Below are 72089 nucleotides of genomic sequence, written 5' to 3' on the forward strand. Positions count from 1 at the left end.
ATCATTTAGGGCACACATACACACTATGAACATTAACATCTTCACCTTTGACCTACAGTCAGATTTCACTTGTCCACTTCTGGAGTAGATAACGGCCCATAAAATGTTTCCATGGCTCTCAGGCTTGTTTTTTAGCATCCAGCTAGCTCCTGGCTAGCTATTACTGCTCGCTATGTGCATTGATGCCACTGGCAAAATTAAATGGGAAGAATTAGCCATAAGCTAAGAAGCTAGCAATGCCTTTTTAACAGCTTTTCACCCTTGTGTTGTCATAAACATACTTTAGAGGGAAGGGAAAGTCACTACTAAAGTCGTTACTCTTTGAACTACAAAACCATTCTTAGTTTTATTATTCCTCAGACCCAGCGTGCACGTATGAGGACATCACAAGTTTGTTTTCCTGCCTTTAGAATTTTAAACAATTTTTTCCAGAATCTCCATTTTAGTTGAAGTAATTTGCTTAAAATGTCGGGATGCGTCGCTTTTTGAATATTTTGGGGAATTTTCTTGGAAATTGGCAAATATATTCATGAAAATTCAGGGGATATGTTTGTAAATTTTGGAGTTTCATTGGAAAATAATTGGGGGCATTTGCTAGAATTTTTTTCACATTTTCTTGGGAAATTGGAAAATTTATCAGTAATTTTTTTGTGAAGCAAATTGGGAATTTGGAGGTGGAGGTTGTTGTTTGAACTTTTCAGGAATTTTTGTGTACATTTTAGGGATTTTTTTTCAGATTTTTGGATGTTTCTGTCATTTTAATGGAATTTTGGAGAATGCATTTGATTTTCTTTACAGAAATTGGAATTTTCTTTGTTATTTGGGGAATTTGCTTAAACACGGTCATGAATTTGCATGGGATTTTGTGGGGAATTTTTTATTGGAATGTTTAGGCTTTATGATAAAGATTTACTTAAGGATTTGACAATTATTTAAATAAATTTGTGGGTACTCTTTACAGGAATTTTTGTGATTTTGGAGAGGACTTTTTTATTTTTTCCATCCTACTTATCCCAAATAATTAGGAAACCCTCAAAATGCTTTCCAAAGTAAAACTCAGGTTCTCGGGAGGTTAAATATCAATTACCAAGGTAGTTTAGCGGACATGTCTGACTCTGTCCAGTGACATTAACCCATCGTAACAATAAGAACAGCTGTGGGCTAGGTTTATCAGTTTGTCTTTGAAAAATGTACCCATCATTGTCTCTGCTGATGTGCTGACTGTCACACCTCCACCTCTGCCGGTCATGCATTCTGCATCTTTTTAATGCAAATTTTCAGGAATGTTTCCAGTCCCGTGTCAGACTGATGCTGGTGATGCGTGTGTGTAGTTAACATCCAGTACATCTCTGTGTTTCTCAAACATGGGCGCAGCATTCATCATCAGTCCTGGTAGATAATCAGTGATGATAAAGCCCACATGTCCTCTGCTAGCAGGCTAGAGCACGTTTGAGGGCATTTGCATTCAGAAACACCTCAGATAATGTCTATATTTAGACAACACAGCATTTTAAAACTAGTATGTACTCTAGCCTCGGAATAATTACAGAGAAAATACAAAGAGCTTCGGAGAAACTAAAATTTAAGTAGGACGACTTAAAAACATGCAGTAACTCTCACACTGAGAGGACCAAATAAGTTAACTGTTTTTTTTAGCATGGGAAAGAGAATAATATGAAAGAAAATAAAGAAAACAGCACAAATAGGAAGTGTCTGGATAACAGAATACCACAAAAAATTTAACATTTGTAGCATCATTGGCGAAATGTCTCAGAGCCATGGCACTGCATTTCAGCGGCTGTCTCTGAAAGGTTCACGTCTAACATTAGGGATGACCACTTGGCCCGGAGCAGATGTTAAAGCAAGGAATAAATGGGCTCATAGACTAGGAATGATTCAAAAATGCCCTTTAGCAAAATATGAAACTGGTGCTCCCATGATGCATCTGGGTTTAGGAGGTGAAGGAAATATAAACATCCATGTCTTTACTCGGAGACTGGCTAACTGCTACAGCTTAAAGCTCTTTTCATGACTACAGCAACACAAATGAAGGAACTGGATCAACTATTATGGTGACGGCACACAGATACTACAGCAGTGTTACTCAACCCTACTTAACTAAAAGAGGTAAATTGTTGAAAAATATCTTTGTGAGAGTCACAATCTAAGTGGTGCAAAGTGGCAAAAAAAGCTTCAAGTAGCAATAAAAATAAGTTATAGGATGCAAGAATGGTCAAAAAGCAACAAAAATGGGTGAAAAAGGGCGAAAATGGGGAGGAAAACCTAAAGAAAGGGTCAGAAAGTAGCAGAAATGGGTGAAAAGAGCCAAAAAATGGTCAAAAAATGGCAAAAAATGAGTGGAAAGTGACTTAAAATGGGCAAAATGCAGTCAAGAGTGGTACAAATGGGCAAAAAATAGGAAACAAGTGGTAGTTAGTGGCAAAAGGTAGCTTAAATGGGTGAAAAAAGATTTTAAAAAATGGCAAAAATGGAAAAAGTGGAAAAAGAGGTGGCAAAAATGGGCAAAAAAAGAGGAAAGAAGTGGAATTTAATGGCAAAAAGTAGCTTAAATGGGAAAAACTTGGCAATAAATGGTGAAAAAAGGCAAAAATTGTATAAAGTTGCCAAAAAAGTGGGTAGAAGGCGAAAAAAAAAAAAGGTAGAAAGTGGTATTTAATGGCAAAAGGTAGCTAAAAGCGGCAAAAATGGGAAAATAGTGGCAAAAAAAGAAAAACGAGCAAAAACGGGTGCAAAGGTAGGAAAAAAAGTGGTATTTAATGGCAAAAGGTAGCTGAAAAGGGCAAAAATAGGATAACTGTGCCAAAAAATGGAATAGAGTGGAAACAATGGGCGAAAAAGTAAGGACAAGGTGGTATTTAACTGCAAAAGGTACCTCAAATGGATGTAAAGTGTCAAAAAATGGTGAAAAATAGCAAAAGGTTTCCCTTTTTTAAGGTTTTCTGGGGGAATAATATTTCAAATTAAGACATTAAAGAGCCACAAATCTACACCACAGAGCCACATGTGGCTCCAGAGCCACACGCTGAGTATCGCTGTACTACAGCATCGCCGTTGTAATGCTAAGAATGAATGTAGCATCATCCTCCTTTCCCTTTAAACTGAACTGGAACAGCTTGGGTGCTAATCAAAGGGCCACTCGGCTTGATCACCAGGGCTCTTGGGAAGTTCCATGGCAATTAAGGCTGGCTAAAGAAGCAAGCACGCTAACTGCAGGAGCACTTAGGCCAACCTGAGGAGCACTCGGGGAGCAACTAGTCTGACCAGAAGAGCACTTTGGGGCACTCAGTGGTTCCACTGGGAAAAATGAAACACGGTGGTTTCCCATTAGGATGCAGATATAAATGTACCTTGGTTAAATCACTGTTACAGAAAGGATTGCTGAAAGTACTTAGCACTTCACTAAGTCTAACGGCTGAATCACTGGAGCTGTGTTATTCATTAGTGGAAGCATCAAAGGTGAGGAATATAGGACTAAGTTGTTGAAAGATGTCGGCCTTCCTAAATGTAGCATTGGGTGGGGTGGGGGGGGGGACTCATTTTGAGTCTTAGTCTTTAGATTAAATGCCTTTTAGTTGTTGTCACATTCTAGACATTTCTACCCTTACAGGTTTAGTCTAGTGTTAGTGAATGAAAGCTCTAAATAAATGTAGTCTGGTTGTTGTCCATTAAATATCCTCACATTTAAGGGTTAACTTTTATGCCGAGCATTTCTTCTCTTGCCTGAATCTGGTACCAAGTCATAGTTCTTTGCACCCTGCCAGACCTGTGGTCTCTGCGTACAACTGAGAGAGAGAGAAGATAAAGATGCATTATACTTGGACAGATTTTAAAGCATCGGAGAAAGACCATGGATTTTTAATGTCTTATAAAAACTAAATTACATTTTAATGTAATGTATTCATCTTAACAAAAATTAGGCTGACTTGCTCACAAAAAATGTAGTTATGATTATTTTTGTCAGTTTTAGACATCAAAGATCTGTTTTTGGTTAGTGTTAGTCTAAACTTTCTCATGGGAAAGAGGGGCGAAAATGAAAATTTGAAGTCATAGTTTTAGTTGTCAAAATCAACACTGGTTAGGGAAGGGTTATAGTTTGGGACAAGAACCCAAAGGGGTCAGGAAATACGGCTATGTTAAGTAAAACCAAAGGGCTAGGGCTACGGCTAGGTTAAGTGAAACCAAAGGGCTAGAGCTGTGGCTAGGTTAAGTGAAACCAAAGGGCTAGGGCTATGGCTAGGTTAAGTGAAACCAAAGGGCTAGGGCTATGGCTAGGTTAAGTGAAACCAAAGGGCTAGGGCTGTGGTTAGGTTAAGTGAAACCAAAGGGCTAGGGCTGTGGCTAGGTTAAGTGAAACCAAAGGGCTAGGGCTAGGGCTAGGTTAAGTGAAACCAAAGGGCTAGGGCTGTGGCTAGGTTAAGTGAAACCAAAGGGCTAGGGCTACAGCTAGGTTAAGTGAAACCAAAGGGCTAGAGCTGTGGCTAGGTTAAGTGAAACCAAAGGGCTAGGGCTATGGCTAGGTTAAGTGAAACCAAAGGGCTAGGGCTACGACTAGGTTAAGTATAAGCAAAGGCCCAAGGAATGGTTTTGGGCTATGATTATATTCAGTAAAGCAATGGGTTATGGTCAACATCTAGTGACAGCAAACTAAAGGTCATGTTTAGGTTTATGGTTCGATCTTAGGACTTATTTACATCTATAAAATGCCTAATGACAAGTTTCCAGCTCTGACTAGGACTGTTTATGATATGAAACCCTATTTAAACTCAGAGCTTGGTTTCCTCTTCTCAGTGGCACTCATCAAACAGAAACACCTCCACTCCCAACCCTTTTCTTGCCATCATTGTCTCTATCACAATGAGTGAAAGAACAACAGCCATGCAGCTTCCACATCAGTTGTAATTCAGTAATATGACAGTATGAACCAGTCCATTGTTGCTCCATATCACAGAGTAATTGAACGAGCGGGATCACAATTACACCACTGCCGCAAACCCTTTGGTTGCCATCATTGTCTCAGTCACAATGAATGGAGGAACAAAAAACATGACGCTTCCACATCAGCCCGTCACCACTATAAGACAATCCAAACTAATCCATTATTCCTTTTTATCAAAGAGTTATTGACTGAACGGGATCAGAATTACAGCGTGGGAGTAAGATATAGCACTGTACTGCCTCGGTACAATACACCCATCTATTTTTGTGGCGTTGCTATGAATGGGTGAAACCGAACACCGGCCTATAAATCTAACCTACTTCCATAGCTACGTATGATGAGACAGTTCCTTTGACCTGAGTACACATCAAGTATTAGACTCCATTAAAAACATGTGCTGTTCAGCCAAACAGAGTCCAACTCATGACTCAATATTCTGGAGATGTTCCCAAAAAATTACAAAGATGTCAAATGGAAATTAAGGCTGATTCAGAGCTATTTAGTGGAACTGGAGCCAAAAACAACAGAGTGATATTAAACGTGGTTGTTTAACCGTAGTGGTAATTTCACTAGACATGGAAAGATGCTTTAGAACCAACAAACGTGCAAGCTGAAGTTGTGTTTGCTCTGGAGGATGTGTCTGGTCTTGTTGACCTGATTTAGGTCAGACCAAGTACAACTGTGTCTCGAATATGGGCCAGGTTAAGACTTACTACACAACTAGTATTCTTCGTTGTGTTGGTATTGAAAGAACTGAAGTGCAGCTCATTGTACATAGAAATGATAATTGTTGGCCACAAAATCATGTCAGGTCAAAACCCCGTAAAGTGGATGTTTTTTGGAGGTTGAGTTGTCACCATATTGGAAATAATCTCCCCAACATTCAGTCCAACACAAGACAAAGAAGCTGAATGTCAAGGCTGAGAGCCACAGCATCCGAAATCTGGAATTTTACTCCATTTGTCTTTGCTAAACTGCTCAAGCTCTGTCAGTTGCATAAGGACCAGGCATGAACAGCTCTTTTCAAGTCCAGCCAAACGTGCTCTGTTGGATTAAGGTCTGGGCTTTGACTCGGCCGCTCCGGAACATTCCCCTTGTTTCTGCTGGAAAATAAATCTTCTCCAAAGACGTAGTTATATTGCTGACTGAATCAGATTGTCCTTTGGGATTTTCCAATATTCAATCATTTTACCCTCTACCTTTACAGGCCTTCCAGTGTGCTGAGAAACATCCCAACAGCATGATGCTGCCACCTCTGTGCTTCACAGTGGGGATGGTGTTGTGTTTCTGTCTTCCTCTCGACCATGGAGTCTCCCTCATGCCTTTTGGTGAACTCTAGTCCAGATTGAATCTCTCAATCCTCTTTGCCACTCTCCCATAAAGCTCTGACTGGTGAAGAACCGCCAACAGTTGATGTCTGCAGAGTCTCTCCCATCTCAGCTGCTGAAGCTTGGAACTCCTTCAGAGTAGTCATAGGTGTCTTGGTGGCCTCTCTCACTAGTCTCCTTCTTGCACGCTCACTCAGGAAAAATTTTGGACTGTGTATCATCACCCAAGTGGTAAAAGTTAATGTTGGAAACAACAACAACTGACAACTTGTTGGATGGCCCAATTAAGTAATATAAGGGCGTTTTCACATTAGGCCCAGTTGATTCAAACCGTGCCACGGCACGATTCCCCCCCTCCCCCTTCCCCTCGCTGGCTTGCTTTCACACTACCAACATCGATCCGTGCCCGGGCCCACTTGCGTATTTACTCAGTATGAAACAGCAGGTGGCGGTATGCACGTAGCTGGTTTACAACCCCACAAAAGAGGAGAAAGAAGAAGCTACCATGGCAACCACTGGGGTCATGACCTGAGCGAAGATTGCTTTTGTTTTGACCTGGCAAAAAGTCTATCCTGCAGCCATGAGTGATTAAAATCACTTTTTAAGACGCCAGCACCTTTGCTCTTCATATCTGCACATCTACTACAGCTCAGAGGATTAAATGGGCTCGCACTGCACAGATACAGTGGTTCTTGAGGTGACAGGAGACTTTTATTGCCTTTGCACCTCCTCTCACTGACTCCATCTGTGTTCATCTGTAAGGTGAGTCACATCAGACCGTTTATTGACTGGATTCTGATGATATCTGCCCTTTATTGAGGGAAAATGTGAACAAACTGCTGTGGAAAGAAGTTTAACTTTAACACTCTCTGGTTGCATTCCAGAGTCCACTTGAATTGTGACCGAGAACCACCTCCCTAAGTGGGTCCGGCCCGGTGCCCTGGCGCAGTTCGTTTGCATTCACACTACCAAAAAAAAACAGACTTTGGGCTCAAGTGCACTCGGATCAGGGACCGGGCCCCTGGTGTGAAAGCACCCTAAGTAATGAGCAGAAGACAGCTGGTAACAGTTTTTGGTGCAGAAGAAGTGTCAAATGATGCACCAAACGCCCACTTTCCTGTGAGTGTACAGCCTGAGCCTGAGCTCAGAGAAAGTTCATAACCACCCTCATGATGCCCACTATCTCTAACAGGAGCTGGAACCCAAAGAGAGCCTGAATATACAGGGCTAGCTTCACGGTTCAACCCCACCCCAACATGATCCAGACATTCACTTGTTGATGACGCCTCTTGAAAACTGAAAGTACCATGCTAATGAGCATTTACTGAACGCTAGAAGCATTAGCAATCATGCATAAATTCAGGGTTTGGCGTGTAGAATGACATACAAGTTTTGGGTTTAGCACACAAGGCAAAGCTTTCTTTTATTTGGCACACAAAACTTTAACGTGGATATTTTGAGTTCTGCCAAAATAAAGTGTTTGCTGACCTAAATCCCACACAGCACCAGCCTGTGGACTTCCCTTCCATGACCAGTTCTTCATAACTGATAGCTGGAGGTGAAAAACAATAAAAAAATACTTCATGCAATCTAATGTTTACGCCTGTTTCTGATGGGTCCTCTTTTGACAGGGGAAGTAGCGAGGAGCAAGACTAAATTTACCCAGTCTGGGTCCTGGCAAAATACTTTTTCCCCCCCGTAAGAACCCATGATGCAGAGCATGTGAGACATCTCAGGCTGCAGCACACAAACTGTGAGCAGCGCACTACTGTGGGTGGGCTAGCTCCTTGGGCTAAGACACAAACACACACAGATGCAAGAGGATCTTCCATTATTTGGGCAGAGATTTTCATTGCAGATGAGCCAAAGTTGCCTGTCTTCCAAATGTCATCACGCAGCAGTGTTTTACTCCTTTGGCTTCTTGGCTACAGTGTTACTTTCCTGAAGATGACTGAGAATGACACTGCGAGTACAAAAAAGTGGGAGCAGTAGAGGATACGGCTCTGTATGTGTATGCCTTTAGGTCTCAACAAAGCCAACTTACGCATGATTTTCATTTCCTCAAATGCAGCGGAGAAGATGACCTTCGCTGGGAAAAAACAGAGGCAAACAGCTGTGGAGGAGATTGAAGATAATTGTGCATATTGTTACAGAGCCATTATGCAAAATATTATGTAAAAATAACTCTGTTCCACAAAGGAGGCTCCTTAAAAGACACTCAACTTTCAAATGTGCCAGATTTGCTCCAGAAAGTTCTGAGTTGACTTCTTAAATTATGCATGAACTGTTTTTGTTAAAGAACTAACCAAAGAAAATTCTCCCAGTGTCAGAGAATCCTTATAGCCATGTTCCAAACTGAACTGAATCCAAATAAAGCATGGAGTCTAGGTGTTTAAATGTGGAATTTTACCAAATTTACAACAGCAGATTCATGAGATGAAGTCTTGCTAACGTGTTCTCACTTATCTCCCAGCTCTCGACTTAGTGCTGCTTTATTATACAAGTTAGAGGCATGGGCCCCTGATAAACCCAGAGAATGGCCCCTGATAAACCCAGAGAATGGCCCCTGATAAACCCAGAGAATGGACCCTGATAAACCAGAGAATGGCCCCTGATAAACCCAGAGACTGGCCCCTGATAAACCCAGAGAATGGCCCCTGATAAACCCAGAGAATGGCCCCTGATAAACCCAGAGAATGGCCCCTGATAAAGCCAGAGAATTGGCCCTGATAAACCCAGAGACTGGCCCCTGATAAACCCAGAGACTGGTCCCTGATAAACCCAGAGACTGGTCCCTGATAAACCCAGAGGTTGCCCCCTGATAAACCCAGAGACTGGCCCCTGATAAACCCAGAGAATGGCCCCTGATAAACCCAGAGAATGGCCCCTGATAAACCCAGAGAATGGCCCCTGATAAACCCAGATAATTGGCCCCTGATAGACCCAGAGACCGGCCCCTGATAAACCTAGAGAATGGCCCTGATAAACCCAGAGAATGGCCCCTGATAAACCCAGAGACTGGCCCCTGATAAACCCAGAGACTGGCCCCTGATAAACCCAGAGACCGGCCCCTGATAAACCCAGAGAATGGCCCTGATAAACCCAGAGAATGGCCCCTGATAAACCCAGAGAATGGACCCTGTTAAACCCAGAGAATGGCCCCTGATAAACCCAGAGAATGGACCCTGTTAAACCCAGAGAACGGCCCCTGATTAACCCAGAGACCGGCCCCTGATAAACCCAGAAAATTGGCCCTGATAAACCCAGAGACCGGCCCCTGATAAACCCAGAGACCGGCCCCTGATAAACCCAGAGACCGGTCCCTGATAAACCCAGAGACCGGCCCCTGATAAACCCAGAGACTGGCCCCTGATAAACCCAGAGAACGGCCTCTGATAAACCCAGAGAATGGCCCCTGATAAACCCAGATAATTGGCCCCTGATAAACCCAGAGACCAGCCCCTGATAAACCCAAAGAATGGACCCTGATAAACCCAGAGAATGGACCCTGTTAAACACAGAGACTGGCCCCTGATAAACCCAGAGAATGGCCCTGATAAACCCAGAGAATTGGCCCTGATAAACCCAGAGACTGGTCCCTGATAAACCCAGAGAACGGCCTCTGATAAACCCAGAGAATGGCCCCTGATAAACCCAGATAATTGGCCCCTGATAAACCCAGAGAATGGCCCCTGATAAACCCAGATAATTGGCCCCTGATAAACCCAGAGACCGGCCCCTGATAAACCTAGAGAATGGCCCTGATAAACCCAGAGAATGGCCCCTGATAAACCCAGAGACTGGCCCCTGATAAACCCAGAGACTGGCCCCTGATAAACCCAGAGACTGGCCCCTGATAAACCCAGAGACCGGCCCCTGATAAACCCAGAGAATGGCCCTGATAAACCCAGAGAATGGCCCCTGATAAACCCAGAGAATGGACCCTGTTAAACCCAGGGACTGGCCCCTGAAAAACCCAGAGACCGGCCCCTGATAAACCCAGAGAATTGGCCCTGATAAACCCAGAGACCGGCCCCTGATAAACCCAGAGACCGGCCCCTGATAAACCCAGAGACCGGCCCCTGATAAACCCAGAGACCGGTCCCTGATAAACCCAGAGACCAGCCCCTGATAAACCCAAAGAATGGACCCTGATAAACCCAGAGAATGGACCCTGTTAAACCCAGAGACTGGCCCCTGATAAACCCAGAGAATGGCCCTGATAAACCCAGAGAATGGCCCCTGATAAACCCAGAGAATGGCCCCTGTTAAACCCAGAGACTGGACCCTGATAAACCCAGAGAATGGCCCCTGATAAACCCAGAGAATGGCCCCTGATAAACCCAGAGAATGGCCCCTGATAAACCCAGAGAATGGCCCCTGATAAACCCAGAGAATGGCCCCCTCCACAGTTTGTATTTCTTTGCCATTTTACACTCATTAATGTCAGTTTTTTGTCCATTTTCTGAAACATCTTTTTGCAATTTTTTGCCTACTTTAGCCTCCTTTTTCCCTTCTTTGCATTTTTTTGCCCTTTTGACACTCTTTTGAATTTTTTTATTTTTTTTTTTTTTTTTAAGATTTATGCTGTTTTTACCCTTTTCCAAGCATTTCTTTTGGGCCCTTCTGTTGCCCATTTCTGCACCATCTTTTTGGCAACTTTTGAGCCATTTGAGCTGCTGTTTCATTTTTGCCCATTTCTGTTGTATATAACCCACTTTTTGCCTAATATTGCCAGTTTCTGCCCATTTCTAGCCACTCTGTTAATTTTCTTACCCACTTTTCATCATTAATGCAACTTTTTGACCATATTTTCAAGTGTTACCATTGTTGCCACTTTCTGTACATTTCTTGCCACTTTTTGTCTTCAATTGGAATTTTTAACCTTTTTTTTTCTTTTTTTCAATTTTTCCCCCGTGCCACTTTTTTGACCCATTTTTGGCCATATTTGAAAATGTTTTGCCGTTTTCTGAAACATCTCATTGCAACATTTTGCCAAACTTAGCCACATGTTGCCCTCCTTTTGCCCATTTTTGCCACTGGTTGTCAACTTTTGCCACTTTTTACTGCTTTTTCACTCATTTTTTGCCACTATTTTGAATTTTTTTTTCTACCTTTATCCCGTTTTTGCCTCTTCTTTGTCTCTTTGGTACTTTGAGCTCAATGTTGCCACTTTTTTTTATTGCATTTAATCAGATTTTCCAACTGCTGACCATTTTTATTTACCACTTTTGTAATTTTTTTGCCACTGTTTGGCCTTTTTTTTTTTTTACCACTTATGTTCCATGTTTGCCCTTTTTAGTATTAAACTCATTTGTGCTTATTTCTAACCATTTTCTGCATTTTTCCACAATTATTTCATGATTGTTATTATTATTTTATATTATTATTATTACTTTCATTACAATTATTATTGCTATCCTTTTCCCTCTTCTTCTTCTTCTTCCTATTATTATTATTATTGTTATTATTTTCATTTTTATTTTTTATTATTGTTTTTATTATTATTATTATTATTATTATTATTGATATTTTTATTGTTGTTTTTATTATATTATTATTATTATTATTATTATTATTATTATTATTATTGATATTTTTATTGTTGTTTTTATTATTATTATTATTATTATTATTATTATTATTATTATTATTGATATTTTTTATTGTTGTTTTTATTTTATTATTATTATTATTATTATTATTATTATTATTATTATTGATATTTTTATTATTGTTTTTATTATTATTATTATTATTATTATTATTATTATTATTATTGATATTTTTTATTGTTGTTTTTATTTTATTATTATTATTATTATTATTATTATTTGTATTATTTGTATTATTATTAATTACAGAAAAGCTGTCCCAGTTTCTTCTGTTTTATTTTCTGTCATCTTGACATTTGCAATCATCCTAGCCTAGCTTTAAAGACAAAATCACTTTCTTCATAGGTCAGTGTGTCCATCCACTTTTTTAACCCCACTAATAAAAAGGTACTCCTGTTTGAACATTTTGAAAAGGCTTTATTGTAGTAGAGCATGAATAAATGACATCTATGTTTTATTGCTTTGATCAGATATAGTTATTTTTCAGGCTAAAAATAAAATAACTTTACAGTGGACCATGGTTTTTCTGACCTCCATGGGTCCCCAGTTTGGCTAGGCCCCAGAAATCTCTGCCCTTTACCCCCCTCATGGCCCCCCTCATGGCCATCCTCACCCCCTCTATGAACAAAGCCACCATGACTGTCATCAGTGCAGGCATATGGGAGAGAGCTCAGCTCAGCTTTATGTGGTTAAGTATGATGATTATGATGAAAATAGGACAGATACGTTTGAACAGTTGCCAAAGACAGGTCCTCTGTGAGTGTCACCCTACTTTTCAGTTGGCTTTTCGTTTTAATGATGCCGTTCAGGATACAAAATGTCAAACCCAAGCCTGCAGCGCTTGGATCAGTATCTTAAAGCCTTAAGTACAGCAGGGAAATCTCAGAGATCCCAGGGTAAAAAACAAACATTGAATTAGAATCCCTTTCAAGAGCTCTCATAAACAGAACCAACCCTGCTCCAGTGTTGACACACCAGACTCAGACGACTTTATGACTAATTGCTGTCAGCGTGCCGCTGATTGAGTTCCTGCTTTTGCAAGCGCAGCAAGATTATTTAACCTGATAACGGCAGCGCTCTTTCACATCATCTCCCAAAATGAGACATAAGTTGTCACAGCGGAACTCGGAGACCCGTAACGGATATTTGCTTGACTAACTACAGAGCCGGAGCGTCAGTAAATACCATCAGGTTGAATCAACATCCTCGACAGCCCCAGACAAAGTCAAATATTATGAAGTGTTGTGACAATATTGCAATCTAAGTTGTTGTTTCAACCTACTTTTTGGCCAGTGCTCTGCTTTCAGGCGATAATATGAAATGTGTCAGAAGACTGGCGAATACAATCATTTCTGCCGCACTGATTCACTAACAGGACTGGGGACCGAGCATGATGAGCAATTTTAGGGATAGGATATGAATCCTAGCGTATGATTGGCTGTACAACAATGGCTAATATTTCCGTTATCATCCAGGTGACACACTGACTGTTCCAGTAAGACTGCTCATTACCTTACTGGAAGATAAATCTTCTCCCATGCCGCCATTCTCTGTCAGACTGAATGACATTCATTTTACCCTCTACTTTTACAAGCCTTCCAGGGCTGGCTGCTGAGAAGCATCCCCACGGCATGATGCTGCCCCCACCGTGCTTCATAGTGGGGATTTAACTGAACTCTGGAGGATGTTCAGAGCCTTGGAAATGTCTTTATATCCATCCCCTGACTTCTACTTTTCAATAACATTTTCTCTGACTTGCTTGGAGTGTTCCTTTGTCTTCATGGTGTAATGGTAGCCATGAATACTGATTAACTAGAGACTGGACCTTCCAGCCACAGGTGTCTTCATACTACAACCACTGAGACACATTCACTGCACTCAGGTGGAAAACATCTACATTAAGAAAAGCATTCTACAAATAGTTTTTTTCCCCTTGTTGACCACCGTATTCCAGTGCAGTGGTTCTCAATGTTTGGGTCAGGACCCCTTGGGGGTCGTGAGAAACTGGGAGGGGGTTCCCACATGTCTATAAAAAAATTAGGATATTTTTTGCACAATTTGGGCCCATTTGTGCTGTCTTCATCACTTTTTCCTGCCAATTGTTGCCGCTTTAATAACATTTTTGCCACTTATTCAAATTTAAATACCTTTTTTTTTAACATATTTTCCCACTCTAAGACATTTTTGTCACTTTTAATCCCTTTCCATCACTTGTCCCACTTTTTTTTTCCACTTTTCCCTATTTTTTGACACATCAAATTTTTTATGAAGTCAAAGAAAATTAAAAATGATATGAAATATCACATTAAAATAAGTATTCAGATCCTTTGCAAAAAAAAAAGCTTTTTTTTTTGCACTTTTTTTTCCACTTTAAAGACATTATTGCCACTTTGAACCCTTTTCACCATATTTTTACGCCAATTTTGGCCAATTTAACTACATTTCTTTATTTGCTGTGCCCATTCTGGCCAGTTTAACACATTTCTGCCACTTTCTGCATATCTTTCTGCCTCAGTTACCAATTTTGCCAGTTTTTCCAAATTTGTATCACCATTTCGTCACCTTTTCTGCCATTTTTTACCCAACATTGTTGCTGTTAATACTTTTTTACCACAAGAAAATATGCAACTGAAATACCACATTGACACGAGTATTCAGATTCGTTGCAAAAAAAACACCTTTTGTTGCACATTTTTCCACTTTTAAGACGTTTTTTGTCACTTTTAAGCCATTTCCATTTGTTTTTCCATCCATTTTTGCCTCTGTTGACCCACGATTGCCACTTTTAACAATTTTCACCACATTTTACACCAATTTTTGTCATTCTAACTACATTTCTCTATTTGCCATGCCAATTTTGGCCAATTCTGCCACTTTCTGCCTATCTTATTTCACCACCTTTTCTGCCCATTTCTGCTAATTTTATCTCAATATTGTTGTTGTTAACACTTTTTTTAAACATCCTTTATGCCTGTTTTTTATATTCAAACCAATTTTCTCCTTTTTTTGGCAATTTTATTGAATTGTTGCCATTTCACCCATTTCTGGGACTTTTAAAATCCCATTTACCACCCTTTCCACCAATGTTTTTGTCTTTCTAACGCATTTATCTCTAATTTTTAGAAATGGATTCACATTTTTGTGATGACTACACACTATGGCACAAATGAATAAAAAAAAAACATTAATTCTTTGTTTAACAGTGGCTATTATTCAGGTAAAAAATCAAAATAAATGTGGTTATCACAGATTCATATTACAGTGGACCTTAATTTTGCTGACTCTGTGCCTGGGTCTTAGAAAGCCCCCTTTACCCCCCGTATGGACGGCCATGTCTGCACATGACCATTCTTGAATGTGCACGGCTGTGTTCAGGTACAGTGGGGGTCCCGGGGCTCTGACTCCTTTATTTTGGGGGTCCTGGGCTGTAAAGGTTGAGAACCCCTGCTCTAGTGTACCAGTGTTTTCTTTCTCCTTCCCTCTAACTTCGTCTGAAATCCTTTAAAAAGTCTAAAGACTTTCCATCTCACCCATGCCTGTATGACTTATGTTTTCCTTTCTATGAACAAAGAGCGGCGCCGTGTTCTTAAATCCAACAGCACACACTGATTAAAAAGCATCAATAATTAAGCCTGGAGCACAAAAACACAGATATGCAGCTTATCTCTCTATCTAGTTTGTTATTAGTTCACGTCTGCGTGATAAAGCACCTGGAGTACTGAGGAACCGCACATAAAGAACTTCCTGACAGAGATGCCTAATGGCTCTGCAGCTTTCATTAACGCAGAAAGCCACTGTAGAAATTAGTGAGAGAGCATTTTTCAACAAAGGCCGCTCTGAAAGGATACAGTATATTTACTTTTACAGAGAGAAAGGCAGAGTGAGTTTGCACAATGGCTTCAAATTCACCTCCCTGCTTCCTGGCAGAGAAGTAAAACACTTTAAATATTGATTTATTTTGTCCGACTGCTTGGATGTGTCTGCCTAACATACTTTTAGATGTTTCTACGGTTGTTAAATGAATTAATGGGTTATATATGAGCTAGATTTCTCACTCTGTAGTATGTTTTATGGCGCTCCTCCCTAAATGAAGCTCTCAAGTGTTTTGAAGGTTGTAATTTTTCACTTTTATTCACTTTTGCTTCCTCACTCCTCCTCTGAGATGCCTCATCTGAGCTGGGTACCGAGTGAGGTCGAGCATGGACTTGCACCGCTATGATGTTCCAGGATGTGGACGTTCCAGAGGCTCCAGTTAGCTGCAGACAATCAGAGCCAGGCTTTACATGTGAACCAGTGGCTGCCCACAGAAGTGTACTTTGATTTATCAAACAGTCGGCCTTTTTAGCTCATCACGCTGCAGCGTGAGCGCGAATAATGATGGGACGCTTCATCAGGTCTTTGCACCCGAAGGAGATCAGAGGTCAGGCTGAGAGACGGCTCTGCTGGAGCTGGTCTCTCTGCAGAGTCTGGTTCAAGGGCGTAGAGCAGCTGGACCCCACTGTGCACCGTGGCGCTCTGCAGATCCCCCATAAAGACTGACCGACTGGGCTGTCTGCATTTACGGTGCTTATGGAAAGTATTCAGACCCCTTCACTTTAAAAAAGACTCTTATGTAGCAGCCTGATGCTTCAGTCAAAAACCCGAACCCTGTATTCTCATTAATGTACACTCAGTTCTCCATAAGGACAGAGGAGCAACTACATTTTAGAATTTGTTGCAAATTTATAGAAAATAAAAAACTGAAAAATCACATTTACATAAGTATTGAGATCCATTAAAAAATGTGTTGTTTTTGCACATTTTTTTCCACTTTAAAGTCATTGGTGCCACTTTTAACCCTTTTCACCACATTTTACATGTATTTTTGCCAATTTAACTATATTTCTCTATTTGCCGTGCCCATTTTTGCCAGTTTAACCCATTTCTGCCACTTTCTGTCTGTCTTTCTGCCTCAGTTACCAATTTTTACCATTTATTCCAAATGTGTATCACTATTTCACACCTTTTCTGCACCTTTTAAACCAATATTGTTGCTGTTAACACTTTTTTACCACTTTTAATGCCTGTTGTTGCTACTCTAACACATTTTTGCCACTTTGTCCCTATTTTGGGGCACTTAATTTTTTGGCAAATTAAAAAAAAAAAAAAACTGAAATATCACACTGACATAAGTATTGAGATTCTTTGCAAAAACACATTTTTTTTGCATATTTTTCCTATTTTAAGACATGTTTTCATTACTCTTAGGCCCTTTCCATCACTTTCCCACCTATTCTTGCCTCTGTTGACCCATTATTGCCACTTTGAACCAATTTCATCACATTTTACGCTTATTTTTGACAATTTAACTACATTTCTTTATTTTCTGTGCCCATTTTTGCCAGTTTAACACATTTCTGCCACTATCTGCCTATCTTTCTGCCTCAGTTCCCAACTTTTGCCAGATTTTCCAAATTTGTATCACCATTTCACCACCTTTTCTGCCATTTTTTACCCAATATTTTTGCTGTTAATACTTTTTACCACAAGAAAATATGCAACTGAAATATCACACTGACATAAGTATTCGGATTCTGTGCAAAAACAAACATTTTTTGCATATTTTTCCTCTTTTAGGACATTTTTTCGTTACTTTTAAGCCCTTTCCATCACTTTTCCCATCTACTCTTGCCTCTGTTGACCCATAGTTGCCACTTTTAACCATTTTCGCCACATCTTACGCCTATTTTTACCAATTTAACTACATTTCTCTATTTGCCGTGCCCATTTCGGCCAGTTTAACCCAAATTCTGCCACTTTCTGCCTATCTTCTTGCCTCAGTTACCTTTTTTTGCCACATAAAACCATTCTTTCCAAATTTGTAATCCCATTTCACCACCTTTTCTCTCACTTTTCACCCAATTTTGTTGCTGTTGATACTTTTTTGTAACACTTTTTATGCCTGTTGTTGCTACTCTAACACATTTTTGACACTTTTTCCCTATTTTTTTGGGCACTTAATTTTTTTGCAAATTTAAAAAAAATTGAACTGAAATATCACACTGACGTAAGTATTCAGATTCTTTGCAAACAAAAACACATTTTTGCACATTTTTCCACTTAAGGGACTTTTTTGTCACTTTTCCACCTTTTCCATTAGTTTCTCACCTATTCTTGCCTCTGTTGACCATGATTGCCATTTTTAACCATTTTCACCACATTTTACGCCTATTTTTGCCAATTTAACTACATTTCTCTATTTGCCGTGCCCATTTTGGCCAGTTTAACCCAAATTCTGCCACTTTCTGCCTATCGTCTTGCCTCAGTTTCTATTTTTTGCCAGGTAAAACCATTTTTTTTTCCAAATTTGTAATCCTATTTCACCACCTTTTCTGCCCAATCCTGCCTCTTTTAACCCAATATTGATGCTGTTAACACTTTTTTAAACACTTTTTGTACGTGTTTTTGCTACTCTTACACATTTTTGCTACTTTTTCCTGATTTTTGGTCACTTTAATTAAATTTTTGCAAATATAAAAACCCCTCTGAAATATCACATTGGCATTAGTATTCAGACCTTTGCTAAGAAAACCTATAAAAGTAACTCCAGTTTCTACACCTTCATCGAAGTCCACCTATGGTAAATCAAACTGACTGGATGTGATTTAAAAAAGCACAGATCTGGGGAACGCTACAAAACCTTTCTAGTAATTTGAAGGTTCCTGAGAGCGTTGGGAAGTGGCCTCCAGAATTCTCAACTTGAAAACGTTTGAACCAACCAACTTACCAAGGACCGTTACAAAGGAGACGGTCCTCAGTAAGAGAGGAGATCAAGAACCTGACGGTCACCCTGACTGAGCTCCAGAGATCCTGGACAAAGTTCCAGAAGGAGAACCATCACTGCAGCCCTCCACTGATCTGGGCTTCATGGCAGAGTGGATAGAGGGAACTCTCTCCTCAGTGACATCAAATGAAAGTAGCTTGGAGTTTGTAAAATGCACCTGGATGACTCTCAGACTGTGAGAAACTAAGACTGAACTGTTTGGCCTCATTTAGAAAAGCTTCTGGTTGCAGACCTCTACAATGGGACGACCTGCACCGTAGGGAGAGAAGTGACCTACTAACCCTGGTCAAGTTGTTCCTTAGTTTGTGGTGTCTGGTTTGTAATTGGGTGCCCCTCCCCCTTCCCCTATCCCTAACCATTACGCATCGGGTGCCTAAACCTAACCCTCTTTGGGTTTGCCTTAGTTTGTAGAGTGTTACATTTGAATTTAGCCCCTTCAGTAATTTTTGTAAATTTCATGTCTGGAGGAAACCAGGTACCACTCTCACCTGGCCAGTACTATCCCAACAGTGAAGCATGGTGGTGGCAGCATCATGCTGTGGGGGTGTTCCTCAGCAGCAAGGACTTGGAGACTGGTCAGAGTTGGGGGAAAACTGAATGGAGAAAAGTACAGGGATATCCTCAGTGCAAAACACATGCAAACTCCACCTAGCCACTCTGCCATAAAGCCCAGATCATTGGAGGGCTGCAGGGATGGTTTTGCTTCTGGAACTTTGTCCCATATTCACACGGGATCTTTAGAGATCAGTCAGAGGGACCATCAGGTTCTTGGTCACCTCACTTATTAAGGCTCTTCTTCTCAAGTTACCAGGTCTTGGAAGAGTCCTGGTTGTGCCAGGAGGCCACTGTGCTCTTGGCGACCAAATCTTTGCCTGTCAACCATGGGCGTAGCACAGGGGGGACAAAGGGGACTGACTCCCCAGGCCCACAGTAGGGAGGGGCCCTTTGGGTCAAATAAAAAAGAGAAAAAGTGCAGCAATTCTTGAAAAAAATTCTAAATCATAATTATGAATAGGTCATGAGTATAAGATAAGAAAAAAAAGTCATGGTTATGAGATAAAAAGTCCTAATTATGAAATAAAAAGTCATAATTATGAGATAAAAAGTAGTAATTATGAGTTAAAAAGTCAGAATTATGAAATAAAAAGTCAGAATTACGAGTTAAAAAGTCATTATTATAAGATTAAAAGTCATAACTATGAGATAAAAAGTCGTGATTATAAGATAAAAAGTCAATTATGAAATAAAAAGTCATAATTATGACATAAAAAGTCATAATTATGAGATAAAAAGTCAAGATTATGACAAAATGTTATAATTGACTAAATGAATTTTTATCTCATAATTTCGACTTTCTGTCTTTTAATTATGGTATTTTATCTCGTAATTTTAAATTTTAATCTCATAATTATGACTTTGGATTTCTCTTTTTTATTTCCTTACTTCCATATTTTCTTTTTTAGTGGTGGTAATGGGCTTCCATCTGCCTATAATGAAAAGTGTGTTTTTATTTAATTTTCCTTAATAATTCGTGTCATTATTGTATCAAAAGTGACTAAACGAGACTGAAATGTGTATCAGATAGGGTAAAGTACGATTCTGGGGGGTCCTCTCTTAAAAATGTCCAAATAGTGTGGTCAGCACTGCAACATAATGCAAGTAAATTTAATTTAGCCATGATAAAAATCATGCTCATAAATAGGGAATTTAAAAAATACATCAAAATGCATGTATTTGTAAACATGGTGCACATTTGTTGCATAGCTGATTGGCTAAGGGGAGCCCTGCATATTCTTCCTAGGGGCCCTAAACCCCTAGCTACGCCCCTGCTGTCAACAGTCAGGCCGTTTCTTAATAATAATAATAATAATAATAATAATAATATCTTGAATTTATATGTTCCTTTGACCTCATGGCTTGGTTTTTGCTCTGATATGCACTGCATCCAAATCATGTCCAGAAAAATCTCACTGCAAACATCAGAACTGCAAAGAGTCTGATTTTTTATTTTTAATAAACTTACAAAAATGACTAAAATTGAGTTTTCACTTTGTCATAAATGAGCACAGAGTGTAGATTAATGAGAGTAAACATGATCTTGTTTCACTGAACCATCAGGCTGTAACATATTTTTCTTTAAATGGGGAGGGGGTCTGAATGCACTATCTCATGCTCTCTCCCTTTATGCGGGCTGATTCTGGCCTGTTTATTGGCACGGCTGCATGGCTAATCTGTGATTTGGGTGTTATTATATAGCATTAGTTCCATCCTTTAGGCTTGGTGCTGCAGCCAGGCTATTTAAAGCCCATCAATGCAAGCTTTTTTCTGCTTTTTATTGTAAGAATCTCCTGGAGGAGGAGGAGCTCTGCTTAACTGCTTTAGAGCTCTCGCAATTGAATGAGAAATTACCGGATTTAGACAGAAGAGAACCGGAAGTTAAGTGAATATGTCTTCAAATTTCAATCTGTTGGAAACGATAAAAGAATTTTAACGAGCTGGAGCCGAATTGCTTTCCTTCCAGTGAGGTAAAATCGCTTCTTTATTGTGTTGCAGTTGTGGTAATTGTGTCTAATAAATGTAAATGTTTAGGGCTACTCTTTTATTCTGAAAGCCCGCACCGGAAGCAGTTGTGTATCCGAGGTGAAGCTTGACGCTCCCCGTCTGTGTAGTCCACCTCTACAGCATGCAAATTACCGAGCAACTCCAATATATCGCAGATTGGTTAACTACAACGGAGCGCGCGGCGCGGCGCGAGAGCTGGACGCGGTGCGCGCTTTCATCTTTCCCCCGTGGACTGTAAAAGGAGGGAAAACGGTCTCTTTTTAATCTCAACGCTGTGTGTGTGTGTGTTTTTTTTTATCTTTTCACCTGCAACTTAAAATAATTAACACTTCGGAGTGTGTGAGGAGGGCTTCGCCCGTCATCCCGGGACTGGAGGAGTGAAACCTCACCGAGAGCTGCTCGTGCCACGGAATAATTGGGCACCCCTCTGTCCTCTTTTACGCGTGAAAGGGCTCAGTGAAAGACTGGAGAGTGGACCCTGACGGACTGGTGAAGTTGTGCTTCTCAAGGGGAGAAAAGTGTCCCCCCTCTTCTATGCGTCGCCTCCCCGTGTGGACTCATGGACTGAGCACGGCGGACCAGCCTTCTTCTGTTTCCCCTCAATATTAGTCGGTAAGTCACGAAGCACAGGCACTGGATAAACACAGCATGTCAACGTTGGGGTGTAAAATGCTTAATTTGGCTCATTTGAACGCTCGTGGACCAGGTGGGCTTCCTGTTTGCTGCTTTTAAATAGCCTCGGAATCCAGGTGTTCATTGTGGACAGGTTCCAACTGGCTAAAGTATGCTCTGCCCCTTTCCATCTGACCACTAGCAAGAAACAGACCTCTCCTATAGATAAGCCAACGCTGTCGGCGTAAATCACGCCTGTTATCATGATTTTACGAGTAGAGAAAGTGCTGTAAAAATAAAAAAAGTGCCTCGACTTGAGGAGGGAGCAGAGAGGAGTGAGTTTTTTTTCCTGAGGGGTCCTCCATTACCTCGAGCACACCTGGCTGTATGCCACACGCAGTTACTGTATCCTACGGCTGTGCTGGGCTTATGGTAATGAAGAGTGCTGCTGAGTCTATACAGTGCTTTCATCACCTCCTCTCCAAAGAGAGGAACCCGGAAAACTTCTCTGAGGCTGGCTCTGTTTTCTGTGGAACTGCGGAAATGCGCAAGGAGCGTCAAATGCAACATTTTTTATCGTGTTCTGCCTCCTTTTTTTTTTTTTTTTTTTTTTTTTTTTTTAGCGGTTAGCCATAGCTGAGTGTAGTTGGTGCGTATGCAAATTTACGACACGGTCAGTGGTCGCAGGTGTAGGCTGTTTAATGAGGGCTGCAGCACAGCAGCCAATCAGAAATCAGTATTTTTTAGCATGATTATTCAACCTGCTAACGTAGCTCCTGTCCTTGTTGCATTGCTGTGAATGTAAAGAAAGTGATGCTTGTCTTCCAGGGCTGTGTTTTACTAATTTAAATGGTAGTTAATGAGGAAGACATGTCTAATTAGCATTTAATAGTGTAATTGAGCTTTGGTCCCCAATTTCCAATGGTTAATTATCTTATGGATTAATTATATCAGGCACTGCCTTACACATAAAGCTTAATGCATCAGAATAACTTGACTTTAATAATTGATTAGAGATAAATCAGCCCATCAGACTGGCTTAAAATGGTGCTTCTGCATGCCTTTCTGCAGCTCGACTTGCTTCAAGGAAAGACAAGGACTTTTTTTAAGTTGTCAAGGACCTACAGCACTATCACCCAACCGCAGATAGTTGTTAATTAGACCAGGAGTTCTCAACCTTTTCAGCCCGCGACCCCCAAAATAGAGACGCCAGAGACCGGGGACCCCCACTGTACCTGAATCATGCGTCATGTGCAGACAAGGCCGTCCAAAAGGGGGGATAAATAGGAGAGCTTTCTGGCGCCCAGCCAAACTAGGGATCCATGGAGGTCAGCAAAACTGTGGTCTATTGTAAAGTTAAGCTGTGATATCCATATTTTATATTTAACCTGAAAAAACAACCACTCATATTAAAGGAACAAATGTCTTTTTTCAGTCATTTGTTTAGTAAAGAGCCCCCTTAAAAATGTAAATCCCTTCTGTTGAAAAAATAATTCAGATGGGCAAAAAATAGCTCAAATGGGTTAAAAATGACAAAAACCGTGGAAAAGGTGGTGAAATTTGATTTTTGAAGTATCAGATATGGATTAGACGTCGCAAAAATACCCCCAAAAATTGCAAAAATTGGTCAAAATGGCAAAAAGGGGCATAATAGTGGTAAAGGGAGTTAAAAAGTGACTGAAGTGGCTTTAAATTGGCAAAAATGGGTGGAAATTTGCTGAAATGGGATGGAAAATTGACATAAACTGGCAAAAGAAGGTTAACTAAGAAAGAAAAAATCATCAGATATTGGCAGAAAGTGGTTAAACTGGCAGGAATTAACAGATCAAGTAGTGAAATAGGTTACAACGGGAAATATGACTGTTAAATGTGGTTAATAATGGCAATAATGGGTCAACATAGTTAAGCTTCAGTGGCAAGAATTGGTTTAGACACGGCGAAAACAGAAAAAAAGGTGTAAAAAGAATTAAAATGGGCAAAATAGGTCTTAAATGGCAAAAGTGTTAAAATTGATGGGAAAAAATAATGATAATGTGTTCAAATTTGGCAAAATTGGTGAAAAAGGGGCAACAGTGTCATTTAAATTATTATTATTATTTTTTTAAGGAATCTGGGGACCCCCCTCTCAGTGTCTCGTGACCCCCAAGGGCGTCCCGACCCCAAGGTTGAGAACCACTGAATTAGACCACAAACTGAGCAATTTTCTGGCAATAGGAAGAACACAACACCCTAAAGCAGGGGTTCTCAACCTTTTCAGCCTGTGGCCCCCCAAAATAAAGGGGCCACAGCCCCCTACTGTACCCCACAGCCATGCATGTTCAAGAATAGTCATGTGGAGACAAGGCCGTCCATTAAAAGTAGTAGAAATGGGTTAGAAGTGGCAAAAAATAACAAAAAAAAGGCAAAAATGAGTATAAATAGTGGTAAAAGGGAATTAAGAAGTAGCTGAAAAGGCTTTAAATTGGCAAAAATGGGTGGAAATCTGGTGAAATGGGAAGAAAATCAATATAAACTGGCAAAATAGTCCTAACTAAGAAAGAAAAAGTGGGCAGATATTGGGAGAAATTGGTCAAACTGTCAAAAATGGTTATATCAGATAGTGAAATGTGGTTAAAACGGGAAAAAATTGGGCATAAAAAGTTGTGAAATTGGGTCAATAGTGGCAAAATGGGTCAACAGAGGCAACATTTGGCTTAGAAGTGGCAAAAACAGGCAGAAAAAGTGGTGGAAAGGGTTAAAAATGGCAAAAAAAAAAAAAATAAGTGTTAAAATTTATGGGAAAAAATCATGAAAACTTGTTAAAATTTGGCAAATTGGTGTAAAGTGGCAACAGTGGAATTAAAAAAAAAATCGTAGTTTTTTTAAGGGAATCTGGAGACCCCCTCTTAGTGTCTTGCGACCCGATAGGGGGTCCCGACCCCAAGGTTGAGAACCACTGCTCTAAAGTGTGAAATAGCCAAAGGGAATTGGTCTTCGGTTTTAAGAGTACCAGCTCAGGGGAGAAAAGGGAAACTTTATTGAGGCACACTACTTTCAGATTGAAGAGAAGCCTGCAGAAATATTGCTTCTCTATAAGACACAAAGAAAGTAAGCACGGCTAGCCCACAGAATATTGAATCAGTCAAAAAAAAAAAAAGGAATGGAACAAGGAGCAAGGGAGTTGAACTATCTCTTGCCTCTTGAGTGGGCGGATGTCATAATTATCATTTCTGGAGGATTGCGATGGAGGGGCCGCGGGCGCTGGCAGAATCTCTGCAGATATGTGGGTGTAGCGGTGGTGTCGACCCTGTAGGGCAAGCCACATCACTTCCAATACAGAGTAAAAAAGGGACAAGTCCCGGCATAATTGGTGCCTGGGAACACTGCAGGGCGCTCGGGGAACGCGGTAGACGGTCAGCGCCTCATAACAAAGCTGGCCGAGCTCGCACGAGCGCTAAAACACACCACTCGTGCACGCAGGAGTGATACAGTGCAAGGGGAGGATGGGGGGGGGGGGCTCTAATCTGCAATCCCATGTCAGGCTGAAATGAAACAACCCCTCGATGGACGCAACAAGTCTCACTATCTCGCCTTCTCATTCTGTGTTACAGCCCCCGAGCAAAAGCAGGCTGGCTTTGAGTATTAGTAGATGCACGCAACGGTTGGTGGCGACCTCCACGAGAGCGAGGGAGGACAGGGATGAACTTTCCAGAGCCGTAAAGTCAGGTTGTAAGGATGTCATACGTCACTCAGAGTAAGGTGGACTGAATTAGCAGGTAGGGCTGGGCAATAAGGAGAGATCATATGGACATGAAATCTAAGACAGTCTGATCACACTGATAAGTATTCTTCTGACTTGATCTGACCATTGATGGGTGTTATGCTGAGCATCTTTTTCCAGAGAAATGTAGATAAGCTGTTTGAGACCAGGACGACCAAAAAGAATCCCTAAACGATCAATATTGGGTTAATCAGCTCCTGCTTACTGTCAAAATTGCGAAGAAGTTGGCAACAGTACGTTCCAGTTCCATCGTCTTCTCCAAATGTTTCACTTCTTGCTCTCTTTTGGTTAAAACTGAAAGATTGTAAACTTCATGCACTTTCTGACACTACCAATCATTAAAATGATGCATGTTTTCTTTATTTTTAATGCAGTAATAATAATAATAATAATAATAATAATAATTAGAGCCCGACTGATATGGGATTTTTGGGGCTGATGCCGATAGCGATATTGGGGGCTAAAAAAAGCCGATATCCGATATATCGGCCGATATGTGAAATAAGAACATTGATAAACACAGGATGTGTACTGTACATGAACACAAATTCTTATATTTATATTATCTTTGTTTATTTCACAAAGATGCAACTTAGACGACGTTAAAATGCTGTATAATAGTCTTATCTTAGATAATGGTGGACACTGAGAGGGGGTCACCAGATGCTTTAAAAAAAACAAAATTATTATTTAAATTACACTGTTGCCACTTTAAACCAATTTTACCAAAATTTTACCCACTTTCATCACTTTTTAACACCAAATTTGTCACTCAAAACCCACTTATGCCACTATTAACCACTTTTTACACCCCCTTTTTTTCCCATTTTAACCACAGTTATCCCATTTTTGCCAGTTTATATCAGTGTTTCATCCCAGTCCACCTAATTTCCCACATTTTTGCACTTAAAAGCCATTTCAGCCACTTTTTAATCCACTTTTTCGACCCATTCTTGCCAGTTTAATCAATTTTTTTGATATTTTTTGGCCACTTTAAACTGATTTATGTTCTTTACAAATCCAATTTTAACACCTTTTCTACCATTTTTTTTTGCCATTATTCACTAATTTAAGCATTTTTTAACCCATTTTAAATATTTTTTTTAACAAAAGTTATTTCTTTTTTTTTTTTTAAGATTTGTTTTTGGGCATTTTGTGCCTTTATTAGATAGAGGAGGACAGTGGATAGAGTCAGAAACAGGGTCAAGAGTGGGGTAGACATGCGGTGAAGGGCCTCAGGCCGGATTGACACAGACCCGTGCACACAGGGAGCGCCCCCAACCACCGGGCCAACCGCTCCCCAAAGTTGTTTTAAGCTTAACTTCCCAGTGGACCATGATTTTGCAGACCTTCATGGGCCCCCAGTTTAGCTGGATCCCAGAAACCTCCCCCTTTACCCTCCCTTATGGGCGGCCTTGTCTGCTCATGACTATTCTTGGATGTTCATGGCTGTGTTCAGCCACCTTCAGGTACAGTGGGAGTCCCCGGTCAGTGGCATCTTTATTTTGGGGGTCCTGGGCTGAAAAGGTTGAGAACCACTGCTCTAAGCAGTAGAGATGCAACTGGTCGACTACAGCTCCCACAATGCTTTGCATGTCAAACAAATATGGCTCCCCACTGGAGAAAGTCGAAGTACATGATTGAAAAAGGATTAAAAATGGATAAAAGGCACTTATTATCGGATGTAACGCTGTGGATTTAATCTCCAAAGACCCCGAAAAGTCACGAAAGTTCCAGGTTTGCTACAACGGTGTTCTTTAAGGCCCATTTTTACTCCCTTTACGTACGAAAATGTATACGTCCTTTTCAAACAATGTTACCGTCACTGCTCACACACTTCCATGCGTCCTTTACGCTGGCATGGATGTTAACCAATACATCCACTGGGGGGGGCAACCCAGAGTCAAAAGTTTATGACAACAACAAACTCAAAAACAGACATGGCGACTGTGGAGGAGGTATTGATAATTTACCTCTTGCTTAAAAGACAAAAACGGAGGCAGAGTTTCTAACCAACTCATTGTTATTTCCATTGTTATTTCTTCTTCGTGTCTCACTAGAGCTACGTATCAGGTAGTGGTTTCCGGTGGTACTGCTCCATTTGGCCCGTATCCTTAAGCTTTGTGGAAACGTGCAGAAATACGGACGACATGAACACGAAGCACGGACAGAAGACTCCGTCTGTATCCGTATTTAACGTTGAGCATAAATGGGCCTTAAGCGCTACGGAGACATCGATGGTAGCAAACAAAAGACAAAATAGTCAGCTTTCAGAGGAAAAAACAGTAAGTTTGTATGACTTATGGTTCAAAAGTTACCAACGTTTTTATAAACTGTGTCACGTATTGTTGTATAGGACAACACCGTCCTCAGAGACTCCGGAAAGTCAGCCAAGTTCCGGGCTCACTAAAATGTTCTGTAACAGCTACGAATGCATGGAAAACATGATTAGAAAGGCACAACTGATCCGTGCCATGTGAGCTCTGAAGGTTAATATATCGGCTACATATTGGCCGATGATTAATCTGTGATACGCTATAATCGTCCCGATTAATCGGCCCGCCGATCAATCGGTCGGGCTCTAACATTAATGCATATTAAACGATGGCAACAACAAAGAAACATTTCAAACTTGGGTGTGTATTTTTGATGATTAAAGAATTGCAGGAAACTTCTGCAGACAGTCTGATTTGCAGAATTATGTTAAATGCAATATTTGCTTGTTTGCTGCCAGTTCCACACATTTTCCCCCAAAAGCGTTGCCAACATATTTGTGCAATTTAAACAGTTCTCTTTATCTTTTTCTGGCATGTATGATTAAGATCATGACCTGTATGTGTTTTATGATAATACTAGCTATTGCAGTTATGGAGACAATGTTGTTTTATTTTTTATCAATAGTTTAAGAGGTACTGATACCTGTTTCATAACATGACAACAACAAAATAAGTCCTAAACACCCAATTTTAGGTGATTATCATTTAAAGTGATCAAGAATTGCAGGAAAACTCCTGCTTACTTTCTCAACTGCAAATATTTTAGCAGCAGCTGCTCATTATTGCCAGTTTCACCCACATTTAAAGCCCTAAATAGGTGCTGTCCCTCTTTTGGTAAACACTTACAGGATCATGAATTTTATGCATTTTATGAATCTACCAATCCTCCAAGCACTCATTTCATACCATAGCAACAAAAGATGAAGTCCTTAACACCTAATACTGGATGATTTATGATTTTATAATTATCAGAACTGCAGGCAACATAAAAATAATTTCCTTACCAGATCCAACTACTCCAAACGTTGCCAATGTATTTGTGCTGTTTAGTCAGAGCTTTCTCTCTGTGGTTCAAATATGACTGAAGATCATTAACTTTCAGTACTTTCTGATGCCAGTGACAATTAAACACACATGGTATTCATAAATAATGTCTGTATTCATAACCTCCATGTGTGGAAATTTTGATTTAGCATAATTTAGACAGTGATGGGAAGTTTGTCTGCCTTTTTTGATCAGTTAAAACAACAACAAGCCTAATATTTGGTGTCTAGGGCTCCTGTGTTGGACTGTCCTTTTTTTTGCTGTAGCTATACACACACAGGGTTTAGATGTACATAGCTTGGACGATAGCTTTATTTGTAACAGAACACCTCATTTTTAGTGGAGCCAAAGTATTTGAACAGATAGACTTTGAACAGATTAGGACTTAATATTGAGTTGCAATAACTGCATCAAGTCTGTGATCCACTGACATCACCAAACTTTAGCACTCTTCTTCTGTGATGCTTTTCCAGCCTTTCACCACAGCTTCTGTCAGTTTTTTTTTTTTTTTTTTTTTGGGGGGGGGGGGTCACTCCCTTCAGTGTCCTCTTTAGCAGGCATAATGCTCTATAGGGTTTAAGTCTGCTGACTGACTAGCCAGTCTAAAAGCTTCCACTTCTTTCTCCTGATGAACTCCTTTGTTGTTTTGGCAGTGAGTTTAGGGTCATTATCTTGCTGCATGATAAAGAATCCCCCAGTCAGTTTGGTTGCATCTTTCCATAAATTGGCAGAAATAATGTTTCTGTAGACTTCTGAGTTCATTTCTGCTGCCATCATGTGTTACACCATCCATGTGGATTAATAAGGTCGTCTCAGAAGAAGACATGCAAGCCGTACCAATGGCGTTACCTCCACTGTCTCGGTCTTGGTATTTTTCGGCAAATTCAAGCCTGGCCTTCCTGTTCTTCTTGCTAATGAATGGTTAGCATCTTCTGGTTTAGCCTCTGTACTTTTGTTCATGAAGTCTTCAAAGTTGAAGATGGTGATACCTTCACTCCTGTCCTCTGGAGGTTGTTGATGATGTCACTTACAGTAGATGGTGATACCTTCACTCCTGTCCTCTGGAGGTTGTTGATGATGTCACTTACAGTAGATAGTGATACCTTCACTCCTGTCCTCTGGAGGTTGTTGATGATGGTGATACCTTCACTCCTGTCCTCTGGAGGTCGTTAATGATGTCACTAACAGTAGATGGTGATACCTTCACTCCTGTCCTCTGGAGGTCGTTGATGATGTCACTAACAGTAGATGGTGATACCTTCACTCCTGTCCTCTGGAGGTCGTTGATGATGTCACTTACAGTAGATGGTGATACCTTCACTCCTGTCCTCTGGAGGTTGTTGATGATGTCACTAACAGTAGATGGTGATACCTTCACTCCTGTCCTCTGGAGGTTGTTGATGATGTCACTAACAGTAGATGGTGATACCTTCACTCCTGTCCTCTGGAGGTCGTTAATGATGTCACTAACAGTAGATGGTGATACCTTCACTCCTGTCCTCTGGAGGTCGTTGATGATGTCACTAACAGTAGATGGTGATACCTTCACTCCTGTCCTCTGGAGGTTGTTGATGATGTCACTAACAGTAGATGGTGATACCTTCACTCCTGTCCTCTGGAGGTTGTTGATGATATCACTAACAGTAGATGGTTATACCTTCACTCCTGTCCTCTGGAGGTTGTTGATGATGTCACTAACAGTAGATGGTGATACCTTCACTCCTGTCCTCTGGAGGTTGTTGATGATATCACTAACAGTAGATGGTGATACCTTCACTCCTGTCCTCTGGAGGTTGTTGATGATGTCACTAACAGTAGATGGTGATACCTTCACTCCTGTCCTCTGGAGGTTGTTGATGATATCACTAACAGTAGATGGTGATACCTTCACTCCTGTCCTCTGGAGGTCGTTGATGATGTCACTAACAGTAGATGGTGATACCTTCACTCCTGTCCTCTGGAGGTTGTTGATGATGTCACCAACAACAACAACATTTCAAATATTTATGTCTAATCTTTAAACATTTTTAACATTAATATATTTTGGATCTTTTGGTTTGCAAATGTCCTTAAACGTCTGCCTTTCCCTCTTCTTCAGTTATGATGCCATTAAATACCCCCTTTTTCATATTTTTTGGCCATTTTACAACTTATTTTTGCTTCTTTTTCCACATTTTTTCCACTTTCATCCTATTTTACCCTTTTTCACCTTTTTGCCAATTTAAGCTACCTTCCACCATTAAATATCCCTTTTTTTCCCAATATTTTTGCTCATTTTTGCGATGTCTTTTTGCCACTTTTTCCCAATTTTTGGCCCCTTTTTTTAACCATTTTTTGTCACTTTTCGTCCATTAAAGTGACCTTTGGATTAAATACCACTTGTTTCCTTTTTTCCACATTTTTGCCTCTTCTTTTTGCCATTTTTTCTCCTCTTTCACTAATTTTTTGCCACTTTTTGGCCATTTAAACTACCATTTGTCATTACATACCACTTGTTTCCTCTTTTTTGCCCATTTTTGCCACTCTTAACTGCTTTTTGCCCATTTAAGTCACTTTCCACTCATTTTTTTGTCACTTCTCACAAATTTTCACTACTTTCTTACCATTTTTCCACTTTTTCTCCCCATTTTCACCCATTTTTCTCTGCTCTTTGACCATTTTTGCCACCTTTAACCTATTTTTACTGCTACTTCAAGCTGTTTTTGCCTCTTTCACCTCTTAGATTGTGGCTCTTGCAACAGTATTTTAAATAATTTGGCTCTTTAATTGAGTAACACTGCTCTATAGCATAGTCCCTATAGTATCTATAAGTTTATCCATGTTGCTCCATGCACAGCAGAGGTTCGCAAAGCAAATCATCTTTTTTCTGGTTTTTGGTTCCCTGAGGCTCTGTGGCGCCCCCCAGGGGAGGCCCGCCTCACACTTTGAAAACCACTGTTTTAGGGTCTTTCTTTACACTTCTCACATTGTGTCTGTCATCAAGTGCTGCTGTTTTCTTTGGTCTACCCATTTGACCGTTTTTACTGAGTACACCGGTGGTTTCTTCTTCTTCAGGACATTCCTAATGGTTGTCCTGGCTATGACCAATGTTTGTGCAATGGCTGTGATAGTTTTTCCAATTGCTCTCTGGTTTTCACACCTCTAACTATAATGCAGTCTGCACAGGCAGGCTCAGACGTTCAGCACGATTTGCACACATGTTCCAATCCTTTAGCTCACATGCAAAAGCTGCTATCTTCTAAGTCGTGTATCAGATCCAGATTTAAATACCTGGAAATAAAAACTGAAATGTTGATCTCTTGGTTCATATTTAACTTTTGATGTCAAACCCAAATGTTTTCAGTCTACAGCAGAAATAAAAGAACCGGCCTCAGTGTTCAAATACTTTTGGGGTGGAGTGTATATCACGATTGCTGTTCATTAAAAAATGATCCATCTGGCCCTGCCCTGGGTAAGACGGTACAAAGCACTCCCTGTACAATGTTTCCTATGTAATTGTCAGACAAGGAATCCTGCATTATTAAAAGTAGCTCTTTCCTGTTTGTGCTTAGTCACTCCTCGGTGTGCTGCTGTTGTCTGCGAGCGTGCTACCTCCAACACCTGGAAGAAAACAGCTTCTTCCACTAAAGTTGCTATAAACCTCTCTGTCAGGAGACATACAGGCGATAGATGCTTCAGGCTAGTGGATCTCTTATTGCAGTCTGGTGAGTGGATAGAATCCTTGCAGGGCTCCCAAACTCAATCTAAGAAAGCGAGCTTTAAAATCATGTTGTAGATTGATCAATGCTTTACAAAAGTTTCTGTAGAAATATTGCACAACCCCGGACAGATTTGCTGTCTTCTTGGAAACAGAGAGACATATAGACTCAGCACCTGTCATGAATGTCTATCCTGCTGCACAGGCTATAAATATTGTAAAAGCTGCTGTTTGGGAAGCAGCATAGAATGCAGCGGGTTGTGGTTGGAGTTGTGATGAAATGCTTGGTGAGCACATTATTGAGGACAATAAACACCTCACTGCCCTTGTTTGCAATGCAACACTCCCCTCTGCTGCATCGACGTCACGTGTGATATGCACACATTTTCTACGCCCGGCGTGCGGAACGAGCCGTGTTGTCTGTAAATGCACTTAATCTTCAGTTTGTGTTATGATCCAAAGCAGTTTATGGCATCTGGCAGTAATCCATTCCCAAAACAAAATGGCTATTATGAGACTTTCTTTGATTCGACTTTGAAGCGTCTGTACTTCTAACAGGTCTTAACAGGAGCTTTAGAAAGCCGTCCAGCTCCTTTAAGCGCCCGCTGCGGCCGCGCTCCTTAATTGGTCCTGAAAAGTCATGTTCAGGAGGACTGTGCAGGTCAGCTCAAGTCTCGCTGGTTATTAAGCCATCAGACACTCAATTAACTTTGCAACTGCACCAGATTTTACAACCATAAATAAAAAAAGCTGGGGCGCCGTGTCAGAAATGAAAATAAAAACAGAAGTCAGTGACTGTCAGATCTCATGAACCCATGTTTTCTTCACAACAGAACAGAAACAACATATCAGGTGTTAAACTTTTTACCATTTCAGGAAAGCATTAGCTCACACAGCTCAGAAAAGTAGGGACAGGGCCATGTTTACTCCTGTGTAGCATCCCGTCTTCTTCAACAACAGTTTTTAAACATCTGGGAACTGAGGAGGCCAGCTGATGGGAGAGAAATGTTGTCCCATTCTTGTCTGACGTAGGATTCTAGCTGCTAAGATGTTTTCTGTTGGTGAAAGGTCTGGACTGCAGGCAGACCAGTTCAGGACCTGGACTTTTCTTACATGAAGCCATGCTGTTGTGATGGATGTGGTATGTGTGTGGCATATTTTTAGAATAGCGTACAAAAAAATCCCATTTTCTTCATTTTTGTATGTTTTCTTGATAAATATGAGAATTATATTGATGGAAACCAGAAAAAGCTATAATCTCTACATGTGAAACATCAGTTACCTTTAGCTTGTTTGTAACAGGCTTAAGTTATACCATGTAATTTGCATTGTCCCTATCTAATAAACTTAATAAATAAATAATAAACAAATATATAAAATAATCATTCCCTTTAATACAACAGTTCTTATCCAATTTGCAAAATAATTCACAATCATCAGAACTAGATATATTTTCAAAACTGTTCAGCCCTAATTTAATCTAGTATTGTGTTTTTATAGTTCAGAATGAATTATTGTTTGTTTTTCTTTAAGACATAATCACGTATTAAACTGCAATTGCAATATTGGATATAAAAATTATAATTAGAGTATTTTCCCAAAATGTTCAGCCCTAATTTTGGACATAAATCTGTCTACATCAGCTGTAAATCCTGGGCTTACAAACAGATAAGTTAATGGAGTTTTAGGCTGGACCAACAGAGCTATGTCAGCTTAAGTCTTTCTCTTTATTCCTTACACTTTAAAGTCTGTTTTAAGGCTTGAAATTTGTATTTTTTTCATTCTTAAATGTTCAGTTCTGTGTCTCAAGTCCTTAAGTTTTATGTCTGATTTAAATATTGATATCAGCTAAAATTATTTTGCTGTATCAGTCATAAAAATGTCAGTATTGTGCATCCTTAATCTTAATGAATGTTTATTTGTGTGTGTATGGATGTGTAGGTCTTGGTGCAGGGTATATACTGAGCGGTTTTGTCTTTTCCCTGAAGCCCAAACAGTAGGGCTGACAGACTCAAGTCGATTGGTCGATGACCTCATGTCCAACCAAAATCCAATTGGTTGAACAATCGCACGTGCTACTTTAATTGGAAGAATCCATTTTTTTGCAGGAGTGAGAAGGGCGATGTCATGTGTTTTTAGTTTTTTAGTTATCTAGTGTTACAAAATGTAGTTTACAAAAAAATAACTATGAATATAACTATTCAAATACAATTTGCACGTGCCTTTAAGGGTAATTAATTACAGTTTAAATACCCAGAAAGTCAAAACAACGTCACTAGGACCCTCCCACCTTAGAGGAGAGCAAAGCCCATGAAGCATGTTTATAAGGATTATTATTTAATTACAACATAAGGTGGTTATACTGCAGAAATTGTCAGATTTTTCAGTTCATTTTGGGTTCATTTTGAATTTTAATTACCACCTAAATGCGCTGACTACATTGTCAGTGGTAAGTTTGATGTAGAAAATACCTGAAAGGTTTTTTTTTTGGTCCGTCCCACGACCAATTGATTAATTGATGATCTGGTGTGATTTTAGTGGACCAAGTTTTTCTTTGGTTGCCTACAGCCCAGCTAAACAGTTTTATTTTGAAGGTTTTAGCTGCACGGCTTGGCATGCTTCCTGTACTTAAGGTGGTCTTCCACACTGAAGACTGCGTGTTGAAACACTTCCATCGTAGCCACTGCCTCTCTGAGACATAAAGATATTTACAGTGACATTTTTGAGGGCTGACTCCTCAAGTCTTTTTTATTGTGCACCTTAAGAAGTTTATTCTTGGACTGTGCTCCTGATTTGTTTTCGTCCCTGACAGAGACGTTGTCTGGATGGGAGCATATGTTGCTCTAAAAGCTCTCTCTACTTTCCAGCATTTATAGTTCCTTTCCAGATGTTAGAGCTGCCCACACCATCAGCACTAATGCAACCCCATACCATCAGAGATGCAGGCTGCAGAACTGAGCCAGGAGAACAAGCTGGATGCTCCAAATCCTCTTTAGTCCACAGGACACGGCGTCTGTGGTTTCATCTGACCACAGAACAGTTTTCCATGTTTCCTAAATGAGCTTTGGTCCAGAGAAGATGGCGGTGTTTCTGGCCCCTTCAGTCTTGTCCCTTGCTCACGGAGATTTCTCCAGATTCTCTGAATCTTTGATGATGTTATGGACCGTAGGTGGAGAGATATTCAAAGAATTGTTCTGCAGTTTTTCATGAGACTGACCTGTTGCCAGTTAACCTAATTAGTTGCATAATGCTCCTCCAGCTGTTTTTCATTAGAACCATTTCCTTTCCAGCCTTTTGTTGCCTCGTCCCTACTTTTTTGAGATGTGTTGCTGCCATCAAATGAGCTGATATTTATCATGACATGGTAAAATGTCTCAGTTTCAACATCTGATATGTTGATCATGATCTTTTGTGAGTAAAATCTGCAGTTATTTGACTTGCAAAGCTCTGCATTCTGTATTTACATTTTACAGAGTGGCCCAACTTTTTTGGGATTGGGGTTGTGTTAAAGAAAACCTGCAGGGATGCAAACAAGTGGCTTTAAATTAAAGTTACTGCTGGAGTGTCCTCACAAAGCTGCTCTCCACAAGGCTTCAAATGTGAAAATATTGCCAAAGTAGCGCCTCTGCCTCCGTCTGCAGCCTGCACAAGCCTGATCCTGGCAGTTCCATCCAGCCTTGATTTCTCCATCGGTCACAGCCTGGATTCCCTTCTGGCCTGTGCATCACTCTGCTCTCTCACAGTGTCAAACAGGTGGAGTTCTGTTCATCCGGCTCTGCATCATAAAGCAACTTATAGTGATCCCAGAGTGTCACAGGAATGAATAATGGAAGTGTCTGGTGAATAAATAGAGACGGGGCAGAGCGGTGAGTGAATCACAATCGGAGGTACACACAATCCAACCAGTGATTTCCTGTCAAATGTAAAACTTGCAAGTGCACGTTCCCCAAACAGTTAGAGGTAGACTGTGACTTTGTGTTAATCTTTGCTACTTTTATTACTTTCTCTTCTCTGTGAGAGCTGAAGGAACTTCGGGTATGTTTTTGCTAGGCTGGCAGAAAGCTAATCCACAGGGTTTAAAGCCGGGCCGCTGCTGTTGTTTTCTATATTTTCATTCTCCTCATGGACATGCATGGGCACAAATATTTTCTTAGCAAAGCCTTCTTTTTTTTTATTAGCAATTGCTGTTCTTACTAATTGTGACTTTAACAAATACCGCTCAGCTGTTGCTCAATCCACCAGCAGATGTGTGGTAAAAATGGATTATGAGTTCATTACAGTTCGCCCAATTAGTAAACTCGCCGGGGTATTTTTACGAGATGATAGGAGCAAAACAGTCACACATCTGCCAATTTAGTGTGTCAGAAAGATGAGGAATACAAGCCAGGCACACATCCGTCAAATAGAGATTGTGGTAGAAAGGAGGCTTTTTTTTTAAAACTTAAACCATGCTGGTGTCCTTGGTATCAGGAAGTTAGAATTACAGCCTGAGCAGTGCTGGAAGCAATTTAAGATGATAGGAGACACATTTAATTACAAAAATGACTCATAATAGGAATGGTAATGGTTTTAGAATACTTTTTAGAATGCTTTTAACTCAGTTTTAAAAATGTGATTTTAATTGCATCTGGTTGTAATGAAGTTCCAATGCAAGACGGTGGATCTAGTGCATTTACAAACTCTAAATCAGTGGTTTTCAAACTTTTTTCGCCCAAGGCACACCTAAGGTTCAGCCAAATCTCAAGGAACACCATATTTAAATGGATACAAAATATACTTTTTAAATAATGTTACAGTCAAGGTGGCCTATAAGGGGGGATAAAGGGGGATCATGGAGGTGGCAAAAGGTGGCAAAAATGGGTTAAAGGTGATGACAAAACATGAAAACATTGGGCAAAAAGTAGCTAAACAAAGTCAGAAATGGGCGAAAATTGGTAAAAAGTGGCCAACCAGTGGGTTGAAATTAGGGCTGGACAATTAATTGAATTATGATCGTGATTTCAATTTTGGCTTCTCATGATCATAAAAACATTACAATCGAAGAAAAATGATTAATGTGTGCTTCAAAGAGTATTTTTGTACTGTTTTTTGCATGTTGCAAATTTTGCAAGTTTTACATGAGTGCATGTAGATTGGATATTTTTTTTTATTTATTGTTTTTTATTGCTATTATTTGATATATTGTTATTATTTTATTTGTTACTTATTTATTTTTGATTGTTCTTTTAAGTTGTGGTTCAATAAATACTCAAATTTTGAAGTCAATGAATAATCATGTTTATTAATCGTGATTTCAATATCAATCAAAATAATCGTGATTATTATTTTTGCCATAATCGTCCAGCCCTAGTTGAAATTGGCCAAAACTTGTTGAAAGTGGCAAAAATGAGTTATAACTGGCCTAAAAGGATTGAACTGTGTGAAAGGGTGGTAAAAATGGGAGAAAAGTGGGAGAAAAGTGGCAAAAAGAGTTTAAGTTACTACGATGTGGTAAAAAGGGGTTAAAAGTGATGGGAGACAAGTGCAAAAAATAGCTGAACAATAGCAAAATTTAGCTAAAAGTGGCAAAAGGGTAGTAAAAATGGGTTAAATGTGGTAAAAAGTTCCAAACAAGTGGCAAAAATGGGTTAAAAGTAGTCAAAAGAAGTGGTAAAAATGTGTAGAAAATTGTTTAACTTGGTTAAAAATAGCACAAATTAATAACTTTAACACCAATTTCAAACCAGTAACAGCTTGCCACACTTTTCAGCTGATGAGGTAACTGTTAGCCAGGATGCTAGCACCAATGCTAGTGATCCAAAACACATGCAGTGATATCATCAATAAATCCCAACTGGTTAGGTCCCATTCTCTGGGGTTTTTCAGGTCCAGTCAGATCTGTGGGCAGGCCTGGTTACAGAACTTGCCATAAAGTTGCAGTAATAACGTACGGTACAAGTTCCCACGGCACACCTAGACTTGCCTTTAAGGCACACCATTTGAGAACCACTGCTCTAAATAACAGTAGAAGAAGAAATCAGTAGAGGTGTCGTGAAACTAGCCTAGATCTTATCCACATGTAGGCAACTTTTTCTGTGCTTTATGACCTTTTGCACTCATGCAACCACTGCTAGGTCACTGAAACATGGGGGTAGGTTAGGGTAGGTTGCCACTTGTGTTGGACTTTATTGCCTGTGTTTATATGGCAAAGATGGATGTCAGACTTTGTCTGTGTTAATGTTGCTGGCTGGACTTTTTCAATGCTCAATCAAACACTCAGGCGTTTTTCTATGTTTATAAACAAAGATGCCTGAATCGACTGGAGGTACCTATAGCTTCATTTACAACACCCTTTTAAAAATCAATCATAGTTCTCTGTCAGACTGAATAAGATAGTCCTCCAGACTTTTCCAGTATTTTGCTGCCAAGGACTGCCTAGAAGCATCTCCACAGCATGACGCTGCCACCACCATGCCTCACAGTGAGGATGGTGTGTTTGCATCTTGTCTGATGGTCATAAAGCTCCACCAAAGAGCTTTCTTCCTGTTGACCATGGAGTCTCCCACATGCCTTTTAGTGAACTCTGGTTGAAATATAATCTGAGTGTCTTTCTCTTTGCCACTCTCCCATAAATCTCTGACTGGTGAAAAACTCGGCCAACAGTTGTTGTCTGCAGAGTGTCTCCCATCTTCAGAGTGGTCATAGGTGTCTTGGTGTCCTCTCTCTCTAGTCTTCTTCTTGAGGACGGTCTGATCTAGGCAGATTTACACATGTGACATATTCCTTCATTTCTTCATGATGGATTGAACTAAACTCTGGGGGATGTTCAGAGCCTTGGAAATGTTTTTGTATCCATCCCCTGCCTTTTTAGTCACCTTTACTCTGAGTTGCTGGGAGTGTTCTTTTGCCTTGATGGTGTAATGGTAGCCAGGAATACTGATTAACCAGTGACTGGACCTTCCAGGCACAGGTGTCCTTATACAACTATACTTTTTACCACTGGAACCAGTTGGCTGGACCTCAGTTTAATCAGGTCAGTACTTTAAAGGGGGCACATTTACTACACAAAGTTGATGCAGCTTTAGAAAACAATTAAAGGCACATTACACAAGATATTAAGATTCATTAGTACATGACTAAATCCCTGCATTTATTGTTTTAGTTGAGGACTTAAATTATCCTAAATATTTTCAAATAATATTTGTCTTGTCCAAACAAAAGCTGCCTTTCTGTTGCTGTATCTGATTCATGATTTGTGCCTCTGACTTATCTTGATTTTTCTCTGTCATCGGCTGCATCAAGCTCCATTTTCCCGGAAGTGGTGGGGGTTGTAGTAGCTGGGAATCACTCCCTATCTTCATTTGTTGTTGCTGTTTTGATTGGGACCACCTTTTTATCCTTACTAAAGCATATTTGACATTGTTGTACAGTAATCTAGTGCAGTCCCTGCATGTGGAGTTGGGTACTATGGGGTTAAATCTTACTCAAGCATTGTTTTCTGCTTTGTTTGTTCCATAAAAAGAGCTTTAAAAGCACAAATCTGAACATATACGTGCAGATGGTGATATATCTGAGATAGGGCTGAATAAACAGATGCATTTGTCAGAGAATACTGTGTGGATTTAACTTTTTTTTTTAACAGAATGGCGTGCAGATATCATCGGCAGCATTATCTCCACTATGATTAGCAGACTCGTCTTGTTATGTGGAAACTACAGAATGTTCTAGGTGGTGCCCTTTCATGTTGTTTACCCTGAGTAGGCAGGTCCATCTACCTATAATGTGTGGCTCCTTTGAGACTGGAGCTTGTGTATCAGACGGCAGATCTACACCTATTTATGGAGTGAATCATAAGACTGTCATTAGTGTTACCCTGTGGCCTTTTTTTTTCTCTGCTGCTTTTAAATAGGCTATTCAAACAGCTGGGAACAGACAGACACTTAGAGTAATTATGAGGGACATCATACAGAATATGTAACTCGTGCTTACGGAACAACTCGACACTACTCATTCTGCTTTTTTCCTGCACATTTGCATTGGTTTGATGTGCTCTTTTCTCCAAATAGGATGAGTTTATCAGCCTCGCTTTGCACACACAGTCACTGCTGAAGAAAATGTGCTCCTTTGCAAAGACTATGCAAGGTGTATACATCTGCTAGGTGCAGATGTCTCTCCTATAAAATGCACCTTGATGCCACAATACACTAGTGTAATCTGCATGCTCATTTCTGGAGAACTAATTACTGCGCATTAGTTAAACAGACCATTTGAAATGCAAGCCTACTAAATCGAGCTTGCCAAGGGAGCAGAGCCATCCTCCTCCCTTCCCTATGCTGCCTTTGTGCTTCTATTATTAGTTCTATCATGCATATGTTTGCTATCAGAAATTAAGGCCCACCAGCTGAGAACAGTAAGCAAGGAGGCTGCAGTACACAAGGTATAGAGAGTGGGAAAATTGATTCCAGCGCTTTGTGTTCCTCCGTGCTCACATGTTCAGGCTCAAACGTGCACGGCTCTTCAGAATCGGGGCCCGCTGCTTTCATCTCTCCATATGATCTGCTGCCAGCTGTTAGAACTGCTGCATGGCACGAGACGGCGCACAGCTGATGGCGCTTTAACAGGCCACTGATGATGGTTCTAAAGAAGCGGCCTCGGAGCAGGCAGCGGAGCATGGGGCGTGATCTTCACCTCCGTGGTCACTGAAGCTTTGTGTTCGCAGCGCTGCCAAGAGGATCTTTGTTGTTTCTGGGTGGTGGAGCAGGATGGTGGAGGGATTAGGAGTTGCTGCTGCCTAACGACAAGCCAGAAGGAGAACGTGGGCTTGATTTAATTGTACAGAGCGCACAGGTCTGATCTAGCTGCTCGATTTGATGGATTTGTCTTCCTAACTAAGCCTTATATTGCATTGTTCATATTTCGGGCCTTCAAAATAAAATTAAATAATCCTCATTTGATATGGTTTTACCATGATGTAGCATGTCCACCATGGCAGCAGACATATGTTCATTACTGATGTGGAAGCGCTGGATGTTACGTCACTGAAGGAAGCAGGAACTGCAACAGGAAGCTGCCTATTTCACTCAGGATTTATGCTTCTTACTTAGTTTAACAGAAGTTAGTATCTTAGTCTGTAGCAGTAGGTAAGTGTAGTTTTTACACTTATTAGTCTACCTCTGCGTTAAAAGACGTTTCAGGGCTCTTACCGAGGCGATCACGTCTAGAGCTGGGCAATTAATTGCAAATAGATTAAATCACAATATGGCCTGCTGCAATTTTCAACTGCAGAAGTTGTAATATTTCTTTGACTTGAAATGTGTCAAAATACCAGTTTAATAAATCATTTTTTTGCAGCAGAGATTTTATGCACATTATGCAAACATTCAAGTGTCCTTTTTTTATAATGGTTTACAAAAATCCTCCTTTTTGTGTTATGTGTATGTTTTTCTTAATCAGTATGAGGGACATAAAAATGACAACGCCCTTAAACAAAGCAAATGACATCACATTTGCAATAAGAGCAAAACTAGTTAGCTCATTCTATCTAAATCTGATGAAGCCTAGTGTCATACCCCCGCTGCAATCAGCTGATGGTCAGCCTCACCTCCTCCACCCCAGCCGCCTCCTTTACAGCTTAAAGCTTGTTGCACCCCCATATTCAGATTCATACTACTATGGATTAATATTTGTGGAAATAATTTAATTGTTTTCAATACACATTGTCCTATTTATGGAATCATTTAATGCTTGAATTTGTCAAAAAAATACGTAGAATTAACCCAAGAATAATCGCATATTAAATCGCAATCACAATATTTGGGGAAAAAAAAATGCAATTTGATTATTTTTGCAAGTCGTTAAGCCCTAATCACGTCAGCAGCAGATGAATGCGATGCACTGACTTCTCTCAGGCTGCAACTTTGACTCAGACTGCAGTCAAAATTGCAGGGTGATTGTAATCCGCTGCAGGCTGTAGTGTTTATTACCTCATCCTTTACTGAACCTGCACAGCCTTCTGGCATGAGTAGGCAACGAAAGAATGTTCAACCCTCTGACAAGTAGAGACGTGTTTTCAAAGTTAAATAACTTTTGAAGCATAAATTTTAGGCACTTTGTTGTTGTCCTTCTCTGAAAGCCCTCTGGTGCACCGTTCTAATGATGCCTCCCACGCCTCTGCAGCTCTGACAGAATGTCTTCTAGCGAGTCGTGAACTTGGCTGACTTTCCGGGATTTTTAAAGATCAACTCCACACTGTAACTCCAATATTGCACGTCTTTATCCATTTATAATCACTTTTTCAATTAATCCTGCAGCCAGTACACTAGCCTGCTGCCATACTATCTGTTTATATCCCAGAATGCACTGTGATTGGGCTGTGACAACCAATGGCAGGCTGTTCAGTGGTCTCGTTATGCTTTGCTGCAGATTGCATGTGCACAGACATGGAAACCAGAGAGGGGAGACTGAATGACTCATAATAGAGAGAAAAAGACACAGAGAGGCCATGATGGGTCCCTCCGGGAACTGCTTTGAATAATGACTCAAAATGTGAATGTTTTGAAAAATTATTATTGTTTACCTTTTTGGTCTCAAGTAGAGGTGGGAATCTTTAGGCACCTCACAATTCGATTCGATTACGATTCATCGAGCTTCGATTTGATTCCTAATCGATTATAGATGCATTTATGTGCCCTTTTTTTTTTTTTTTTTTACATCATTTCTGTTGTTCTCACTGTCACACATAAAAAAAAGAAAAAAACAACCATTGCATTAGTATTTAGAAAAAAAGAGATACATTCCCACTATTCTCTAATAGTAGATGTGCGTAAACTGGAAATTTAAAATTGCAGTGAAAGTTACAAACATAAAAATGTCCTTTTTCACAGTTGAACAACTGGTGATCTAAATTCCTGCTATTCCACAGTATTAATTATTTTTATTATTTTTATTTAAATATTATATTATTATTTTTATATGCAAATATATTATATATTCAGATTTTCATATATTTTTTATATTATTATTATATATTATTATTATTACTTTATTATATATATATATATATATATATAATATTTATTATGATTATTGATTATTGGACATTTATAAATCGATTCTGAATCTTCCACCTCCACATCAGGATGCATGTAAGAATCAACCTCCCCCACCCCCCACCCCCCTCACCCCCTCACCTCTAGTCTAAAGAGATGAGAGAAGAATTCTGTGCAAAACAACCCTAAACCATAAATGTTTACTGTGTTTAATACATAAAAATCTTTAAAGGTTTTTTTTCTGATAATTTTTATTCCTTGTCTTTATAGTCCCATAACTTTTTTTTAAAATTCAGGTGACCTTGCTGCAGCACATGTTCTTAAAGCTGTGGGTGTCTTGAAGAAAAGGATGTTTAGAGCTTTAGGGTCGAGGTTTTACAAGCTTTTAAGGACAAGAAGTCCAGGACAGACACCATGGTTGAAAAACAGCTGAGGGCTCACATTGTTAAAGTTTCCCATCAGAGATGCTGCATGCTGCAAACAGCTGATCTGGATAGCCACAGGAGGGTGCATGTAGCAAAAAACTTGCCAGATTGCTATCATTGCTCATGTTATATCTTTGCATTTTCTCTTGCAGCAGCATTGGTGCGTCGGCCAATGTTTCGCCGATGATTCAGTGCATCGTTAGTATTTTTGTGATGGGAAAGTGACCCCCAACGATGCATTGGGACTTATAAATTTCTCTTTATTTATTAAAGGACTTCTCTGAATACTGCCCTACATATCCCTACTCTAAACTAGCTCACAGTTTGAAGCAGACTTGTCCAGCTTCCTTCCGAGTTAGTGGAAAAAAATCCCCCTCCAGCCATTGAAATGTGTCTTTTGTGAAAGATCCAGCCACTACTCAGTTTGACCGATTGAGAATGACAGAGGCATGTAAGGGTACAGACCTCAAAACAAAGCTGCATATTTTCTTCTTTTACCGTTCATTCAGCTTTGATTTTATTGAAGAAAGAAAGTTAATCGTCTGCAGAAAATGGCGACATTATTGAGCCCATATGTAAGACAGAGCCCGTTGTTTTGGCTTGGTAATTATTTCGGTATAGCTTAAAACTTTGAAAATGTAAAGGTGACACTGTCTCTGCACATTTCCCATGAAACTGAAGCCATGCTCCTTTACATCAGGGGTCCTCAACGTTGGGGCTGGGACCCCATTTGGGGTCGCGAGACACTGAGAGGGGGTCTCCAGATGCCTTAAAAAAACTAATAACATTTTTAAAGTATACTGTTAACACTTTACACCAATTTTGCCTCATTTTTTCCAATTGTTTCCACTAATGTTAACATATTTTTGTAACTTAAAACCCATTTTTTGTCCATTTTAAACCTTTTCCACAACTGTTTTGTTTGTTTTTGCAACTTCTCAACCAAATCTTGCAACCCTCTTCCTATTGTTGGCTCTGTTGACACATTATTGCCACTAATAACCCCGTTTACCACTTTTTAAGCCACATTTCACAATTTGAAAAGCCCATTTTTGCCAGTTTATATTAATTTTCATCCCATTTCACCACCTTCCACAAATTTTTGCCACTTTAACCCCATTTCAGCCACTTTTGGATCCCCTTTTACAACTTAATAATCCCTTTTGTGCCACTTTAACCCATTTTTTGTTATTTTTGACACTTTTATCTAATTTTTGGCATTTCTAATCCGTTTCTGCTACTTTTAAAATCTAATTTCACCACCTTTGCCACCATTTTTTAAATTATTTTATTTTTAATGTATTTTAATTTTGTTTAACAGCAGGATTGACATTTTTAAGAGGGCTTCTTACTACACAAATGAATTAAAATGTGTTTCTTTGATAATAGTGGTTATTTTTCAGTTTTAATATAAAATACCACAGCTTAACTTTACAAATGATATGATTTTGCTGGCCCCCAGTTTGGCTGGGCTCCAGAAAGCTCTCCCCCTTTTTTTCCTGTGATAGACGGCCTTGTCTGCACATGACTTTTCTTGAATGTGCATGTTTATTTTGGGGTTGCGGGCTGAAAAGGTTGAGAACCACTGCTCTACAGAGACATAAGCGGATTGCTCGTTGCATTTACAATCACATCTGACATCCAGGTGAAGAACAATTCCACATGTGCCTCTAATTCTTCCTCCCAGTGTTTGATGTTGGTCATGAGCACAGATTACATTTACATTTTTGCTCTCAGTCATGTAGATGATAAACCTGTATATTAACCAGTGCTCTGACAGGGAACCTCAGACTTCACTGCATTAAAATGTACTCCTTCAACCGCCCTGTTGTCAAGAGCCATAAATCACCATGGCTGCAGGTAGCTTCGTAATGAGGTAGACAAGGGCCATAAAATGCGAAGAACTGAGGTGTCTGAGGCAGTTTCAAAACAAGTATGAAAGTGAGAGAACTCCAGCCACAAGATATCCACGGGATAAGTTTAAAAACACAAATATGGAGTGACTTTTATCAGTCTTGACGGAGTTGGGAGAATGGCTCTGTCGGGTGCCACGAGGGATAACAAGCCCCTCATACTTGTACATCAAGTTGCCTCACGCTACAGAAAAAGGAATTAGGCTCCTGCCTTATGGGCTATTTGTGGCTGCAGCGCGCTTTACTCACTTTGACAGTGACGAGGACAGAACATGACTACAGCCGTGTTCGTATTATCTAAAAATAATGTCTTAAACTGTCAACTGGATAATACGCACGCTACTTGGTACGCTTCGATCCAGGTTTGTGTTGTGTTCATGGGAAGCTGCATCTGCATCGCGCGTCAGTCCATGGTAAACTGTGACAAATGCCTAGAAGGTACAAATTAGTGAGCGTTTAGTGCATGAAGTGTGCAAATTCAATGGAAGGGCACATGTACTTCATACTCCTCTGTGAAGGCTGAGCACTCAGCTTTTGACTCAATGTCACTGCCTTTCAGACGTCATGTCGACAACGGGGGGAAATATGCAAGATATGTTTGTGAGTAGGGGCCATGTTCCCCCAGTATGTTGCTCTTCAGAGTACTTGGAGCCACATTACTCAGCATAATTAAGGTAGGTTCTCAAGTAGACGGACAAGGGAGGAAAATGAAGTAGGATTAGGGTGTTTCCTCTACCTGGAAGCTGTCCAGCAAAAACAGGATGATGCTGCATGGTTTGAAGCTGCAGGTCTCTGCTGGTAGACGTCATGACCTCTGACTTTTCTGTAGAGAAGGTAGAAAACAATAGAGAACTTGTCAGTTGAAAATGCCTCAAGTTGTCTGTTGTTTTGGCAGTTAAATCAGTGCTGGGGCTTTTCTACTGCACATGTAGCAGGAGTCAAAAAATCCAGCTTTTTCAAGGCCGTTATGGATTCCAGGTATTTGTAGGTTATGAGACCGATAAACCGGTATTTGGAACTGATATGCATTTGCAGGAATAATGACCTACAAGTAAGTTTCAGTCATTTAAATTCTAAATTTACCATTTAATAAGATGTAAAAGAAAAGCCAAACTACTTAGACTTAAAGATGAATATGCACAACAGCAATAAAGCTGCACCTTTTACAGTAGCGGCATTACAAGTCCTCTAGTCGCTTGCCAAGAGCTACAGCACCTATGAAAAGTGTTCACACCTGTGGTAATTTTATTGATTTTATACATTAATCATGGTCAGTGTGATTTGGCTTTTTCTGTCAGAAGACATTGCAAGAAATGTCAAAGTGAAAGTGTGTAAGGTAAAATTAGTGACTGCACACTTACAGCCACAAATTCTCTGTTGGATTGAGGTCTTGGCTTTGACTCGACCACTCCAGAACATTCCCCTGGTTGTCTTTAAACCATTCTGTTTAGCTTTCTCTGTATGCTTACCGTCTCATGGCCTTGGCTTAACCCCTGACTTTTGTTTTCAATAGCCTTGTCTCTGAGTTGCTTGGAGTGTTCCTTTGAATTCATGGTGTAATGGCAGCCACACATACTGATGAACCAGTAACTGGACCTTCCAGATACAGGTGTCTTTATACTACGATAACTGCACTCAGGTAATCCCCGTTTCACCAACTGTGAGACTACTGGCATTACCTTGTAGAAATCTGTTTTCACTTTGACATTGAAGATTGTTTTTGTATTTTTTTCTGTCAATTCAGCCAAATCATACTGACCATGATTAGTGGAGATGCTGAGTAAGCATCCACACTATTGAAATTCGCGGCGGTCATTTTCTTTATTCTTCCTCTTCCACGCCAGCTATCTCCTCCTTCATACTTTGTCATATCGACACCATTTAAACTTTAAAAAATTCAGTTTCTTCATCATTTGACTGCTATGACTTTTCTCATTTCTAACTTTTATCATTTTTAAAATATAGCTATTTTCATGCCATTTCCACCTATTTCTATGCTTTTTCAGCCATTGAATGCCATTTTCAGCCATTTCTATGCTATTTTCAGCTATTTTTAGGCTACTTTCAGCTATTATTATCCTATTTTTTAGCTATTGAATGTCATTTTCAACTACTTTAATGCCATTTCATACTCTTTTATGCTATTTTCAGCTTTTTTAGGCTACTTTCAGCTATTTTTATCCTATTTTTTTAGCTATTAAATATCATTTTCAACTACTTTTATGCCATTTTAATGCTATTTTCAGCTATTTCAAGGCTACTTTCAGCTATTTTTTTCCTATTTTTTAGCCATTGAATGTCATTTTCAACTACTTTTATGCCATTTTATGCTATTTTCATGCTTTTTTTCAGCTACTTCAAGGCTACTTTCAGCTATTCTTAATCTATTTTCAGCTATTTTTGGCTATTTTTAGCTTTTTTAGACTACTTTCAGCTAGTCTAATCCTATTTTTTTAGCTATTGAGTGTCATTTTCGACTAATTTTATGCCATTGCTATTTTTATGCTATTTTCAGCTATTTTTTCAGCTAATTTCAGCTGAAATTGCAATTTTGATCTAGTTGTTTTATAAAATCAATAAAAAGTTAAAAACATCCAAGAGGGTGGATACCATCCCGACCTTCCTGTCTTACTGATCTCAAGTGTTTTCAACTTTCTGATGATAAACTGGAGAAACCGAACCCATCCAGACGAGCTGAATGAAAATTAGTCATCCAGTTAAGTTCATGGCTGTAGCCTTATTCCTCTTATGGCTGATAAATACAGTCTTTGTAATATGTTTTCTTTTTAGAAAATATGAGTCATCTTTTGAAGAGGAAAACTGATCTGAAATAACTTGTTTCTGATTAGTACCTTGTTGTTTCTCTGGCAAAGCGAGGCAGAAAGTTTGCCTCGAGGAATTACTCAAGGAATCGCCTCAGCCGTATGCATTTCCCATGTTTACGTGAAGGCCTCAAAGCTTAAGGCAAATTTTTCTGGAACAATTTCATCCATGTCTTGTTCCTGTTCCCGTGTGTGATGTAAAACACAAGGAAATCGTGTGACTTTTTTAACATTACACAACTTTAAGAGCCAGGAGGAGAAATAGCAGTCTTTGGGCGCTCATGTTGCCAGTGCTTAGTCATGCTCTTACCTCATAACTTCAACAAAACTTTGAGTTAAATCTGGTGGCTGCAGTTGTCTTTAAGCTTCATAGAAAATCAGGATTATGTGATTTTAAAAGATGTGTTTTATGCCCAGTGAGGTTGCACCCTAATGCAGGTTGACAGAGTTTGTTTTCTGGACTCTTCCTGATCTAGGGAATCCAATCAGACTGACAAAAACTTGCTTGGAAAGTCAGTGACTCCTCCAAGGCACCATGAAAGTTTGTAAGCACATCATGTGATACTCTGATGATTCTGGTTGCTATTAATACCACTATCGTAAATGAATATGATCAGCATGGAAGGACGGCATTTTTCCCTGCCATTTCATTACACTGGGACAATAGGAATCATAGCTGGCCCAGATGAAGTGAGAACAAGCTATTTCTGGGACTGTAAGAGGCTAAAGCCTGTTGTGTCTGATACAGCGCCTGGAGAAAGCCCAATGTGCGATAAATATTCCATCAACAGATTTTTCTTCTCCTTTTTCCCTCTGCTGTCTTCCCCTCCCTGAATCTCCACCAGTGTTTTTTTTTTTTTTTCTTCATCTCATTTGATGTCAGATGATGATTTGGCTTCACACTCATGCATGAGGGGAGTTCTCATAGGGCTTCACTAGATCTCTAATTGAATTGTCTGAACAGCAAGAGAGGCGCATTTAAATTCCAAAAGAAAGCGAACCGGCACCGGAAGAAGCGTTTCATCTCCCGTGCCCGTCACGCCAGGTTCCATGCAACATTGATTACCTGAGAAAAAAAAAAAAAACGGATGAGAGTGAGAGGAGTCGGGTTTGAAACGCCGAAGATGAAGTGCGATGGGAGCTAATGCCTTCCCGTGTCTGCCCCCAGCAGTGTCATCATGCAGCTGCGAGATAACATCTGTCAATAGTCTGTTTCATTTCACATTGTCTTACCAAGCATCAGGGTCACAGGGGTGAGTGCCGCGGGTGCCATGACCACCACCAGGCTTCGGAGCGGGCCAGCAAAGATAAGCCAGAAAAGGGAAATGGCCAGAGATATTCCAGGGTTTCTGAGCCTCTTTCTGAATATTAAAACAGTCTTAATAATGCAGGCTTAATATGTTTGAGGGAGTTTTTGTCTTTCGGCAGTGATAAACATTTTTAATTAGAGCTCTAAATCAATTATATTCTGCCTAGGTGCTCCTTTTTCTCTGTGCTTTTACACTGAGGAGAAATTAGCAGGACTTAAAAGTTAGGGGAAGTAATGTCATCATAAGACTGTAATCTTTCATCACTTTATGGACTTTTTTTTACCCATCAACATGTCTTAATACTCCCCCAAAGAGGATAAAAGCAACAATAAAGCAGATCAAATATGCCAGTCTTCCAGGTCTGAATCTAAAATGCATAATAAATCAAAAGGTTTCTGTGTTTTAATCCTGTCAACTTAATGTTCCAAGCTCTTTGACAGTTTCATTTACGGTGTGATATGAAAGGCTTTCCTTCCAAAATGCAAAATAGGAGACGGTTGACACGAATATCTCTTACACTTCCAGTTGTATTTCACGCGCACAGTTATTGGCTTTGTTAATGACTTGTGTATTTGTCATTGGAAATGTATTTCAATACTTGGTCTCCTCATTGTTGTGCAGCTGCGCAGGCCGACTAACAGCACTGAACGTCCCCGGAGGCGAGAGCACGCCGCTAATTATTCTGCTGTATTCCGTCTGATGTTGTGGCGGGTCCCTGCAGAGATGAGTAAAATGGATTATTAATGCGTTAAGTTTGTGAACTGTTTCAGTCGCTAGATCCTTAACGATGATTTCTACCAACTTACAGTTGATAGAAAAGGTTGTTTAAGTTGATTTCTCTGGATTCAAACCGTGATTAGAGTTTGATATTTCTAAGGTCAGGGGAGTGGAGGTTTACGTCTATGGTTGCTGTGAAGTCTAGAGTTACCTAAGGGTGTACAAGCTTGTATACATGAGAGACGCTACAGATAGCATTGACTCGGTTTCATTAATAATTTTCACCTCGACCAACAGCAGAAGAGGCGAGAAGAGCAAAGTAAAAGGGGTGAAAGAGAATGAAGAAATGAGACTATCGAACCCTGCATTTGTCTCTGCAGCCAAGAGCTATGTTTAAATAGAATTTGCATTCTGGGAAAGGGGCTGTAATACTGCAAAATGGACTCTGGTAATTGTGCATATCTGGATTAGTATTACCTGTGGATAATTTGTAATAATTGCAAAAAACGTCTGGTCTTTGAACCCTCGTGACTCAACCCTTTCTGCAATTTGTAATGTAAAATTCAAGAGCTGATATATTAAAGCACACACAAAGCTCCACTGATAATAGTATTCAAGTCCAAACCTCAGTCATTTAGGGTGCTAATTTTCTAAAAGGGTCTCTCAGGTTTTCACTACCAGGAGGTGTATGAGTTGAAAATAAAAATGAAGTACGCCTTTTTTTTTTCCTGTAAGGTTATATATCTAGTTTTCTCTAGTTTATGAAGTTTAGCATTAGTCATAATGGTATTCATACGCTCAGCTCTGATCAGCTGATGTCGATTTTTGCCTCCAAGCTCCAACAGCCGATCATAGCTCTGTCTCTTAACACAGTGGTGTATTTAAATATGATGTACTTCACCTCCTCCACCCCAGCCTCCTCCTTTATAGACTAAAGCTTTATCTCCTCCACCTCAGCCTCCTACTTTATAGCATAAAGCTTCACCTTCTCCACCCCAGCCTCCTCCTTTATAGCATAAATCTTCCCCTCCTCCACCCCAGCCTCCTCCTTTATAGCATAAAGCTTCACCTCCTCCACCCCAGCCTCCTCCTTTATAGCATAAAGCTTCACCTCCTCCACCCCAGCCTCCTCCTTTATAGCATAAATCTTCACCTCCTCCACCCCAGCCTCCTCCTTTATAGACTAAAGCTTCACCTCCTCCACCCCAGCCTCCTCCTTTATAGACTAAATCTTCACCTCCTCCACCCCAGCCTCCTCCTTTATAGACTAAAGCTTCACCTCCTCCACCCCAGCCTCCTCCTTTATAGCATAAATCTTCACCTCCTCCACCCCAGCCTCCTCCTTTATAGACTAAAGCTTCACCTCCTCCACCCCAGCCTCCTCCTTTATAGACTAAAGCTTCACCTCCTCCACCCTAGCCTCCTCCTTTATAGACTAAAGCTTCACCTCCTCCACCCCAGCCTCCTCCTTTAAAGCATAAAGCTTGTTGCACCCACATATTCAGATTCATGCTTCTATTTATTAAATGTTTTAAACTAATTTTTATTGTTTTTGGCATAGTCATTAATGTATCTTTCCATATGAGGGTTTCTAGGCATACGCTTTCTGGACAGTCATAGCATGCTGCTTGACTAATCCAGGGAGTTTCTTTTGAGCAGAGCCTTTTCCGGCTCAAATTAAACTCCCATTCCATTTTGCTAAAAATGTATGACGGCTGTGTTCCTGACTAAACTTTATAAATTGTAGTTTTTATCCAACGTCCTGTCGGGACCTCTAATTTCTTTTGCCCATGTCAAACTGGGTGCATGGCATCTGAGTAAAAGCTGTGTGAAAGTCAGAGCAGCCTGACTGTACGGAGCCCAGAAGTTGACATGAACCTGTTTTTTTTTTTTTTTTTTTTTTTTTTTTTTTGTATACGCACGTGCGATTAAGTATCTCGCACATGCGTGTTAGTATCTTGCGCGTGTTTTATTATCTCGCACGTGCATTTTATTTGAGTGCGAGATACTAAATTGCACATGCAAGATACTAAACCGCATGTGTGTATAAAAAAAAAAAAAAAAAAACGTTCATGTCACCTCCAGGGCTTCGTATGACTGAATGTATGCGCTGCAGTTTAGTTAAATTCCCTCCCATATGTGTCCTTGCTGAGATGTTTCTACGCCTTGATTGGAGTCCACCTGTGCTAAATTAAACTGATCGAAGATGATTTGGAAAGGCACATACCTCTCTATAGAAGGTGTTCGAGAAATCTTGAAATATTGCAAATTAGTTTTCCAAAAATAAATAACACGTTGTATGAATCAAATCTCGTCCTTTATTTACACACTGCAGTATGAAGAGAAGGTCCTAAGCGTTCTCTGCTGTCACTCACAAGATCACACCTTTTATATCCACTGAGCACATTCTAGAAGGGTCATCCCCCAACATACATCTGCTGTCTGCCACTTATTTACTTTTACAACCCCAAATGCAATAGTCATTTCTTCCCAAAGTGGTCTTTATGACCTTTTACAACATACAGCTGCTCACATATCTCATGACTTGCTTTCCTGATCCCCCATCATGACACCCCCATGTTTAAAACAATATGAAGAAAATATGCTTAAAATTCCCTCACAAAGGCCTCACAGCTGATGATGACATCAGAGCAAAAACCAAGACATGAGGTCAAAGGAGCTGCAGAGCTGCAGAGACAGGACTGTTGACAGGCACAGATCTGGTTCTGAAGAGCACAGTGGCCTCCAGAAATCACAAATGGAAGAACTTTGGACCAACCAGGACTCTTCCAAGAGCAGGTTGCCTGGCCAAACTAAGTAAGAGAGGTGACCAAGAACCCAGAGGTCATTCTGACTGAGGTCCAGAGATCCTGTGTGCAGATGGGACAAAGTTCTAGGAGGACAAACATCACTGCAGCCCTCCACAGATCTGGTGCAAAACACATGAAAGCCTCCTTGGAGTTTGCAGAATACTCCAAGTGAAAGCTAAGTGAGCTTGTATGCATTTTTCAGCGAGGAGTCATGGTTGTCCTTCTGGAACTTTGTCCAATCAGGTTGTTGGTGTCCACTCTTACTAAGACCCTTCTCTCCTGATTGGCTGGGCGACCAGCTCTTGGAAGAGTTCTGGTTGTGCCAAATTTCTCATTCGAGAATTATGAAACCGTACTACATCTTGTTTATAGAGAATAAATAAGAATTCACTGATTTAAGTCTCTTGTAGGTTGGGCTGCTTGATTATGGCAACAAAGTGCAATGTGAAGAGACCTATTTTCAGTTTATTCCACATTCCAAACAGTTAATGCCGGCTGCTTTAGGGCAAAGTCAATGACAAACACCCCCATAAAGCTGTGCCCTACATTTTTATGAATTTTAAGAGAGAGAGGGTAATATCTGGTGAAGGAAGGTCGAGTACTGTTAACAGATAGACTATGACTCAGAGGTTTGAGCCCCCGACAAACAACGTTCTCCGCAGGCAGTATAGGCAGAGCCCTGCCTGCCTGGTCTTGTTAGAGTTTAACTTTCCAGATGCTAATCACATTCGTTAACAAGAACAGCCGTGTCTTCCTGCCATCCTCCAATTTCTTATCTCTTTGAAGGGCTCTGTTAGCGAACGCTGGATATCCAGCTCTCCTTGATCGTGTGAAGATGGCTATACTTCTCCATCAGTCCCCCGAGAGTGATCTAGCCTTTGATCCAATGTGATTTTAGTCAAATTAAAGTAATGGATTGAGATGTGGCACTGAGGCATGCCATCATTAAAATCACATTCCAGCGCTTCCCTTGTCGTTCAACATAAATCCTGCTTACAATGATGTGTGACTGCTCTGAGGAGAAGATTGTATTCAGTGGACAGGGCTGTCTTTGTGCTGCAGATGCCTTATTCACTGCATCGGGAACAATTTGGAACAGTGACATAGCACAATCAGATTGTGCAAAAGCAGTTAAATTAATAAAGATAGGTGCGGCTTGTGATAAATCCACCCTCAGCCCAGTCAAGTGAGAGTTAATTGGTTAAACAATAAGGACACAATCATTTATTTGCACTGGAGTGTTTGGAAAGTCGGTGATGGATTCTTTTCTTAGACATGGATTCTAAATGGACTGAAGTGGCTTGTGCATTTGTATGACTCACACTGAGTAAGTCTTTGTTCGAATGAGTCCTGCATACAAAGGGCAGAAAAATCAGTCAAATGCAAGAGCCATTTCTTTAAATGTACCATTATCCCAGGGTGAGTCAGTGAAGAGAGATGCTGTCTGACTGTCATTGCTCATCCTGTGTAATGTATTTACTCATTGGTAAAAGGCATTGTTTAGTTAGAGGGTCACGATTCTGATGACTGGATTTCTGTTGGCTGATTTAACTCCCTATGTCCACCGAGACCATCATAGTCCTGATTGGTGTAGAGGTCACACTGTGGATAAACATCCACCACAATGAAAAGAGTATATTCTAAACCCAGCTCTATTTTTACAGAATGAAAGGAGCATTGCACTGTTCTTCTCCTGTAATATATTTTTCATGCAGTTTTACGATAAAAGTACGACTCTGCACAGCAGAAGATCTTTCATCCAAGAGAAGTGTGACTTCCACTCATGCATACAAAGCAGACACACATGTAATGTTACGCCAACACACAGGGAAGTTCATGTACCGTACACATGAAACTTGTATGATATATGGGCCGCCGTGATTGTCATTTAAAAGTTGCATAAATCAAACTTCGCATGACTTGTGAAACATGCACACTTAACGGTCTTCTCTCTCCTCCCCATCCCTTCTGCCCCTTTTTTTTTCTCTCTGTCCCCACAGATATCCCAAAGCGAAATGCTGCCCCGTATCATTTTCATCGGCTTGTTCCTCTCGGCGGCCAGATCCCAAGATATCCCCCCCTCAGAGGCATCATCCTCCATTAGCGAGTCCTGTGACTCCTTGTGCTCCTGCGAGAGGAAAGATGGCATCCTTCATCTTAACTGCGAGCAGAGAAACATCAGCAAAATCTCCCAAATCAAAGTCCCGTCAGGTGTGCCCTTCCACCTGAACCTTTACAAAAATGACTTGGTGGAACTCCGCGCCGAGGAAATGGAAGGGCTTAAGAATGCCCTTTCGCTGCACATCGGGGGTAATAGCATACAAGAGCTGGAGCCGGGGGTCTTCAGCTCCATGAGCTCGCTGAAAAAACTCCACATAAATAGCAATTTCCTCGTCACTCTGAAAGAGGACACTTTTCAAGGCCTGGTGAACTTGGAGTTTCTCCAAGCTGACACTAATTTCATTCGGGTCATCGAGCCTGGGGCCTTCAACAAACTGATCCGCCTCAAGGTCCTAATCCTCAACGACAATTCCATAGAGTTTTTACCCAGCAACATTTTCCGCTTCGTGCCCCTAACCCACCTGGACCTACGTGGCAACAAGCTCCAAACGCTGCCCTATGTGGGGTTTTTGGAGCACATCGGACGGATTATGGAACTTCTCTTGGAGGACAACGACTGGGTCTGTGACTGTGATATTCTGCATTTAAAAATCTGGATGGAGAACATGAGGGCCCAGTCGGCTCTCGGGGATGTTGTCTGCACTACCCCGCATCATCTTAAGGGAACTATTCTAGCGAAAGTGAAGCGGGACGTTCTTTGCCCGTCCCACGCAGATATAAACCTGGAGGAGCCGTCTAAGTCGCTGGATATGGTCGTCACCCCCTCATCCAAAGTGGCTCAGATTCCCAAGCTGAACGCCAAAGACGACGCAAAGGTACCGACACCGTCTCACGTTCCTGGCAGTCCTTGTGTGGAGCACTGCTCCTGTCACAATCACCCTGTGGCTGGGTTTTTGATGCATTGTCAGGACAGGGGAATTCAAAAGGTGTCCGATATCGGAATACTACAACAGAGCCCGACTAAGCTGGTCATGACAGGGAATATGATTCAGAAACTCTTGAAGTATGACTTTGTCACCTATGACAGTTTGGAATTGCTCAACCTTGCAAACAACAGAATAGATTACATTGATAATGAAACTTTTCTCAGCTTGAGCAGTTTAAAAAAGCTGTACTTGAATGGCAACAGAATAGAAAAACTGTTCTCCACGATGTTTGTGGGGCTGCACAACCTTGAGTATCTGTATCTGGAATACAATCTTATCAAAGAGATTGCTCCCGGCACTTTTAATCCCCTGCCAAACCTAAAGCTGTTGTCATTAAATAACAACCTGCTCAGCTCTCTCCCAGCCCAGATCTTTCGCAACGTGCCCCTCACCAAATTAAACCTGAGGAAGAATCTACTTATGCATCTGCCGGTGAGCAACGTGCTTGATCAACTTGACTCGCTGGAGCAGATTTATTTAGAGGACAACCCTTGGGATTGCAGCTGTGACTTGCTCAGCCTCAAACAATGGGTGGAGAAACTTAGAAAGGACACAGTGGTGGGATCTATTTTGTGCCACACCCCAAGTAAAGTGGTCCAGGCTGAGCTGAGGAGCCTGCGCCATGAAGTGCTGTGTCCCGGGTTAGGGACCTATTACCCCATGTCTCCAGACGGAGAGGAGAGCGTCACAGCCACACTAGGGCCTGAAAGCATCCACAAAGGCATATTCAGCTCGCTTACGGACACCGTGCCCCTCTCTGTGCTCATCCTAAGCCTTCTTATGTTCGTCCTAATGATTATATTCTGCTCAGCCGGATTGGTGGTATTTGTGGTGCACCGGCGTCGGCGCAGGGCGAAGAAAAAAGCAGCAGAAGAGCAGCCGCGTGAGAACACCAGCAGCAGCCCTATCCACTTACACTACAGCATGTACGGGCAGAAAACCACACACCACACTCTGACACAAAGGACTGGATCCGCCACGCTCTACGAGGAGAGATCCCACAGCCCCATCGTGCAAATCTGCCGCAACCCCACCTACTGCTCCCAGCACAAGGAGCACGACGCTGAGCTGGATTACAACGTTGACGACCCCGGCACCAAGCACCAGTTCTGCCGGAGCATCATGGAGAAGGAGAACACTTCCCCTCTCACCGGCAATCCCGCGTCCAAGTTCAGACCCGGAGAGTGCCCGGCGGAGTTCGTCACCCTGGGGAATCCCAATTCCCTGTACAGGAACATTCTAGAGAGGGAGAAGGAGCTGCAGCAGCTCGGAATAACAGAGTACCTTCGGAAGAATATGCCTCAGCTTCAGTCTGCCGTAGACATGCAGGTCCCGGGGCACCAGGAGGAGTTAAAGCTAATGGAGACAATTATGTACTCAAGACCACGCAAGGTCATGCTTGAGCAAACTAAGAATGAATACTTTGAACTCAAGGCCAACTTGCATACTGAGCCAGATTACTTAGAGGTTCTGGAGCATCAAACTGCATTTAACTGAGCGTGTGCAGAAAGAAGGACTATATATTACACTCTGAACCAAGTGCCTTGTCCAGTTTGCCCTTTTGTTCTTTCCACAGTGTGAAATATGATATAATGGGCACACCACTTTTGAGTTGAACTGTAGCACAGAATGTAACTGGTTTATTCTTTGTTACCTTTATCTGTTGACAGCCATGTTATGTAGCTGCTGAAAGGTGTTGTGTTTCCGGCCAAATGTCACTACCGCAGTCTGCTGAGCAGACCTGGATTGAAACCAACTTTTAGAAATTCGAGCTCGATCGTCTTATTATGATTGATGAAGCATCTATGGCGCCGTGCCTACGACTAAATTGATCCGTGCAGCTCCCCCCCACCTCCCCCATGTGAAATCCTGATAGGATAAAGCAGATGTTTGGAAAGAAGTGGGTGAATTTCAATCACCACTTGACCCAGAATTGCTGTTTAATCAGTCTATCCTTACTCCCGGTATGACCTGATTACGCCCTCTGTCAACAGGAGCCAGCTGGAATGCTGTACCCATAATGCTCATTGTGCCGTAGAGTCAGCAAAATGCCAACTATGTATTGGAAACAGTGATAGGAGCGTGGTGCCACTTGTCTCCTGTCTTAAATTCAAGACGCTGCACAGCTGCAGTCAAAGGATCTTTATTTATTTTTCTACAAACTCAATCAGTACATACAGCACTTAAAGAACAGTATATTATACACATCTTTAATCTTGTATAAATGCATTGCACTAATCAGATGCCATAAGGTGGTGCATGACAATCAACAGAGTCCTGCTGAATTCTTTTATTTTTATCCGTTTATTTCTGCCAGAAAATGAGCCACAAATGTGTGATCCCTCAGTGTGTGTTTGTGAGCGTGCTTGTATGTGAGATTGTGTTTTCATGTAACTAATTTATGTCTGAAAATATTCAAGCTACATTCAAGAACATAGCTCCTTCCTCATGCTTGAATGGGCTCTCATAAAAGCGGGGCGTACGCTCAGAGCACATGACGGCGAGCGACGTGGGCTCCGGACGACCAACTATCCTGGACTTGTTGGTATCTTCGTGGACGCTGTCGGACCACTAGGCCCCTTCATGCTAGTTTGAGATGGTTCATGTAAGCACACACTCTGTAGCTTTTCTACCTAAACTAGATTGAATTATTTATTCTGTATATTTTGTATATACTTATGTTCCATTATATCTTTGGTTTTTGTGTGCCTTCAGTGCTGTACAGAATATAAACAGAAGTTGTAACTGATAAACAGGAAATAAAGAGTTACAATATTAGATTAACTTGGAATTTTATTGGTGGTCGGCCTAATGCGGAAGCTTGTCCTTGTTTCACATTTGCTGCTATTTGTGGACATCAGCTGTAGGTTATTTATGAGCCTCTTTATTATCCACATAGATTCCTCTCAGATTCTCTAGAGAAAGGTCTTAAACTTCTTTACATGACAACAACATCAGTCCAAAACAGCAACCTCTCTGTTTTACCAGGTTTATAAAGCAGAAAGTGCTAGACCAAGACCAGACTGAGTCCAGAAAAATGAAGCTGTTGGGCAGCGACGGCTTGTACCTTGTAAAAAGTGTCACTGCTTTTACACCGCAGGTCACACCTACCCTTTCACACACTGATGGCTATGGAGAATTTGCCATCGGTATTAGCCAGTGCCATTCAGACATCACATTTACACACTGACAAAGCATTGGGAGCAAATTGTGACTGCAGGAACTTGGGATCGAACCCTCAACCTTCCCCAAACTGAATCTACCGACTGAACCGCAGTAGAGTGGTGGTTCTCAACCTTGGGGTTGAGAAAATAGGAAACAAGTGGTATTCAATGGCAATAGGGAGCTTAAATGGGTGAAAAATGGGGAAAAATTGGATAAAAGTGGCAAAAAGAAGGGGCAAAAATGGGCAACAAAATAGGAAACAAGTACTATTTAATGGCAAAATGAAGCTTAAAGGGTAAAAAGGTGAAAAGGGGAAAAAAGTGGCAAAAATGGGCAAAAGAATAGGAAACAAGTGATATTAAATGGCAAAAGGCAGCTTTAATGGGTGAAAAGTGGTGAAAAAGGGCATAAATGGTAGAAAAGTGGAAAAAATAAGTGGCAAAAATTTGAAACTAATATTTAGTGGCAAAAATGGTTGAAAAATGGCAAAAAAGTGGCAAAACTGGGCAAAAAATAGTAAACAAGTGCTATTAATTGGCAAAAGGGAGCTTAAATGGGTAAAAAGTGGTAAAAAAAAAAAAAAGGCATTAAACAATGTGAAACAAGGGGTAGTTAATGGCAAAAAAAATGGGTGAAAAATGGCAAAAATGGGCAAAAATCAGAAAAGTAGTATTTAATGGCAAAAGATGGGTGAAAATGGAAAAAAGTGGCAAAAATTGGCCAAAAAAAAACAGGCAACAAGTGGTATTTAATGGCAAAAGGGAGCTTAAATGGGTGAAAATGGGGAAAATTGGATAAAAGTGGCAAAAAGAAGGGGAAAAAAATGGCCAACAAAATAGGAAACAAGTACTATTTAATGGCAAAATGAAGCTTAAATGGGAAAAAAGTTGCGAAAAAGGGAAAAAAGTGGCAAAAGTGGGCAAAAGAATAGGAAACAAGTGATATTTAATAGCAAAAGGCAGCTTTAATGGGTGAAAAGTGGTGAAAAAGGGCATAAATGGTTAAAAAAAAAAAAAATGGAAAAAATGAGTGGAAAAAATGACGAAATGTGTAACAAGTAGTATTTAATGGCAAAAATAGTTGAAAAATGGTGAAGAATGGAAAAAATGGCAAAAAGTGGCAAAACTGGGCAAAAAAATAGCAAACAAGTGCTATTAAATGGCAAAAGGGAGCTTAAATGGGTAAAAAAAGTGGTTAAAAAAAAGGGCAAAAATGTGAAACAAAGGGTAGTTAATGGCAAATGATGGGTGAAAAATTTAATGGCAAAAGGTAGCTTAAATGGGCAAAAGTGGCAAAAAAAATTGGATATAATTGGCTAAAATTGAATAAAAGTGGCAAAAAGAATTGGCAAAAATAGGAAACAAGACCTGTTGGGTAAAAAATGGTGAAAAAGGGGAAAAATTGGAAAAAAAATGGCAAAAGGAAGTGGCAAATGGGCAAAAGAATAGGAAACAAGTGGTATCTAATGGCAAAAGGTAGCTTTAATGGTTGAAAAGTGTCGAAAAAGGGAAAAAATGGAAAAACAAGGCAAAAACAAGTGGCAAAAATGGGCAAAAAACAGGCAACAAGTGGTATATAATGGCAAAAAAATGGTTGAAAAATGGAAAAAAGAAGTGGCACTAATGGGCAAAAAATAGGAAACAAGTGGTATATAATGGCAAAAGGGAGCTTAAATGGGTGAAAAGTGGTGAAAAATGGTGAAAAAGGTCGAGTATCACTGTCTTAGAGTAGAATTAGACATTACGAGCATTGCTGGACTTATTTAGCGTCACTGGCTGCAGGGAGATGCTGATGTACCGTATTCAAAGTGTGTTGAAAGGGACAATTAATCACGATTAACTTGATTAATCTCGACAGCCTGAGTTCAAAGGTGCTTTCAGTTATAATGGTTCTGGGCTTTTCTAAGTTTTATCTCAAATTTAAATGACACATTTGAGATAAATCTCACGTAGCATGAAAAGAGACAGGGAGGAAGAGAACAAGATGGCGATCATGTTTATGTTAATACGTCTCATAATCTGATGCACTCAGATGATTTACACAGAAACTGAAGGAAAGTTGAGCGCTGATGCAGAAAAACACCACGCCAACTTTGCAAGTTACTGCAACGGCTGAATAACTACTCTGAGAATATTTCAGAATAAAAGCACCGTGTGGAGACAGTCGAGTTATGTAGAGATATGCTGATGCGTTTTATTTCAGAACTATTAAAATCTGATGGTTCAGTTGCTGAGCTCCATGCTGATACAGAGGAGATTCTCAGTGCCAAAGACTAGATTTGAGTGAAACTTTTAGAACGATACCCGCACCGTCCTATCTGATAGACACTCCAGAAGCCTGTAGGATCACTGCAGCCTCTCTGCAGTGCCCTGTCTGTTTACTAATTGTCACTCCAGCCGCTCTGATCTGCAGCTTAACCCTCACTGAATGACCCTCTCCCTCTTAGCGTCCTCCGCCGTGCATACGTATACGTGCATGCATCTACTTATGTAAACACCATTTGGTTGTTTTCCTGCTGCGTGAATTATTTAACCCCCCGCGATGGCTCAAACCTAGTCCTTAATCACACAACAATGGCTGCAGGGGATTTTTCCACCAGCCGCGCTTTCCTGCATGACTTTCATTCCCTCCCCTCCTCTCCGGGGGAACAGTGGGCCCTCTCTAATTTCTTCATTTTCCATCATAATTGATGGAGCTTCCACACACGTAACCTCGCCTCTGAAAACCTCAAGCATGCACAAACAGAGCTTGCATACAATGGCAGATGCCCCCCAACATTAATAAATGAATGTTTATGGCTTCGCTTGCAGACACGCATCATTGAAAGCAATGCAAAGTTATAGAAGCACACACGCAGAGCAGGGAAGATGAATTATCCTCCGCAGACGATCCTGGGAGACTCGTAAGCAGTGTGCTTATCCAAAGGTGAGGCATTAGCCCAGTGCATTAATGTGTTTGGAGATATATTTTACTTTCAGGCCTGACTTTGAATTAATTGAATCACTTTTGAACTCGAGCGCACCAAGACACCCATCTCTGATCAAAGACGTAACACACAGCTCAAAGTAAAAGTGATGAGCTCCATAAAAACCTCCACAGCACGAGTTCCACCTTTTCCTTTTGCTAATTCAAGAATTTTCTGTTCCAATTCTTTGTAATCTTTTTTCACTTCAGTGACAGGATGACCCAGAATGTTTCTTACATGTTTTATTTCATCCTTCAAACCACAAGCGTTAACTTGGAAACAAAGGAAACCACATCTAAGAGAATGCTTTACACTTTATTACTAAGAATGGGTATGATGTTCTCATATCCAGTCATCTATTTATAAATATCCACTGTTTATTCCCTTTCATATCATCTTAGATGATATACAGTTTGCATTAGTTGCAGATGATCTGACGAACTCCAGATGGGGGCAAGAATTGATTCCTGCATAAAGAAAATTTTGTGGTTTTTACAGCTGTTTGGTAGAAAACAGCCTTGAGCTTCTGTCAAGTCCCAAAGCGTAACACATTCCTGGAAAAAAAAAAAAAGGAAAGCTCTTGGAAAAGAGGAACACACATGGATTAAAACAAACCCGCCCAAAGTCATGTCCGGTGCGGTTAGTATTTCATGGTTGCTCCTGATCTGGCTTGTGTTCCCACAGCCATTGTCTGTCTAGCTTTGCTTGTTGTAACTGGGATTCTGTCTCTTTTTGGGGGCTCTGATCACTTTTCTGCCTTTATTTTGATCCGACAGCTGAAGACAGGAAATGTGGTGGAGAGAGAGTCGTGGGAAGACATGTAGGTCGTTTCCACCGAGCGGTCCGGCTCAGTTCGGTGCAGAACGGCACGCATTTTTTTTTGCGTTTCCATAGAGCAAAAGTTGGAAAGGGTCCCAAAAAATGACCCGTACACTTTTCGGCACCCTTCAGTAGGGGTGCCAATCTTACCTATCCGTACCAAAAAGGTGGAGCTACACACACAACAATAGGGGCTGCACTGACGTCACGTCAGCGCGACTCAGCTGCTCACCTCCGGGCTTCAAACAGGGAAGTCTGCGCTGTGAGAAGTGGGCGAAAACGGGAGAAAAACAGATTAATATCTGCCTAAACGGGAAATATTTGGGCTTGACGAAGATCAAACTGTTTCCTAGTCTAGGGATATTGGTATCTGGCCACAAATCAAGTTTCCTGACATTTATCTGGATGATATTAACACAAAGCAGAGCCCAAAGGCTCACATCAGCCTGATCCATCTGCGATGGATGAGAAACTAAATTACTGCAGATGTTTTGTGTATACAAAGCCTTAGAACAGTTCATTCTCCTCTGTAACTAGTTATTAATCTATGTTTAGGTAACCTGTGAAAGCATCACTGTGTGGTTGTTGAACGTGTTTGTAAAACTTCAGGCTGCAGACTATTTTACAAGATCAGCGCACCCAGGATTTCTGACTTAATCTAGCTTGATTTTAACACCAGCTGAACTTTTACTTTATTTTTAATGCGGCGAATTCTCACAGTACAGCTCTAAACTTTCATATTGTGTCGTATAAACTCTTCTAGACTAGATATATTCACATATTAACGTAGCGTTACGACTCAAACCGTCTCTGTACACGTATTCCATCAGCTGTGGATCTGTACTGACAGCAGCTAATATTGAAATGTAGTTTTTTTTAAAAATGCACTTTCAGCTGAAATAAAGCTGTTTACTGCTTATTCCCTGCTGATTTCTGTCACTCATCTTTTCTATAACTCTGCAGCTGGACCAGCAGACTCACGCTGTGACATGCATGCTTTTACAGCCCGCCCACCAAGTGAGAGCACGGGTGTCTGTGGAAAACGCAAACTATTTTGAGGTTTAGCGTGCCAAACCATACCAAACCAAACTAAATCAAACTGGACCCCCTGATGGAAACACAGCTATGGGGCACTCATCACTGACCGGAGCATTGAAGACAACAGCCTCAATATATATATGCAACTGCTCTACCCACTGATCTTAACCATTGTCCCCATGTTTGGCGCTCTAACTTTGCAGTACGTCTTGACATAAAGGCGAAAGAAGGTACTGGAGAATGAGAGCCAGTGCCTGTCATTCATGTAAAAGAGCAAGCTTGTACAGATGGGAATAGTGTAGAAGAGTCAGGCTTTTGGCATCCAGACATTTGGTATCAGTTTGGCTTTTTAACTGTGCATTAAATAGAAACAAAAATGGGTGAAAAACAGGCTCTCAAACAGGAGTCAGCACCTGTCATTCATATAAAAGAGTCAGCTGGAAGCGATAGAAATTTATAGAAATGAAAGTGATAGAAAAGTTTCTTGACAGATCCTCGTAATTCTGTCAAACTCAAAATAAGTCTGCCCTTTTGCTCACCAACATTCAGCACCAATTTGGCTTCTTACTTGTGTTTAAATCACAACAAAAATGGGAAAAGCTCTTAAACGGGAGCCAGCGCCTGACATTCACTTAAAACAGCTAACTTATAGAGATGGAAGCGCCATCTCTTGGTAAAGATCTGGATCATTTGGCTCAGCTCAGAAATGGAAGCCAGGCTTTTTTCTCCAACGACTAGTTTTTAAATTAAATAATGACAGAAATGTGGAAAAGGTGACAGGGTCTCAAATGAGACCCAGCGACTGCCGTACATGTGAAATACCTGCCTCAGAGTGATGGGAATTTTCTCTTTTTTTAGAGCTCTAAATCGCTTGGCTGAGTTTGGAAATAAGAGCTAGTCTTGTAACACCTGAATGGCTTTTCATCATTTGGTCCCTGTTTGGTTTTTAAACCATGTATTAAATATTGACAAAAACAAGAGCCAGCGCCTGTCATTCATGTAAAATATCCAGCTGGAGGTGATGGGAATTGCATCTCTTTATAGATCCAGATAATTTAGCATATCTCAGTAAGAAGACTCCGTCCTTCAGCATCCAAATATTTGGTTTCAGTTTAGCTCTTTTTACTGTTTATTACAACTGCAAAAAAATGGATCTAGTTCTCAAATGTAAGCCATTGCCTGTCTTTTATTTAAAATAGTCTGCTTGAAGTGATGGGAACTCTATTCTGTGGAGAACTGGATCATTTGGCTCAGCTCAGAAATAGCTGCCAGGCTGCTGTCTCTAAAATCATTTGGTTCTTGTTTGTAAATCTGTATTAAATAATACGGATTTGCTTCTAATCTGCACCAACAACATTTTTAAAACTGCTTCCTCAGACTAACTTTAGATCAGACGAAGGTGGAGCTGAGGCCTGAAGCAGGCTATAAATACGCTGTAAAATCAGCATTTTAACACGTGCTGTAAATGTGACTACGTCTTCAACCACAGAGGTCACCTCTTGGTCTTTCCTTCCTCTCTTTTTACTTTGATTTTTGTCATTCACTCTCTGATGTTTTGTGACTTTTTTCAACCAAACGTACATCTCTAGGAAGTCTGTTGTTTATGGGACCACACATCTTCTTACCATGCAGGATTAACAAAATCAAATAAGCCCACAGAGCTGAACTTCAACAATAAGCCAGTCGCCAACTGTGACTATTGACACTTCATTTTGAACGTTACGCGTGTTTGTTTTGTGTTGCAGCCAGACACGACTCCTATCTTGTGACCTGAAATCAAATTACAGGCTCGACAGTGAGATTTTTCACACATGAGCTCTGAAAATGAGCAGCTAACTTTAAATTCATGCTTTGTGAGTGGAAACAACAGGACATTATGGCTCTAATTGTGTTGTCTGGATTATTCTAAGGAGTAAAGTGGGCTCAGTGGAGTGTCCACAGTGTCATTTGTACTGCAGATGATGTATTCCATTTATTAGCACACTGCTTCAAAAGAGCAGCCGGAAAAATCTATATCATCTCGCCCTGTTATTGTTTTATAAAACGCTCTATCAGTTACATCCCCAACTGAGAGTCATTAATATTCATGTATCTGACAACACAACAACAGAACGGCTCTTCTGGGCAGCATTATCGACCCTTCTTTTCTGTTCCCAGAGTTTGTGCAGGTTCTTTGAAGTACACTGCAGTCAATTAGCGCCTCGCAGATTACATTATTCCAGCCGCACGTCTTCCTCGCCTTTAATTCCTCCTGACATTTAACGAAACGGTGAGTGGCAGAAATACAGAATAATCATGCTGCTGGATATAATTGCTGCCAGGCAAAAGGAAAAAAAAAAAGGTTGGGTGCGTTTAGGAGGTCAAAGATGGAGGTCTTAAATTGAAATTAGCTGCTGTGTCTCAGCGGCTGGGAATGGATTCTAAATTTACCAGAACTAACAATACCAAAAGAGCTCACTGTAAAAGCAGACCTGCTTAAATCTATGCCATGCATCATATTTAGTCAAATCAGGAAGATGTGAAACCAAAACTGGATGATTATGGGGACTTTGAGCTGTTGGGTAATGCAGGAGGTACTCTCAACTCTTCAGTGTGCTGGAACATACTTTAAATTCTCCATTTATATCCAAACATTAAGACGATATTTAAAATACTCATGTGAATATGAGAATACACACACATACACACGTGGTTTATGATTCTTTAAAGCTTTTTTAAAAGGCTGACATTAATAAGGATGTCTCTACATGAGCAACTGAACCAAACAAGACCATCAGCAACTGGACTTAGTATTCTATGATGTTTTTCTTAACTATAGGAACTCGTGGGGTGGGGTTGGGGGGATGTCTATGTAATTAACAGCTAAAGTCCTGATTGCACAGGATTAGTGTTTCCAAGGGACCTCTGGTAATTTGTAGTAATCACAATGGATGTCTGTTTCTAGTCCCATGCGAATCAATCATTCCTTTAATTTTTGGCGCAAAACCCCCAGGGTAAATTACCGACCATATTTCAGGTCACACAGAGTTTATCAGGTAATACTAATCCCAGGCGAATCAACCGTTCCTTTAATTTTTGGTGCAAAATCTTTCAGGGTAAATTACCGACCATATTTCAGGTCACACAGAGTTTATCAGGTAATACTAATCCCATGTGAATCAACCGTTCCTTTAATTTTTGGTGCAAAATCTTCCGGGGTAAATTACTGACTGTAATTCAGGTCACACAGAGTTTATCAGGTAATACTAATCCCATACGAATCAACCGTTCCTTTAATTTTTGGCGCAAAACCCCCAGGGTAAATTACCGACCATATTTCAGGTCACACAGAGTTTATCAGGTAATGTGCAAAATCTTCCAGGGTAAATTACTGACTGTATTTCAGGTCATACAGAGTTTAACAGGTAATACTAAACCCATGCGAATCAACCGTTCCTTTAATTTTTGGTGCAAAATCTTTCAGGGTAAATTACTGACTGTATTTCAGGTCATACAGAGTTTATCAGGTAATACTAATCCCATGCGAATCAACCGTTCCTTTAATTTTTGGTGCAAAATCTTTCAGGGTAAATTACTGACTGTATTTCAGGTCATACAGAGTTTAACAGGTAATACTAAACCCATGCGAATCAACCATGTCTCTTATTTGTAGCACAAAAATTGCTGACTGAATTACCGACCATATTTCAGCTCACACGGAGGTTAAATGGTGACACTTACCCCATGCAAATCATCCATGTCTGCAATTTATTGCGTAAAAACTCCAGGGTAAATTACCGACCACATCTCAGCACACAGAGGTCCACAGGTAAAACTAATTCCATGCTTCATATATACTATCAGACATCTACCTTTCTCATACATCAGGGTCATTCTCGACTTTCTCTCTCTTGCTCTGTCTGATCGGCTGCAGGCCTCGATGCGTAATGAGAGTTAGAGGAGATGTTTCACTAGTTTATTTGTCATAGACAGCCTGCTACGAATCTAAAAGACACTTAAACCCATGTTGTCTATTAGAAACAGTGGTTATCAGTCTGTATAGAACAGATAAAGATGATGTCATCTGCAGAAATGATATGCACAATATTGCATTTTTTGTTGTAAATTTTAGAAATAAAATTCAGCATGTTTTTACTGCTGCAGCCGTGCAGCTTCATCGGGGTTTCACTCAGAAATATCTGTAAATTTAAGTTCATTACAGACTTGTCTACTCTGTCTGTGTGAATGCACCGCTCCAAATATGACATAAAGGGTTAATTCACAAACTATCAGAGACCCACAGGGAATAAATACTAACCCTGTGCAAATAGCAGTTAAAACTCTAAAATATAAACAGCGTTGTATTTACATGTCATATGACACTCAGTAATAACTGTTCTTATGACTGCCTTAATTCTCCGGTATGTTCTTCAGTGTTTGCTCAGGTGGATCTTGGTATTTATGACATCCTGTTTACACATGATCCCTCTGCAACAATCTTAACCATCACAGCTGCGCTTCAATCTGAGAGAATACCCATGAACAGTGAGACTTTCTTTTTATTTTTTAGGTAAAAATGTGGCCTGAGACCAAAACAGCTGATTTTAAACACTGAAATTATAATTATTGTTAAAGATTAATTTAAGGTAGCATTATTTTACCTACACAAGAATATCTTCAAGTATAAATGTGTTTACATAATTTAAGCTGTTTTTAAAAAAATATTTTTCCATTTTCTTCACAATGTGCTAGTGTATAAAAACAGATTTCACAGCTACAAATAAAAGGTTACAGGTCACCTATTAGAGTTATAAATGAGGAAAGTATTTTTGAAAGATAAGTATTCAATGTTATTTGCTATTTTTAGTTGTCTTACTCATGTTTTACCTATAGAGACAGGGTATGTGCCCACTGGCAGTAACAGCTGCCAATCATTCAAATGAGCCTCTCTAGAAATGGAGCAAAAATGGAGAAAATAACTGCTGAAAAGGGGACCAAATACCACAACTTAGTGCACAAAAGATATTGAAAGCATGCTCCAAAGGCTCCCTTAAAAATGGAGAGCAAGATAGGAGTCTTTGTCAGACTAAACTCAGACCTTTACTAGACTATTACTTAAATCAACACATATTAAAGTTCCTAACAGGAAGTAATGTTTGAGAAATCTCAATAGTTTGTTTGAGACAGCGTTTTCAAAATGGCATTGACTATCAGCAAGCCTCAAAAGCTCCTTAAGAACTCAGTAACATCCATGTTTAGACCGTGCATTAGCATGGAGTTACATCCCGTTTAGACATTTGGATACCGATCCGGAATGTCAGGTGTGAACGTTCCCTGATGTGTCTGAAGACAGTCCGACATCTACCACTCTGAGTTGGGATTCTGTACTGGGGATGCCCAGGCCCCCCACAGAGATCACTAGACCCTATCAAGGTCCCTGTGAGATGGGATTTAATTCAACCAATGCATGGATTAGCAATGCTAGTACTAGCTATATCAGTGGTTCTCAACCTTGGGGTCGGGACCCCCTTTGGGGTTGCGAGACACTGAGACGGGGTCTCCACATGCCCTAAAAAAATACGAAAACTGTTTTAATTACACCGTTGCCACTTTACACCAATTTTGTAAAATCTTTTACCCCATTTTATCATTTTTTTCCCACCAGTTTTAACACACTTTCACCATTCAGCGCCTATTTCTGTCAGTTTTAAACTCTTTCCACCACATTTTTACTGCATAATTTCTAAACCAATTCTTGCCACTTCTGCTTAATGTTGCCTCTGTTGACCTTTTATTGCTACTATTAACCCATTTACCCACTTTTATGCCCATTTTTTTTCCATTTTAACGCCATTTCACCATTTGATACGACCACTTTTGCCAGTTTAACCAAATTCTGCCAGTATCTGCCTATTTTTTCTTTCTCAGTTAACCATTTTTGCCAGTTTATATTAATTTTTCATCCCATTTCATCAAATTTCCACTCATTGTTGCCAATTTAAAGCTATTTCAACCATATTTTAACTCCTCTAACCACTATTTATGCCCATTTTTGCCACTTTTTCCCATTTTTACCTTTTTTTTGTTTTGTTTTTTTTGGTCATTTTTATCTAATTTTTGCCAAACATCCAGAGTTCCAGTTTGGTGTAGTACAGTGATACTCAACGTGTGGCTCTGGAGATGGTGATTATTTGTGGCTCTTATGTGTCTTTACTTTCTGCCCCTTTTCACCATTTTGTTGCCATTTTTCATCCATTTAAGCTATCTTTTGCCATTAAATACCACTTTTTCCCTACTTTTTTCTTCCAATTTTTGCCACTTTTTTCCAATTTTTGCCATTTTCATCTCATTTTTGCCCATTTAAGCTAAATTTTACCATTAAATACCACGTTTTTGACAATTTTTGCTACTTTTTTCCATTTTTTGCCATTTGTATCTAATTTTTGCCTCATCTAACTATTTCTGCTACTTTTAAAATCCAACTTCACCACCTTTTCCAAAATTTCTTTGGTATTTCTAACCTATTTTAGCAGTTTTTAAAACATTTTAATCATTTTTTTTTTACAAAAAGGATCTACATTTTCAAGAAGGCTTTTAACTACACAAATGGTTAAAAAAAAAAAGATATTTGTTCCTTTGACAAGAGTTTCTTTTTTTCAGGTTAAATATAAGATATGATTATCACAGCTTAACTTCACAATGGACCAGGACTTTGCTGATCTCCAGGGTCCCCCAGTTTGGCTGGGTGCCAGAAAGCTCTCCCATGTATCCCCCTTTATGGTCAGCTTTGTCTGCACATGACTATTCCCAGTTGTGCATGGCTGTTCAACCACCTTCAGGCACTGCGGGGTCCCCGGTCTCTGGCACCTTTATTTTGGGGGTCATGGGCTGAAAAGGTTGAGAACCACTGGGCTATATGACTATATGGAGTCCTCATTATATCCTTAATGGTTAGGGTGGGGTTCGTTGTAAATGCACAGGCAATGTGCCCTAACCCTAACCTGTCTCCAGGATGGGGTCCCAACAGTGGAGAGGTGGTTAATTACCACCATCAACTGTGGTATAATGGTGTAAGTTTCACTTCAGACCTGGAGAAAGGCCTGACAGTAGAGATCTGGAGCCAGACCCCTCTTAAATCCAGGGCAGACCATGTTTTTGCTAAGCCTGCAGGCTTCTTCCCTTTACCCCCCTTGTAGCAGCGCTGTAATAGACATGATTGTATCCTGTATAACAAGACTGGGTACTCATTATTGCATTTATTGTGATAAACTCGTTGATCTTAATTGTTTTAGCACATTTGAAGCTTCTTATTTTAATGCCTCTTTTTAATTGTCTTTACTTCTTATCAATCCTCTGGTTTGTTGATTTTAATGACCAT

At 40.4% G+C, this 72089-nt stretch overlaps 1 protein-coding gene across 2 annotated transcripts; it reads left to right on the forward strand.

The window, feature by feature from the left end:
* The first annotated feature begins 21465 nt into the window (after nucleotides 1-21465).
* On the forward strand, nucleotides 21466-59295 carry slitrk6 (SLIT and NTRK-like family, member 6). 2 transcript variants are annotated; one of them, XM_041782191.1, is made up of 2 exons: nucleotides 21466-21897; nucleotides 55699-59295. In XM_041782191.1, the coding sequence occupies exon 2, from the start codon at nucleotides 55714-55716 to the stop codon at nucleotides 58240-58242; it is 2529 nt and encodes an 842-aa protein (XP_041638125.1). In that variant the 5' UTR covers nucleotides 21466-21897; nucleotides 55699-55713; the 3' UTR covers nucleotides 58243-59295. The 2 variants fall into 2 exon arrangements, with proteins under 2 accessions (XP_041638125.1, XP_041638124.1); XM_041782190.1 differs by lacking the exon at nucleotides 21466-21897 and adding an exon at nucleotides 50133-50162.
* Nucleotides 59296-72089: the final 12794 nt, after the last annotated feature.

This window comes from Cheilinus undulatus, linkage group 24 (assembly GCF_018320785.1).
Source record: "Cheilinus undulatus linkage group 24, ASM1832078v1, whole genome shotgun sequence".
NCBI lineage: Eukaryota > Metazoa > Chordata > Actinopteri > Labriformes > Labridae > Cheilinus > Cheilinus undulatus.

Excerpts from the sequence above, each read along its gene's own strand:
- slitrk6 (XM_041782190.1), top strand. The coding sequence starts at position 50,133 with ATGACCACCACCAGGCTTCGGAGCGGGCCA. Across the intron at positions 50,163-55,698 it reads CCAGGCTTCGGAGCGGGCCA|ATATCCCAAAGCGAAATGCT; the intron begins GCAAAGATAAGC and ends CTGTCCCCACAG.